Source organism: Lithobates pipiens, unplaced genomic scaffold, assembly GCF_037356315.1.
Source record: "Lithobates pipiens isolate NorthernLeopardFrog02 unplaced genomic scaffold, aLitPip1_a1.2 Scaffold_13, whole genome shotgun sequence".
NCBI lineage: Eukaryota > Metazoa > Chordata > Amphibia > Anura > Ranidae > Lithobates > Lithobates pipiens.
The window spans coordinates 221,768,387-221,840,475 of NW_027507718.1; positions in this window are offsets into that span (position 1 = coordinate 221,768,387).

Below are 72,089 nucleotides of genomic sequence, written 5' to 3' on the forward strand. Positions count from 1 at the left end.
AATAAGTCCTAGTGACGAAACATGTCGGGGGCGTGGCTATCTGACAACCATTGATTGTATCAAACTCTGCAAACAAGGCTGAAGTGTGTGTGCCTCTTACACGAGGAACAGGATTGGAGAGAGAGTGTCATTGAGAGTCTGGCTGTAGGGTACCATACAGCTGAAGGAGGGGTGAGAGATATCACTGACACTGCTAACTGTGACCAGTATCCACTGTAACCACCAATGCCTTTGAGTGAAGTTTTTGCTGATGTGAATTATTGCAGTGACTTTGAAGTGCTTTTTATAATCTTTTTACATGTGAGTGCATTACCAAGTGGCTTTTAAGTGTGCTATTAAAGTGGTTTATAGTATTACACCATGGGAAGCCTCTGTTTTTCTTTTTGAGGAACTTGGGGAGTTAATCCTATTTGAATCTGCAAAAGGGAAGTAACACTCTCTGGATATTGTGTGCTGGACATCTGTGATTCCCAATTAAGCTATTTGAAACGCCTGTTGAGCCTGGTGCGAGAGTACTAGGCAATCCATCTGGTGAGTGCTCCATCCATAGGTGGTCACTAGTGGTGTGGTGAAGGAGTTTTCATCGTTTGGGGACACTGATAAGAAAGCACATAGGAGAAGGGCGTGCTGATTTGTTCATTTATCACCACCTGTCGTTCTACTTTGGGATACTTCTATTGAGGACTTTTTCACTTATATGTTAAGAAATTGTTCTTCTTTTTTTCCACTTTAAATTAACCTGCTTTTGCTGTATGTTATAAACACATGTAAAGTTGGGCAGACACTGTATGCATATTTGTTTGAACAGTTTTTTTTTTTTTTTTTTTTTCTTACTGGGGGACTAATCTGTCCCATTTAGCGCCACAAGGGGATAGTGAATTAACACGATGTAAGTGTGAAGATTTATTCACCTTCTAAATATTTGATTATTACTAGCTATACCCTGACCTGGAAAAATAAAAACCTTAATAACACAGTTTCCACTGTTATAACATTCTCTTCATCTCCATAAGGTGTAGATCATATTTAGATTATCCTGCCACAACCTTTCTTATTACTCCTTCCTATATATCATTCTTAGTTCTGCCTGGGTGTGTTTCTAGCAGGTTTTGCTGATGGACAGAGATGACAACCATGCTTCCATAGTTAGACTCTGATGCTTCTTGGGTAGACCTATTGAGAGACTGTTCTATTATTCTTGTACTATTTTCTCCACATAGCAGACACTGGTAAATGTCACAGACACTTGATACCATTGTGCTGTTCATAAAACTTTAAAGGCCTTGTCTTAAATGTTTAACATTGCATATGATAAAGTCATATTGTACTAGTTTTTCCTTCCCCTTTACATAGGAAAGAAATTATATATCAGGCCACATTATATAATATTTCTGCATTATACAGTATATGGCACCATCCTACCATATTGCAAAAAAAACTGAATTTTATACAAATAGCAGCTTCCCAGTGGTGGCAGATTTAAGATTCTCAGAGGTGATGTCCTGATATCTTAAAATATTTATTTATGTATTAATACTTTGAGGAAATGGACATTCTCAGACTTTTATAATAAGATTTTATTGCTGGCTGTGCATAGTCAAATCTTGTTGGATTTTTTTACAAAAGAACATTCAAAACAGTTAATTACTATGAGGGGTCTACCTGATTGCAATATAGATACTGTATGCGAAGGTTAAAAAAAAAGTATAAGGAGAAAATCTACAAATGAATGTTTGGCCAAATAGTTTAGCAGACAGTTATGAAGATTGTGCCATCCCTGCCCTGAGCTGCCTAAATTTAGAGTATAGCTCTGCGGTAACCAGGTGAGCTCCAATTTACTTTTTAGGTCTGATCAGATTTATCCTAAACCTGGGGATTGATTGTTTCTGCCTGCTTCTGGAAGAATGTTCCAGAAATATTGTGGAATTTTTAATCAATAGTTTATGAATAGTTATTTGACCTTAACCAGTCCCTGAGAAGTTGACCCAGAAGGCATAGCTATGGAAAAGACAAATATTTGGGGGATTTGATCAGAGTTCTATTCCCCTGGGGCTCCCCTCCTGGGAGGTGACCTGTGTGTGTGTTCCAGAGAATCACTGCTACTAGGCCTCATCATGTGCTATGGGCTGAGGGCCTAAATGAAGACTAGCCTGAAGGAAACTTGTCTGTAAATTCTCAGCTGGAGGGGTGGATGCCTTTCGCTTGTACCTCCAGGTATAGAAGGTAAAGAAGTACATCTTGAGGATGAGACGCCAAAAGTTGCTGCAAGGACTGTGACTGATTTAAAGCATCTCAGATTTGCTGGCTGTCACCTCTTTCTTCAGCATCATTTTGAGACTGCTACTGCTAGGCCTAATACTGCTTGAATAAAGATTTTCCAGGAAGTTGTTCTTTAAAGATTTGTGTGTCTTTGTGTATCCTACACCATCAACCCTCCTCCCTACATTTTGTTCAAGATCTGCAATAAAAGGTAAAAGACTCCTTGACTGAGCCTGAATTTGTTGGTGTGTTTCTGGGACTACAGGGCGGGCAGCCTCTTAACAGGTAGGTGTGTCCTAATTCTTTTCTAGCTGCCCCTCTAATCATACTTTTGCTTTAAGGCTGAGTTAAAGTTATAGCATCAAAGAAAAAAGAATTACAATTCTGTGCTCAAGAACTATGAATATCTTGTTTTATCTTCCAAAAAGAAATACATTTTCTGCAAATTTACATAGAAAGAAATGAGCTGCATAAAACTGCTTATACACGAATTGTGGGCTGCCATGGTTTAAAGAAGAAAAAAAAGTTACGTGTTAGATGGTTCAGTCAGCATATTTTCTGGCATATTCTATTAACATAATGCTCAGCAGTATCTGGCTATGCAAAACTAGGTCACTTATTTAATGAATGGAGGAATGACCTTTGGTGGATATGCATGACATAACTGAAACATGAAGGATAGATCTCAGGTTTCCTTTTCTACATACCCACTGACCTATATTAAATCAATCGGTTGGAAAAATGCCAGGGTTTCCTAGACGACCTTTCCCTTGTAGGCAGATTACAATTTATGAGCTGACTTTACAGTTCCTTGTGTGAAATCTGTCTTATGTTATGTTGGAACTTAGTGACACTCAGAGGCTCTGTCACTTAAGAAGGGACTTAGGAGAAAGCTATGGCTGTATTAAAAATACACAGTGTCCTCAGTAGGTCACTAGTACAGATCACAGAGTCCTGTGCATACAGTACATGTTGCACACATCTCCTGTGATGGTCATTAATACCTTCTAGTGTGAATTTACGTGCAAACAAATCTTATTCATGTAGCACCCTTTTTACTATTAATATTGGTTTGTAGATTAACAGTTAAGAGGACCTTAACAACTGTGGAAAATAAAATCTGTGCATTCTGTTCTTTACATAGGGAGTTGATGCAAATAAAGCATGTCTAAAATACATTTGTATGCATACAGGAAGCTCTTAGAGACCAAAAAAAGCCAAGTTCCGGCTGTATATAAAACCCATGAATGAAAATGAAACCTCGGTATCCTACAGCAGTTAAACATATAAGCAGCGGAGCTAATAAAAAAATAAAAAAAATAAAATATATATATATATATATATATATATATATACAGTGCCTTGCGAAAGTATTCGGCCCCCTTGAACTTTTCAACCTTTTGCCACATTTCAGGCTTCAAACATAAAGATATAAAATTTTTATTTTTTGTGAAGAATCACCAACAAGTGGGACACAATTGTGAAGTGGAACTAAATCTATTGAATAATTTAAACTTTTTTAGCAAATAAAAAACTGAAAAGTGGTGCGTGCAAAATTATTTGGCCCCTTTACTTTCAGTGCAGCAAACTCACTCCAGAAGTTCAGCGAGGATCTCTGAATGATCCAATGTTGTCCTAAATGACTGATGGTGATAAATAGAATCCACCTGTGTGTAATCAAGTCTCTGTATAAATGCACCTGCTCTGTGATAGTCACAGGGTTCTGTTAAAAACGCAGAGAGCATCATGAAGACCAAGGAACACACCAGGCAGGTCCGTAATACTGTTGTGGAGAAGTTTAAAGCCGGATTTGGATACAAAAAGATTTCCCAAGCTTTAAACATCCCAAGGAGCACTGTGCAAGCGATCATTTTGAAATGGAAGGAGTATCAGACCACTGCAAATCTACCAAGACTTGGCCATCCCTCTAAACTTTCAGCTCAGACAAGGAGAAGACTGATCAGAGATGCAGCCAAGAGGCCCATGATCACTCTGGATGAACTGCAGAGAACTACAGCTGAGGTGGGAGACTCTGTCCACAGGACAACAATCAGTCGTACACTGCACAAATCTGGCCTTTATGGAAGAGTGGCAAGAAGAAAGCCATTTCTCAAAGATATTCATAAAAAGTCTTGTCTAAAGTTTGCCACAAGCCACCTGGGAGACACACCAAACATGTGGAAGAAGGTGCTCTGGTCAGATGAAACCAAAATCAAACTTTTTGCCCACAATGCAAAACGATATGTTTGGCGTAAAAGCAACACAGCTCATCACCCTCAACACACCATCCCCACTGTCAAACATGGTGGTGGCAGCATCATGGTTTGGGCCTGCTTTTCTTCAGCAGGGACAGGGAAGATGGTTAAAATTGAGGGGAAGATGGATGCAGCCAAATACAGGACTATTCTGAATGAAAACCTGTTGAGTCTGCAAAAGACCTGAAACTGGGATAGAGATTTATCTTCCAACAAGACAATGATCCCAAACATACAGCAAAATCTACAAAGGAATGGTTCACAAATAAACGTATCCAGGTGTTAGAATGGCCAAGTCAAAGTCCAGACCTGAATCCAATCGAGAATCTGTGGAAAGAGCTGAAAACTGCTGTTCACAAACGCTCTCCATCCAACCTCACTGAGCTCGAGCTGTTTTGCAAGGAAGAATGGGCAAGAATTTCAGTCTCTCGATGTGCAAAACTTATAGAGACATACCCCAAGCGACTTGCAGCTGTAATCGCAGCAAAAGGTGGCTCTACAAAGTATTAACACAAGGGGGCCGAATAATTTTGCACGCCCCACTTTTCATTTTTTTATTAGTTAAAAAAGTTTCAAAAATCCAATAGATTTCGTTCCACTTCAAAATTGTGTCCACTTGTTGGTGATTCTTCACAAAAAATAAACATTTTATATCTTTATGTTTGAAGCCTGAAATGTGGCAAAAGGTTGAAAAGTTAAAGGGGGCCGAATACTTTCGCAAGGCACTGAATATATATATATATATACACACACACACACACATATATAGAATTGAGAAGCCTGTCTTTACACACACATGAACTTTAATGGCATCCCAGTCTTAGTCCGTAGGGTTCAATATATTGAGTTGGCCCACCCTTTGCAGCCTTAACAGCCTCAACTCAATTCTGGGAAGGCTGCCCACAAGGTTTAGAAGAGTGTCTATGGGAATGTTTGACCATTCTTCCAGAAGCGCATTTGTGAAGTCAGGCACCTTTTTGGACAAGGCCTGGCTCGCAGTCTCTGCTCTACTTCATCCCAAAGGTGTTATATCAGGTTGTGGTCAGGACTCTGTGTGGGTCAGTCAAGTTCCTCCACCCCAAACTCACTGATGCAAAGCCTTATGGACCTTGCTTTGTGCACTGGTCCAAATAATTTTGAGAAGGGGGGATTATGATGTGGGGTTGTCTTTTTAGAGGTTGAGCTTGGCCCCTTAGTTCCAGTGAAGGGAACTGTTAAGGTCTCCGCAACCCAGAGACATTTTGGATGATTTCATGCTCCCAACTTTGTGAGAACAGTGGGGATGGTCCCTTCCTGTTCCAACATGACTGCACACCAGTGCACAAAGCAAGGTCCATAAAGACATGGATTAGCGAGTTTGGGTTGGAGGAACTTGACTGACCTGCACAGAGTCCTGACCTCAACCTGATATAACACTTTGGGATGAATTAGAGTGGAGACTGTCAGGCCTTCTCGTCCAACATCAGTGCCTGACCTCACAAATGTGCTTCTGGAAGAATGGTCAAACATTCCCACAGACATACTCCCAAACCTTATGGACAGCCTTTTCAGAAGAGTTGAAGCTGTTATAACTGTTAAGGGTGGACCAACTCAATATTGAACCCTATGGACTAAGACCGGGATGCCATTAAAGTTCATTTACGTGCAGTGGCATCACTAGGGTTGGTGTCACCTTGTGCAGCAAAACATGGTGTCACCCCCACCCAGCAGTAGGGTACTGAGCAGGCTAGAGCATCACGCACCTCTCATGCCCCACCCCCCCCATAGTGTCACCCAGGGCATATTTCTCAGAGGAAAGTTGCAGGAACTCAACCATGCCTCACACCTTTCCTCGAAGTAGGGCAGTGGGTGGTTGAGCGTGCCACAGCAACTGGGTGTGGGAGGGTCCTAATGGGTCAATAAATACCAGGAGGGTGCTACATACAGAGTGCATAGTTCAGGTGGGTGCAAAGCTCAGGTGGGTGCAGAGTGTAGAGTTCAGGTGGGTGCAGAGTGCAGATTTTGGGTGGGTGCAGGGTGCAGAGTTCAGTTGGGTGCAGAGTTAAGGGGGTAAGGGGGGTATAGGGTGCAGAGTTCAGGAGGGTGCAGAATTCACGTGGGTACAGGGTGCAGAGTTCAGGTGGGTGCAGACATCAGGTAGGTACAGGGTGTAGAGATCAGGTAGCTACAGGGTGCAGAGATCAGGTAGGTACAGGGTGCAGAGTTCAGGTAGGTAGAGGGTGCAGAGTTCAGGTAGGTAGAGGGTGCAGAGTTCAGGTATGTAGAGGGTGCAGAGTTCAGGTAGGTAGAGGGTGCAGAGTCCTACCCCCTCCCAGCACAGACACCCATCCCACTTCCTGTACAATTAGCACACTTTAAAATCTCCCCTCTGAACACAAACCTCAGATACAGCACAGCTCAATGCAGTGAGTGAGATGCCCCTCCTTCCAGGCTCCTCCTCCTGACCTGTCATAAAAAACGTCAAAGCCGAGGAAGAACCGCCTAGGAACCAGCATTAGTACCTCAGCTGCTCACAGGGGTTCAGTGCAGCAGCCGGACAGGAGCGCTGTCACTTCTAAATACAGAAGCCTGTTTTCTGTGTTTAGAAGTGACAGTATTTAGCGGAAAGCAAGTTCCACCATTTTCCAGCTGGAAAAATCCCTGGTGTCGTCCCTCTGGTGGGTGTCAGCCGAGTGCACACCCCCCACACCTCTATAGTGACCACACTATGTGCATGTAAAGGCAGGTGTCCCAATACTTTTGTTAATATAGTGTGTGTGTGTATATATATATATATATATATATATATATATATATATATATATATATATATGACCAACTGTGTAGCCAGAAATTCTAGTTTATAGCATGACTACAGTCAATTACATTTATTCAATATACATACAGCTGTTTCAAGCTTGAAAACTGGAAATTGAATGCATAGGGTTTATGGGAATATTAAAGCAGTACGACCATTAAAGTAAGCTTTGAAATGAAAAATGAATAAGCATATCCTTCCATAGTGTATACTTGCCTCTATTCTGACAGGTTGTGTCGACACCATACAATCCCAGGAAACACCCATCCCCCCAGCACATAGCAGGTGATTGACAGTCTTAGCTCTGCATGTTTCCCTATGAGACTTTTTATTGGTGGGGTGTGTCCATTCCCTTACTCAGGTCTCAGATTACACTTAGCCCCCTGCCTTATGCTTTGCAGTGTATGACACCTGATCCCTATACCCTGCCTTCTAGAGCTAAGGAATACTGTGTAAATTCTTTACTTTGAACAGCTTTACAAAAGAAAGGGCTGCAGATAAACAGGTACAACGTTTGCAGAAGAATCTCCTTCATCTCTGTGTATCACCTAAATAAATGGCACCCAAACACACTTTTACAACAGATACCAATGCACCTACTACACAGCGTACCACAATATACATCCTATGTGTTCTGGTGTGCTGCAATACCAAAAAACTAGAAAGAAAGTGTGTTATCCTACACTAACTGTTCCAACTAAGTATTCCCTATAGTGTTCAAAACTACTGGATGGCTGCAAACAACCTATATGTGTTCCCACAATGCTAATCACCAATAACCAAATAAATGTTGCTGCACCTATTCCGTTAAATGTGAATAGTGATTATAACCTCTTCATCTAAAAATATGCTACATTCAGACTTCTTTAGTGTTCAAATAGGTGTACTTGTACCCCAAATGGTAATAATCAAAAGTATATACTGTATGTGATCAGAAGCTTCCTAAAATGTCCCAGCTTCTTCCTGTTTCAGCAGCGTCACCCAGCTCCACCCAACGTGTGCCATCACGTGACTTCCTCAGGAAACCCATGTGGCCAAAATCCTGTGTTCACAGTGCTGGAGAGCAGCCACTTGGCGTGGGGCACAGAGGCAAGTGGAGTTCACCAAAGTAGTAGGGTCTGCTTCAGTGATTTCCAGCTTCCAGAGGCATTGACTAGGTATAGTATATGCATTGTTGCATTGGTCCAAGCTGGACAAGGGCTTCTGGAGGTTTCTGGAGTAGAAAAGACTTGTGTTCTGGAGACTTGTTTCTGAACGGACAGGGCCCTAAACGCTGGTACCACTCAGTACAGCATTCAACCCCATCCAGCTGCAGCCATAGACTTTGACAGGTTGCCTGCAGTGGGGCTGGACGCAACACCTGCCGCACCTAGGTGCACTAAAGTGCCAGGAGGGACACACTGCAGCCGTGTGCAAAGAGATGTGTTGCCAATCCAATTAAAATGATTGGACTGCCTTAACGCAAATAAAAATGTGCTAATGCAACACACAGGGGTCTATTTATAAATGTTGTAATGCAAGATTTACACAATTTATACCCAGGGTCAACACATGTTCCAATTAAATCCAATTAGAAAAATGTGTAAATCTTGGATATAAGTTGCATGAATGTTGTGAAAAACATATAAGTAGACTCCATCATGTGAACGAGTCTAGACTTTTGGTATTTTGGGCTACAAGGAAACAAAAAGCCACTTCTCTTCACTAAAATACTTTAAAATACAGCACGGTTTAAAAAAATAAGTTATTAAAATATCCCTACTTCCATAGCACATGTAAAAAAAACTTGATTTTGCTCTTTTATAAGAATTTATACATGTGAAATAGATCCACTAAAATAAATGTTTTGTTTTTATTACAATAAAATGCCTTTTTATTTATAGAATCTAATTCTAGCAGCCTGGGACAGTCATATTTGCTCATTACATAAGCAGGCTCTGTTTCCTGCTGATTCTGTTATCTCTCTGATAAGGTCTGCCTAATATAATGTTTTCGGTAATGCTGACATGCACAGTACTGATTATGTGTGAGGAAAGATTGCGTCAGTGAAGAGTAGTCTGAGGCTGAAATTAAATTAACTTTTTACGTTTATGATAGGTTTGCCGAGTAGTCAGTAGTGTTAAACTAACTTTTGAAGCCTTTCATTTAAAGTGACCCTATCTCTACAGGTTTGAAAGAAAATTAAAACTAGCTTGTAAAAGAAAATGCCCATACAACTCAAAAATATATAAAGTACTCCAATACATATGCCCATGCATGTAAAATTCAAAGACTACTGACAGCAACCTGCCTCTTCAAGCACTAAAATAATAATGTCCAATTTCAAGTCCTTAGCCAGAACAATAGCCAGTAAAATACATCTATAAAATTGTGCACCATGTCACACTTGCTCCTGGTGATGGAGGTAATACGATCCTGAAGGAACTTTTCCTTATTTAGGGTGGCCCTGTCTCCTAATCCAACAGTTGTAAGATACATCTTCATAATAACAGGAACATCACGGCCACTTGCCCATTTCACTGCTCAGAATTGCCAACCAGTCAGTACAACCAAACGTTGACTCCACACTTAAATGCTGTCAAGGTGTTAATACCCTTAGTGCCAGTTCACACTGGGACGACTCATCAGGCAACTTAGCCGCCTGACAAGTCGTGTCCCATTATGTACAATGGAACCGTTCTAATCGGAGCAACACAAGTCACTCCAACTTCCTGTACAACTTTGGGAGCGACTTGCATTGATTTCTATAGAGGAGTCGTTTTGCAAGTCGCCACAGCGGTCGTGTCCAGGTCGCCTGAGGCAGTCTCACTGCAAGTCATGCTGCCTCAGTGTGAACTGACACTTACAATAAAACACTCCTACTGTTCCATAGGTTAAAGACTTGCTAGTAAGAGTTTTATGGAAGAAATTGCCCACACCTTGAGAGACACCAATTTCAAATCTCTCTCAAGATAAATGAAAGTGTTACTAAACCCACAAGGGGTTAATCCTGCTCATTGTGTAAAAAGGCTGTTTAGTGCTGTCCTCTCTGAGCCTCCCCTTCTTCCACTGTCCTAAATCTATCTCCTGATAGTACAGAGCCTTGGGGTCACTCTGCACATGCTCAGTTTGGTGCATATTGCTAGAGAGTTTTTTTTTTTTTGTGGGAGGCTGCATGAGATCAGCACAGGACCAATCAGCACTGTCCAGACAGAGGGTCAGGGGTCATGCAGCCTTAAAGGACAGTCAGAGGAAAATGAAAACTCCTCCTACAAGCTTTAACCAGAACTCAGCTGCATACTGATAGAAGTCACAAAACTGCTATATGCTGCTGATGAAAAAAGGTAAACATAAAATCCCATATATACAATCCTATACCCACAGTTGATACAGAGGAAGGCAAAAACTCCCAGCAAAGTATGATCCAATTTGCTTACAGCAGGGAAAAGAAATTCCTTCTTTATCCCCTGAGTGGCAATTGGATATTCCCTGGATATACTTTACCTATAAATGTTAGTACCCGGTTATATTATGTACAGTATATTTAGGAAATATTCCTGTTCTTTTTCAAAGTAATCTAGTGAGCTGGCCAAACCACCTCTGGAGGAAGTATATTCTAAATTTTCACAGCTCTTATGCCGCGTACACACGATCAGATTTTCCGATGGTAAATGTTGGATGTGAGCTTTGGCGGTAAGTTCCGACCGTGTTTATGCTCCATCGGACATTTGTTGTCTGACTTTCCGCCAACAAATGTTGGCTAGCATGCTCTCAAATTTTCCGCCAACAAATGTGTGTTGTTGGACTTTCCGATCGTGTGTACACAAGTCCGTTAGACAAAAGTCCAAAGTACAAACACGCATGCTCGGAATCAAGGACGAGCCGCAAGTGCTGGGTCTTGTAAAACTAGCGTTCGTAATGGAGATATCACATTAGTGACGTGGCAAATTATGAAAGCTCTCAATGCAGCAAATTCTCCTCTTCTTTATAATTCTACAGTGCCTTGCGAAAGTATTCAGCCCCCTTGAACTTTTCAACCTTTTGCCACATTTCAGGCTTCAAACCTAAAGATATAAAATGTTTATTTTTTGTGAAGAATCACCAACAAGTAGGACACAATTGTGAAGTGGAATGAAATCTATTGGATTTTTGAAACTTTTTTAACTAATAAAAAAATGAAAAGTGGGGCGTGCAAAATTATTCGGCCCCCTTGCGTTAATACTTTGTAGAGCCACCTTTTGCTGCGATTACAGCTGCAAGTCGCTTGTGGTATGTCTCTATCAGTTTTGCACATCGAGAGACTGAAATTCTTGCCCATTCTTCCTTGCAAAACAGCTCGAGCTCAGTGAGGTTGGATGGAGAGCGTTTGTGAACAGCAGCTTTCAGCTCTTTCCACAGATTCTCGATTGGATTCAGGTCTGGACTTTGACTTGGCCATTCTAACACCTGGATACGTTTATTTGTGAACCATTCCTTTGTAGATTTTGCTGTATGTTTGGGATCATTGTCTTGTTGGAAGATAAATCTCTGTCCCAGTTTCAGGTCTTTTGCAGACTCCAACGGGTTTTCATCCAGAATGGTCCTGTATTTGGCTGCATCCATCTTCCCCTCAATTTTAACCATCTTCCCTGTCCCTGCTGAAGAAAAGCAGGCCCAAACCATGATGCTGCCACCACCATGTTTGACAGTGGGGATGGTGTGTTGAGGGTGATGAGCTGTGTTGCTTTTACGCCAAACATATCGTTTTGCATTGTGGGCAAAAAGTTTGATTTTGGTTTCATCTGACCAGAGCACCTTCTTCCACATGTTTGGTGTGTCTCCCAGGTGGCTTGTGGCAAACTTTAGATGAGACTTTTTATGGATATCTTTGAGAAATGGCTTTCTTCTTGCCACTCTTCCATAAAGGCCAGATTTGTGCAGTCTACGACTGATTGTTGTCCTATGGACAGACTCTCCCACCTCAGCTGTAGTTCTCTGCAGTTCATCCAGAGTGGTCATGGGCCTCTTGGCTGCATCTCTGATCAGTCTTCTCCTTGTCTGAGCTGAAAGTTTAGAGGGACGGCCAGGTCTTGGTAGATTTGCAGTGGTCTGATACTCCTTCCATTTCAAAATGATCGCTTGCACAGTGCTCCTTGGGATGTTTAAAGCTTGGGAAATCTTTTTGTATCCAAATCCGGCTTTAAACTTCTCCACAACAGTATTACGGACCTGCCTGGTGTGTTCCTTGGTCTTCATGATGCTCTCTGTGCTTTCAACAGAACCCTGAGACTATCACAGAGCAGGTGCATTTATACAGAGACTTGATTACACACAGGTGGATTCTATTTATCACCATCAGTCATTTAGGACACCATTGGATCATTCAGAGATCCTCGCTGAACTTCTGGAGTGAGTTTGCTGCACTGAAAGTAAAGGGGCTGAATAATTTTGCACGCACCACTTTTCAGTTTTTTATTTGCTAAAAAAGTTTAAAATATCCAATAGATTTCGTTCCACTTCACAATTGTGTCCCACTTGTTGGTGATTCTTCACAAAAAATTAAAATTTTATATCTTTATGTTTGAAGCCTGAAATGTGGCAAAGGGTTGAAAAGTTCAAGGGGGCCGAATACTTTCGCAAGGCACTGTATAATAATGAAGTTGCTCTACTGCTGATATGGTGTGGTCTGGAAAACAATGCAGGCTGTTGTAAGACCACAGCCTGGGGACATATATGTGATCTGCTGCTGCTCCCGATCTCTCGGTGTCCTGGACTGTATTGTGCTCCCTTTTAAATGGACTCCTCAGGTTACCAATTTTGACAGTCAAATAATGTCTGCCTTGGGATACAAAGGCTTCACCAATTAAAACTGTTTCTCCATCATTGCCTTTCTCTTTATTTTGTTATAACCTTGTGCTCCCTATTAAATACAATTTTTTAGTTTTGACAAATACTTGATTATGTGTTTTACTTCAAAAAGGACAGTTTGTTTGTGAGTAGGTGGGTACATTCCAAAAATACAATGTCGAATAACAACAAGGGACACCAACATAGTTGTATCTTTGAGGTTAAAAAATACAAGATAATAATGGTGTTGTGGTAACTTGACACACAAAACGAAAAAACGAATTATTATGGAGATCACTAGAAAAAAAAACGATATGGAGATCACTAGAGGAAAAAAAAAAAAGTATTCCGGCGATCACTAGAAAAAATATATATATATTATTCTGGAGATCACTAGAAAAAAAACACAAAAAAAAAATTATGGAGATCACTAGAAAAAAAAAACACAAAAAAAGAATTATTCAAGAGATCACTAGAAATAATAAAAAAATATGTTTGTTAGAATTCTGTGAATATCAGCAGTAGCGCAACTTCATTATTATACAGTAAATGTCAGAAATCAAGAGAACCATAAACACCCATTTGAAAAATGAACTGGTTCATAAAAAGGGTCTGTAGGATTGGGCCTCGGTAATGCCTGGGGCAAAGGTAGCATTAAGTCGCTCAATCCATACAGTCTCTCCCTGTTTGTCCCAATTGCCTCCGTGGGGGTCAGGAGGGACCACCGCGAGAGCAATGAAGGATATCACAGAAGCATCAAATTTGTGATATAAATCTAAATGTCTACTCACTGATGTGATCATTTTCCCACCTGAAGAGTAGTAGGCATGATCCTTTATGCGGGCATGAAACTGTATAATCGTCTTGCCCACATAAAAAGCCAAACATTTACAGAGCATTAGGTAAACAACATCCCGAGTTTCACAATCTGTATAAAAATTGGGAATGAAACGTTCTCCGTTGGGCAATAAAAATTGTTCACCTGTCTGAATTCATGAGCAGAATGCACATCTGCCACATCTATGGATCCCCCGTATCGGGCGAATCCCAGGTCTGGCAGAAAAATGACTAGATGTGAGTTTATCATGTAAGGAAATTGATCTGCGAAAAGTGATATTGGGAAAGGTATTAACATATTTAGCCAGAATAGGATCCTCACAAAGGATGGGTCACAGACGTGCCAAGATTTCACGTAATTCTATATGGTGGTTGGACAATCTAGTTATAAACCTAACAGTAGAATTCTGTTTGAGGCTTTTTCTTGTAAAGTAGAGAATGTCGTGATTGACATGAGGCTTTAATACTAAGCTCTACGTAAAATAGACTTACTGTATCCTCTTGCTTTAAGATGATCACGAAGGAGATTTGCCTGAAACTTAAATTCCTCTGTGTGAGTACAATTGCGGCGCAGCCTTACATACTGTGCATACGGTATGCTGCGTATCAGACCCTCCGGATGTGCACTGGCCGCGTACAAAAGTGTATTGCCTTCTTACATAACAGAGTAGAGGCTATACACCCAGCTTCATCTTTAAAAATCGTGAGGTCAAGAAAGGTAATATGAGATGCATGACTAGATACTGTAAATTTAAGATTAAATGAGTTCTGATTAAGAGTCTCTATGAAAGAGTTAAGCCTATCCAGGGTATCTGTCCAGATAACGACTATGTCATCGATGTATCGCAGCCAGCATAGTGCATGGCTGGTATACATCGGTAAGGCATCATTGGAAAAAATATATCGTTCCCACCCCCCAGGTAGAGGTTAGCGTAGGCCAGTGCAGAACAAGTGCCCATAGCCACTCCCTGCACCTGGAGGTAGTGGGACTCTAAAACGGAAAGCAGTTCCGTTTTAGAATAAATCAAAGAAGTTCCACAACAAATTCACAAAATTCTTGTTCTCTCAGGAAGGTACGTACTGTCCTGATGTCCTGCTGGGCAATTTTGAAGAAAAAAAACACAATATTTTTTACTTTTTTCTATAATAAATATCCCAATTAAAAAAAAAGTTTCCTCAGTTTAGGCCGATATGTATTCTTCTACATATTTTTGGTAAAAAAAAAAAAAAAAAATTGCAATAAGCATATATTGATTGGTTTGTGCAAAAGTTATAGCTCCTACAAATAAGGGATAGATTTATGGCATTTTTATTATTACTTTTTTTTACTAATAATGGTGGTGAGCTGGGATTTTTATCGTGACTGTGACATTGCAGTGGACAGATCGGACACTTTTGACACAATTTTGGGACCATTGAAATTTAAATAGCGATCAGTGGTATAAATATGCACTGATTACTGTGTAAATGTCACTGGCAGGGAAGGAGTTAACACTGGGGAGACGATAAAGGGGTTAAATGTGTTAAGTTCACTTTATGGACCCCTTATGTATTTGTACATGTTGATCATATCCCCCTTAAAGGGGTTTGTAAACCCTCATGGTTTTTCACATTTGAGTGGAGTGCCAGGCTTTTTTCCATTTATTAAAAGTCAGCAGCTACAAGAAAGTGTAGCTGCTGACTTTTAATAAACGTACCTGTCCCACTGTCCAGCGATGCGGACGCTGAAGCCCCACTCCACCCCCAAAAAATGTACATGACAAATGTGGCATGTAAGGGGGTGAGGAGTGCTTAAAGCGGAAGTTCCACTTTTGGGTGGAACTCCGCTTTAATGCATTCTATGCATTAAGGTGAAAAAACCTCCTGTCATGTACCCAGTGCCCCCCTTATACTTACCTGAACCCTGTCTTTCTCTGGCTTTATGCATTTTATGCATAAAGGTAAAAAAATTCTGTGTGCAGCAGTCCTTCCCAATACTTACCTAAGCTCCATCTCGATCCAGCCTTGTGCACAAGAGCATCGGCTCTCCCCAGTCTCTTCCTCCTCATTGGCTGAATCAATCACAGCCAGTGAACCAATGAGGAGAGAGCAGGGGCCAAGCCATGCTCCACGTGGGAATGGACACACAGAGTAGCAGCTCAGGAGCAGGCTCAGGTGCCTCCATAGCAAGCTGCTTGCTATGGGGGGGGGGGGGGCAACAGGCAGGAGAGTGGGGCCAGGAGCGCAGGCGGGGAACCTGAAGGAGAGGAAGATCAGGGCTGCTCCGTGCAAAACCACTGCACAGAGCAGGTATGACATGTTTATCATTAAAAAAAAAAATCTGCCTTTAATATAACTTTAACAAACTCATCATTAGGGATGGGCATACCGGACCCCTGTTCGATTTGCATCAGAACTTTCGAACACCGCAAAAGTTTGGACCTGAATAATGAACCCCATTAAAGTCAATGGGACCCGAACATCAAAAATCAAAAGTGCCCATTTTGAAGGCTTACATGCAAGCAATTGGGCATACAATGATTATAGGAATCCAGGTCCTATCCTGGGGGACATGTATCAATTAAAAAAAAAGTTTGTGATAAACTTAATTTTTAACCTCCCTGGAGGTATTCCTGAGTCTGGCTCGGGGTAAGATTTCCATAAGTGGTATTCCCGAGCGGGATTGCATCGCTGGATCCATGGAGGTGGTTACTTACCTTGTCCCCTGGATCAAGCGATGTCTCCCCGATGTGATCAGCTAGCCGTCGTGTCTCGCTCGATCTGTGACAGTGCCGAGCTCCGTTCCCTGCGAGCGTTGCGACATACGGCGCCAAATTCAAAAAGTTAAAAACACAGTATAGATACAGTATACTGTAATCTTACAGTGACTAGGGACAAAGAGGATGTGTAATTATTTGATACAGTACTGTAATCTTACAGATTACAGTACTGTATCAAATAATTACACATCCTCTTTGTCCCTAGTGCTTTGTCCAGTGCCCTGCATACAGTTTTATATTATAAATACTGTTCTTTATGCCAGGAAACTGGAGATTGTCCATAGCAACCAAAAAATGGACATTTACATCAAAAGTGGTTATAGACCAGCTAGAAAAACAGCGATAATAAATTAGAATCACTTGCAGAATTGAGCGATAGTAATTCGTCATCAAACACTAAAAGTAATGACATCGACAATTCTGCAACTCAGCATATTTCAGTGTTTTTGATTTGATTACATTATTGAATAATTTCTATTATTATTTGTTATAATTATTTATAGTTATTTTAATAATAATAATATATATATATATATATATATATATATATATATATATATATATATATATATATATATATAGATATATATATATATATATAGATATAGATATATAGCAGTGATTTTTTGATTTTTAAAGTGAAAGCATAAAAATGAAAAATTCCTTCCAATATAATGCTTGGGGGTACTCTTATGCCACGTACACATGAGCGGAATTTACGTCGGAAAAATCTTGGATGTTTTTTCCGACGGAATTCCGCTGAAGCTTGGCTTGCATGCAAGCGAACTTCGCTCGCTGAACTTTCGACTGTCAAGAACGCGGTGATGAACAACACTACGATGAGCTGAGAAAATGAAGTTCAATGCTTCTGAGCATGCATCGAATTGTTTACGAGCATGCGTAGGAATTTTGTGCTTCGGAATTGGTACAGACGATCGAAAAATTGAGAAGATGCTCTAAATCTTTTGCTGGCAGGAATTCTGCCAGCAAAAGTCCGATGGAGCATACACACGGTCGCATTTTCGGACCAAAAGCTCTCATCTGTCTTTTGCTGGCCGAATTTCCGATCGTGTGTATGCGACAAAAGTCTACCTGTAAAGTGACAGATCTGTACCATGTCTAGAATCTGCTGCAGCAATAATTGCATTTATAAAGCCCAAAAAATGACATTTTCACTGCAAGCTGCCTTTATTTTGTTCAGCAACAGCTAGGGAGCCAGTGTGTATGATGAGGCCACAATGTAGTGCACTGGGAACAAGATTAGAGATTTTTTGGATACATTCTGGTGTCACTTTGACTTTGTATAGAAGTAACGGGTGCGTAAAAATTGGTCTTTTGGTGTCTGTGGCGCCTTCCCACTGTTACCCTATAGAGGTAATCTTGATGAAAGCAAGAATTGGCCTTGTTGTAAAAAAATTATATGCACCTGTCAAACAGGTGCAAAAAAAAATGGTCTTTGGGTGTCGGGGGTGCCTCCCCACCGCAAACCCTATAGAGATGCTCTTGATGAAGGCAAAAAAAAATTGCAATGATATGAACCTGCTGTCAAACAGGTGCTGAAAAATTGGTCTTTGGTTGTTAATTGTGCCCATGAAACCTATACCAAAAACATTCTTTCAGATAAAATGATTGAACACCCTCAAAGCTAGGAAGCCTTGAAGTCCTGCAGAGATTCCACATCCCAAAAAGACTTAATCAGTGACATTGGCATCAGGGGCTTTATAGCTGGTAATCCAGGACTGATTCTTTTTTTTTTTAAAGACAAACGTCCCACGGAGTCTGTGGAGAGACGCGTTCTATGATCAGTGATGAAACCTCCTGCAGCACTGCATGCACATTCTGAAAGCACGCTGGATGCAGGGCAGCCCAACAACTCAATAGCATACTGGGCAAGTTCTGGCCAGTGGTCTATTCTCATGACCCAGTAAGTCAATGGATCGTCAGCTGGAAAGCTCTCCAGCTCTGTTTTGGCCCTGAGGTAATTGTCCACCATGTGATGCAGATGCTGCCGATGGGATGTGAAAGCTGACAGCCTTGGGCGGCGAGAACTAAAAAAAAATCTGAAATGCCTCACTTATTCGGGCGCCTTCTTCAACGCTCCTCTCTTGACCAACAGAAGACTCAAAACTACCTTTTCCACCACACTGTACTGGAGTCAGGAGAAACGTTCAAAATAAAATCCTCCACTCCATGGATACACTATAATATACTGCAATATAATGCGCCAAACATACAGTGACGTACAGAACTATATGGCATTAAACTTGCAGTAAAGCACACAGAAGTAAATGGCGTTACACTTGCAGTAACGCACACAGAAGTAAATGGTGTTAAACTGGCAGTAATGTACACAACTATATGGAGTTAAACTGTCAGTAACACACACAGAATTATATGATGTTAAACTGGCAGTAACGCACACAAAACTATATGGTGTTAAACTGGCAGTAACGCACACAAAACTATATGGCGTTAAACTTGCAGTAACACACACAGAAGTAAATGCCGTTAAACTTGCAGTAACGCAAAAAACTATATGGCGTTAAACTGGTAGTAACATACACAGAACTATATGGCATTAAACTGGCAGTATCGCACACAAAACTATATGGCGTTAAACTGGCAGTAACGCACACAGAAGTAAATGCCATAAACTGGCAGTAACGCAATCAAATAGACAGTGTTCAATGGTCAATACACTGATGGTATCTGAACTGTCCCTTCTCTAGCTATACACTAAAGTCAAGATTACTGACACAGTCTCACTACACTACACTGAAATTATGTGAGCTGTCCCCACTCTACACTAATGTATGCATGAATGACATGGTCTCACTACACTACAGTGAAACGATCTAAGCAGTCCCTACTCTAGCTGCACACTATGCAAAGCTGAATGATGGTCCTCCTCATTACACTCACACTATCCGTAGACTAACACTAAACTAACATTCTACACTGACAACTGAAGCAAAATAGCATAGTATAGCACACTAACTAATAGCACTGAAAGGGGCCCTGTTCTATCTCTCTCCACGCCAAGCCAAAACCACACTGAAAATGGCTGCCATTGAAAGAATACTTTTATACTGTTGGGCGGGAATGAGCCATGATTGGATAAAATCATGATGACAGTGTCCAATCATGACTCTGACAGTGCTCTGTGACCTGATTGGCTAAAGCTTTCACTGCTTCAGCCAATCAGGGCTTGCAATGCACTGTTCAGCACCGCAATGCATTGTGGTCGGTTCGGGGGGGGGGGAAACGGTCGAACGACCCGGACCTGCCTATTGGACGACATTGACATCTAGTCCACCCCGATTACAATCCTAAAACATGGTTTCTTGCCTTGGACCATATTCCCCCCCAACCCGAGAGGTGGTGATTATAATAAGCTGCCGCTACAAAGTGAATTGAGGTGGATTTTCCACCTCAATGCCACTGCACCTCCCGGCCTCAATGAGGCGTTTAATTTTAAACCCTTTGAGGGTTTTCAGTCAGGTGTGTGTGTGAATTAGAACTATAATAACGTCTGTTCGGTAGACGATACTGCTTTTCTCGCTACCTTTCAAATTTTTCTTTATAACAAACCACAGTATGCGATTTCACACACAATTTCTTACAGCCTTTATACACTTCCCTGTCTGTCTATATTTCTCAGTACGGTACAGGGTTACATTTTTTGCTATATACTGTTATGCTTGTTACATTATCTATACGTATTTGTTTTAACTATGCATCATGTATTTTGTCACCACCGTCATCTCTGCCGATTGCCTGCCTTTCCACAGAGATATGGTACTTTTGTTACTGGCCTGCACAGCCTCAGCCCACCACCAGGGGGTATCATTTAAAACACATTATATAGGCATACCCCCTTTTTTTGTTTCAGGCTAAATGCCTCCAATTATTGTGTTATCTCTTTCCAGTCTTATTTGTGTCTGCCCTGCGCACGCAAGACTCCACAGGCCCCCATAAATTCGTGGGTGAACCTGTGGGTCACTTGCCCGTTCAAGCGCAGGTTTTCCTGTGCTCTTCCTGTTTGCACTCCAGCTTGGAGCGCAGACGGCCGGGCGTCATGCGTGTCGGTGACATCACAACGCGGGGTGGAGCTCCGCCCACAAAGTCCTGTCAGGGAGCCTTCCGGACGGACTTGATGTTGCCATTGGTGCACAAGTCCGTCCCCAATGGCTACAGCTGTGGCAGGCTGCCTGACAGCACATTTCCACAGCTGATTCTTAAAGTTCTAAATTCTAAAGCCTGCTCTAAACTCAAGCATTGTCAAGTACCTCTTGCCTATATACAATTTGTATTCTTTACCTATGTATCTTGTAAATCAATAAAAAGTATAGATATATTTTAACTACTGTTTGGTCTATTGGATTGAAATCTCTAGGGGTACTAGCTGTGCCTTTGAGCACTAGGCTTCTATATTTTTTGTCTTTTTTCTGGGATTCTCACCACCATTCTGCACACAATTGTCTTTTTTTTTTTCCATAAACGTTTTATTGAGAATTTTCGGGATACGGAATATAAAATGGGGAAAGGGTGAAGCAAAAAATTTTTGGGATACAGAATATAAAGTAAGGGGATAGTGAAAGCAGAGAGTACATCTTGTACAGGTTTAAACTTCCATGCTCATTGTGTTGTTATCTAAACATAGATTTCTAGAGAACAGAGATATAACACACAACATAATCATACACAACATAACATTTTAAGACAAACCCTTCCAGCATGGTGAATACTTGACATAGTGCATTTATTTAGTGCCCTGGATGCCCAAGGAGAACAGTCAGGGTGCTCTTCGACTCCTGTAGTAAGGAGCTCCTGACAGTTTTATGAAAAACTTCCCCTGTCCTGTGGGTGGTCTACAGTGTAATAGTACATCTCAAGCATGTTAATAGATCGCTTTGACCTTCTCTCCCGTAATTGGGATTTCTGAGGACAGGGGATGGGGGGGAGGGGGGGTTAGAATTGAGGGGGAAGGGATAGTAGTCCATTATGCTTTACCTTTGCAGGGAATCAAAGAGGAAGTAAACTCATCAGGGTTTATTTCCTCTTTAACCACTTGCCGACCGCCGCACGACGATATACGTCGACAGAATGGCACGGGCAGGCATATGGGCGTATATATACGTCCCTGCCTTCCCGCGGGTGGGGGGCCCGATCGGGCCCCCCCCCGGTGCCTGCGGCGGTCGGTATTCGTTCGGGAGCGATCCATTCATTCATGGCCACCCCCTCGCGATCGCTCCCGACGAATAGAAATGCTCCGTGACATCACTTCCTCTCCTGTAATGTAAACACAGGAGAGGAAGTGATGTAATCTCTCCTCCGTGTCGGTATTTTTCGTTCCGGCACCGAGGAGAGAGGATCGGTGAGTTGCACCAACACGACACTACACAGTAGAACATGCCAGGCACACTCACACCCCCCCTTCACCCACCGATCACCCCCCCAATTACCCCTGCCCCCCCAGTCACAGTGACACCAATTGCATTTTTTTTTTTTGCATTGGTGTCATTTGTGACTGTAATAACTTAAGGGCAGTTAGGGTTAGCCCCCTTTAGTTCTAAGGTACCCCCCTAACCCCCCCAATAAAGGTTTAACCCCGTGATCACCCCCCGTCGCCAGTGTCACTAAGGCTGGGTTCACATTGCAGCGGTTTATGAGAACGGATGTGATTCGCACCGCACTGCAGTGCAAATCACATCCGATCTCTGTGCGATTCGAGTTCAGCCATACAGATAGTATGGCTGAATTCGTGTCGCACCCGCCGCACCCGCCGCAAACTCGCACGGGACCCTTTTTTTGGTCCGCAGCAGAATCGGATCGCATGGGTGTTCACACAATGCGATCCGAGTTTGCAGATCGCACTGCGATATGCGAACTGATCTGGGGGTGTCATTAACATTTCACTGACACTCCCAGCAGTTCGCATAGGGCAGTGTGGACTGCCGCCGGGAGGCATGCGATGCGGGAACCCGCCGCGGATTCGTGGCGTTCCTGCATCGCTCCACTGTGAACCCAGACTAATAAGCGATCGTTTTTCTGATCGCTGTATTAGTGTCACAGGTGACGCTAGTTAGGCAGGTAGGTATTTAGGTTTGCCGCAGCTTTTTATAGCGCCAGGGTCCCCCATATACTACCGCATAAAGCCCCCTGATTGCCCCCTAGTTAACCCTTTCACCAGTGATCACCATATAACTGTTACAGGTGACGCTGGTTGGTTAGTTATTTTTTTATAGTTTCAGGGCACCCGCCATTTATTACCTAGTCTCACTAGTGTACCCCTACATTTAGGGGTGTCTACTTTCCAAAATGGGGTCATTTGGGGGGGTTTGTGCCATCTTGGCATTTTATGGCCTTCAAAACTGTAACGCCCTTAGAAAGCCTGAAGGCGGTGCTTGGTTTTCGGGGCCCCGTACGCGGCTAGGCTCCCAAAAAGTCCCACATATGTGGTATCCCCGTACTCAGGAGAAGCAGCAGAATTTATTTTGGGGTGTCATTTCACATATGCCCATGGCATGCGTGAGCAATATATCATTTAGTGACAACTTTGTGAAAAAAAAAATAGAAAAAAAAAGTTTGTAATTTTCCCGCAACTTGTGGCAAAATATAAAATATTCCATGGACTCAACATGCCTCTCAGCAAATAGCTTGGGGTGTCTACTTTCTAAAATGGGGTCATTTGTGGGGGTTTTGTGCCATCTTGGCATTTTATGGCCTTCAAAACTGTAATAGGTAGTGAGGAGTGAAGTCAAATATTTACGCCCTTAGAAAACCTGAAGGCGGTTCTTGGCTTTCGGGGCCCCGTACGCGGCTAGGCTCCCAAAAAATCCCACACATGTGGTATCCCCGTACTCAGGAGAAGCAGCAGAATTTATTTTGGGGTGTCATTTCACATATGCCCATGGCATGTGTGAGCAATATATCATTTAGTGACAACTTTGTGAAAAAAAATAAAAAAAAATTAAAGTTTGTAATTTTTCCGCAACTTGTGGCAAAATATAAAATATTCCATGGACTCAACATGCCTCTCAGCAAATAGCTTGGGGTGTCTACTTTCTAAAATGGGGTCATTTGTGGGGGTTTTGTGCCATCTTGGCATTTTATGGCCTTCAAAACTGTAATAGGTAGTGAGGAGTGAAGTCAAATATTTACGCCCTTAGAAAACCTGAAGGCGGTTCTTGGCTTTCGGGGCCCCGTACGCGGCTAGGCTCCCAAAAAATCCCACACATGTGGTATCCCCGTACTCAGGAGAAGCAGCAGAATTTATTTTGGGGTGTCATTTCACATATGCCCATGGCATGTGTGAGCAATATATCATTTAGTGACAACTTTGTGAAAAAAAAATTAAAAAAAATTAAAGTTTGTAATTTTTCCGCAACTTGTGGCAAAATATAAAATATTCCATGGACTCAACATGCCTCTCAGCAAATAGCTTGGGGTGTCTACTTTCTAAAATGGGGTCATTTGTGGGGGTTTTGTGCCATCTTGGCATTTTATGGCCTTCAAAACTGTAATAGGTAGTGAGAAGTGAAATCAAAAATTTACGCCCTTAGAAAGCCTGAAGGCGGTGCTTGGTTTTCGGGGCCCCGTACGCGGCTAGGCTCCCAAAAAGTCCCACATATGTGGTATCCCCGTACTCAGGAGAAGCAGCAGAATTTATTTTGGGGTGTCATTTCACATATGCCCATAGCATGTGTGAGCAATATATCATTTAGTGACAACTTTGTGTAAAAAAAAAAAAAAATTTTTTTTGTCATTATTCAATCGCTTGAGGCAAAAAAATAAAATATTCAATGGGCTCAACATGCCACTTATCAATTTCCTTAGGGGGTCTACTTTCCAAAATGGGGTCATTTGGGGGGGTTTTGTACTGCCCTGCCATTTTAGCACCTCAAGAAATGAGATAGGCAGTCGTAAACTAAAAGCTGCGTAAATTCCAGAAAACGTACCTTAGTTTGTAGATGTGACAACTTTTGCGCAAACCAATAAATATACAGTTATTGACTTTTTTTTTACCAAAGACATGTGGCTGAATACATTTTGGCCTAAATGTATGACTAAAATTGAGTTTATTGGATTTTTCTAATAACAAAAAGTAGAAAATATCATTTTTTTTCAAAATTTGCGGTCTTTTTACGTTTATATCGCAAAAAATAAAAATCGCAGAGGCAATCAAATACCATCAAAAGAAAGCTCTATTTGTGGGAAGAAAAGGACGCAAATTTTGTTTGGGTACAACATTGCATGACCGCGCAATTACCAGTTAAAACAGCGCAGTGCCAAATTGTAAAAAGACCTCTGGTCATTGACCAGCAAAATGATCCGGTCTGAAAGTGGTTAAGTTATAAGCCATAGCCAATTAAAGATAAAAAAAACCTAGAGAGATGCAGACATATACTGTAGCACTGTTGTGAACATGCTATGATATATAATATATGAATCTCTTCTAAAAATAGAAATAATAAGCAGAGAAGATAAGAATGTCGATGAAAGACACTAGTAACAGGATTTATAATATTAAAAGGTGACTGGCTTGAAGGACAAAGAAAGAATTGTTGAAATTCTCTATGGCATTTCACTTAATTACCTACATAATACTGGAGTCAAGCTCAGGGCCACCAAACCCAACTGTGTATCCTCTTGGTGCCTAAGGGTAAAACACATCTACCGTAAATGCCTAAGCCTAATTTTGTGACGTTGACTTGTGTTAGTAAAACTGTACATATCACAGCTATCATCAAATCATTTTTCATGAATTAATTGAATATTTTTTGGTACTACCATAACCTACCACCAAAGAACAACCCAAAATAAATTCTCCTGCTCTTGGTGATCACAGAGATAACACATATGTGTATGTTAGTTGTTTTTACCTGTAGTACAGCCCAGAAACAACAGTGTCCATTTTGCTTTTTTTTCCCTACCTAAAAACACATGGACACTGACACTAATGCCGCGTACACACGAGCGGACTTTCCGGCAGACTGGGTCTGGCGGGATCAGTCCATCGGACAATCCAATTGTGTGTGGGCTAGTCTGATCATTTTTCGGGACCTAGAAATAGAACATGTTTCAAATCTGACGGCCTCAATTCTGATAGACTAAAAATTGGGAAAACCGTTAGTCTGTGTGCTAGTCCGATGGACCAAATACGACGCAAGTGTAGCTATTGGCTACTGGCTATTGAACTTCCTTGTTTAGTCCTGTTTACGTCATCACGTTTAAAACTAACGGACTTTCGAACGGCTTAGTCCGTTCACGTGTGACCAAGTCCTTTCATTCGGAAAGTCAGTTGGAAAATCCGCCGAAAGTCTGTCAGGAAGACCATCAGACCTAGGCTGCCAGAAAGTCCGGTCGTGTGTACGCAGCATAACTGGTACTGATACTGGCACTTTGACCCTGACCTAAACACTAACCCTGGCACTGACCTAGATCAAACCTTTAGGTATTTTTTTTATTTTATTACAATGTATCTCTCTCCTCCATTCACAGAAAAAGAAAACAGTGGCGGGCTCCACAGTGACTGTTCACTGTGATAGCCAATCAGAGGCTATCACAGCGATCAGGTGGCCCAGAATTGGGCGTTCTGGGTCCCGATTGTTAGTACGGGACCTGGGGGCTTACTGTGAGACCTCTGGTCTCTGTGCTGGGAGCACGCGGTGCCACGAGCTCCTAGCACAAAGGGAGATACGCAAATATGCGGCCCCATGGCAAAAAGCCCAGTGCAGTGGGGCCGCATATTTGTGTGACATCAACATGAAGGGGTTAATAAAAGAAAATACAAAATTTAAAAGTCTTAACTATAATGATTTCTATATTTATTTTAACTTATTGACCAGGATTAAAAAGAAAAGTGTTTTTTTCTCTTCTCTCTTTTAAGGAGACCAGACACCTTTTATATTTTAGTAGGAAATTTCCATAATTATTTACACAGTATATTAGACACCCATAATTAGGGATGAGCTTTGAGTTCGAGTTGAACTCATGTTCAACTCGAACATTGCCTGTTTGCCTGTTCGGCGAACAGTGTACAATCTCTGTTCAGAGGGAGGCGGGGTCACCCACATGTCATTGGGGAAGCCAGGCTTTCCTCCCTGCGTCAGAGGGGGCGGGGTCAGGCCAAGTGTGGCCCCGCCCTCCTCATATAAGAAATGTCAGGCTGCCGGGATCCCCGCAGTGTCTCCGCCAGTGGAGACAGAGGATGGATGGACTGCGCTGTGCTGGACTCCGGAGAGATGATCATCCATCGCTGGATAGCAAGAGTGAATTACCACCACTGGAATCTTTTTTTAATTTTTTTTATTTTTAATTAAGGACTTTTTCAAAAGTTTGTTTGTCTTTTTTTAACATTCTTTTACACTTTTTGTACCCCCTTACCATTTCAAACAGGGGGGCCGGGATCTGGGGGTCCCCTTGTTAAAGGGGGCTTCCAGATTCTGGTAAGCCCCCCGCCCGCAGACCCCCACAACCACTGGCCAGGATTGTGGGGATGAGGCCCTTGTCCTCATCAACATGGGGACAAGGTGCTTTGAGGGGTCTGTGACCCCCAAAGCATCCTCCCATTGTTGAGGGCATGTGGCCTGGTACGGTTCAGGAGGGGGGCCGCTCTCTCGTCCCCCCCTCTTTTCCTGTGGCTTGCCAGCTTGCGTGCTTGGATAAAGGGTCTGGTATGGATTTTTAGGGGGAACTCCACGCCATTTTTTTTTTATTTGCCATGAAGTTCCCCTTAATATCCATACCAGACCGGAAGGGTCCAGTAATTGAATTTGAGGGAACCCCATGCTTTTAAAAAAAAAATGTATTAATGACTTTCAATGACTTCTCTGTATTACGGTAAGCCGACAATTTATCATAGCCGCGAGTGATTTTAAATGACTTTTTTTCCTGCAGAAATGACACTGTGCAGGGACAGTTCTAAGCACAGGAAACATGCGCCCCTTTACAGGCATACTATACACACCCCCCAGGTACGAAATTTAAAGGAATATTACACTTTTAGTGTTTCACTTTAAGCATTATTAAAATCAGTGCTCCCGAAAAAACTTCCTTTTTTTAAACTTTTTTTGCATTGATACATGTCCCCTGGGACAGGACCCAGGTCCCCAAACACTTTTTAGGACAATAACTTGCATATTAGCCTTTACAAATTAGCACTTTCGATTTTGAACGTTCAAATCCCATAGACTTTAATAGGGTTCTAAAGTTCACACAAACAATTCCCATGAGGCATAGCAAGACTCTGACAGCCACAAGCATGACACCCAGAGGCAAAGGCATGATGGGACTTGTAGTTTTGCAACAGCTGGAGGTCCGCTAATTGCATATCCCTGCCATAGACAATTGAGCACCCTGCTTAGTAGACTAATACAGGAAGTCCAATGGTTAGACCTTTGGAGGAGATTGCACCCCTTAGATAAACATTTTTCTTGTCACTCTAAGCCCTTGTACACACGGTCAGACATTCTGACGGAAAATGTCCGATCGAACCGTGTTGTCGGATAATCCGACCATGTGTGGGCTTCATCTGACTTTTTCCGTCGGCATGTCCGACCAACAAAGTTTGAGAGCTGGATATAAAAATGTTCCCACAACATGATCCGATCGGACTTTGTCTGATCATTTGTATTGAATTCCGATCGGACAAAGTGCCACGCATGCTCAGATCAAATTCCTAGACCAAAGCTATTGGCCACTAGCCTGAACGTAGTCCCTTCGTATGCAACACCAGTTTCGGACAAAATCCAATGGATTTTGTTGTTGGAATGTCCGGCTATGTGTACAAGGGCTAAGAGCATTCACCTGCATAGAGCTTCAGATCCTCTCATGTTCCGATTTGTTAGTCAAATCCAATATGATCCTAGAGCTCATGACCCTATCTCCGTGCAGAAACCACCTTGGAAGTTGAAGCCCTATGAGTTGACTTTGCTTAAATCTCATAATTGTATCAGGAAGACGATCATTGCTCATTGTTTTATTGACAACTCTGTAACCGAGGACCTATTGACTGTGTGGAATACCTTTAAAGCATTCTCATGGGGGTTATTAATTTCAGAAATTAATAAGGTTAGGTCCTCTACTAGGGCACAGGACGAGTCATTTCCCAGTAGATAAGCCAGGCAGAATAGGACTATGTTGCCTCTCCAAATCAGAATCAGTATACTGAAATTATATGAATGGCAGCACAGGATGCACTGAAATATTTATCCACTTGTAAAGGAGAGGATAAAAAGTTTTTCTGTAAACTGTTGTTCTATGAAGAAAAGGGACGCACTGGACATTTGTTGGCAACTGTTGGTAAGCCGCAGCAGAACACCTCATATAGGAGCTGCCCCTGAATTTATCCTTAATGAACACAATGTCACACTGAAAAAGCTAGCACAATATTATCAATCAGTTTATGAATCTAAAGCCCCATATACACTATCAGATTTTCTGCTGATTTTTGTCTTCAGATTTACCAAAACCATAAAACCATGTAGTGTAGGGGCCTACACATTGAAACTCCTAAGGTTTGACCTCATATTATATTGTGTTGGTAAATCTGAAGGAAAAAAATCAGCAGAAAATCTGATAGTGTGTATGGGGCTTTAGTTATCTATGTCACGCACTGATATTTTGGCTTATGTAAGCAAGATTAGTCAGTCTAAACTGTCTGCAACCCATAAAGATTTTCCAGATTGACATTCCCTGTCAGGTATCATAAACAACCCTTTACACTGGGACTTCACGATGGATTGTTTCTTTCCACCCTCCTAGACAATCAATTTAGAGTCTGGCAATTTTTCTGAGAGGGTATGTGGCGATCCCTAGAAGATATTCGAAAAATGTTCAACCCAACACTCCCACTATAGAAAGCAATGAAGCCTTACCCACTCCTACGGATTTAGAAAAATTGTGTCTTGTGGAGAAAGAAATCCCCATAGTCTATCTCAAGCATATAGAGTACTGTCTCACCCATCAAATTCCTAAATATCTAACACAGTGGGAATTCGACCTCCGCACTACTTTCTCTGATTAGCAACATGACAGGATTCTACAAATGACCCCTAAGGCATTGGTGTCTAGCAATGTTTAGGAGACAGCATACGAAATACTACCTAGATGGTACCAGGTTCCTAAAATCCTTTAAAAGCTTTACATACAGTGTTTGTCGCTATGCTGGCATTGTCTGGAGGAGGAAGGAACCATGCTCCATATCTGCTGGTCTTTCCATAAGATTCAAACTTTCTGGTCTCAGGTCAAACACCACTGGATATTTAAATTTACTGATGACCGTATACCAGACGAATGTGGCCGCATTTCTTCTTCATTTAGTTCCCCTCTCCTTGAAACGTTATAAACTCTCCCTATTGATTTATTTTCTCACTGCCTCAAAGGCTTGCTTACCTGCTTTTTGGAAACAAACCACGGTCCCACCTATCAAATCGTGGTTTGCTAGGATCACCAAAATTAAACTTATAGAAGAGTTAATGGCCTTGGCCAACCACATGGAGAAGAGCTTCCGGAATGCATGCTTCTACTGGAAACAATTCACTTGTACTTCTGAATATTCTACTCTAATCTGCTCTCAAGCCTGAGCCGATGGGCCACTTTTGATCATTAATCTGACAGTTCACCTGTGATGCCCGTTGCCACATCTTTTCTCTCAATTCCTCTAGCTTTACTTACCTTTCCCCTTTTATTTTATATTGTATTTTCTTTTCTTTTCTCTTCTGTACTATTTTTTCACTGTGATGCCTCAGGCATTAGCCCGCAGGCTGACAAAGGAATGTTTCCAATTAGTGTCCACATTGGTTACCTCCTAACCATTTTTTCCCAGCTGGTTGACTTGGCAGCGCCCTCATCCCTAGTAGATAGTGTTTTCCCTGTCTATGTTTGTACTGCATGGGATTTTCAGGCATACCACTGAGGTTATCTTTGTACTTCAAACTGATCCTGTTGTGTTTGGTGTTTTATGTGTTTTTCTTTCGTACACTGAAAACTTGATAAATAATGAATTAAAAAAGAAAAAAAATATTTATGCACCTTTTACGGTGGAAGAATTAGAGGCAGCTGCTGCTGGGTTCCCCAGTTATAAGGCACCAGGTAATGATGGCCTACCAATTAAGGTCTTTAAGCAATATGCAGATGTCTTACTTGCAAAACTGCTAGTTTTTTTTTTATAGTGCACATGAGTGAGCAACTCTACCAAACCCTATGGCAGAAGCAACCAATGTGCTCATCCTAAAGGACAGGAAGGATCCTCTAGACCCTGGCTATTATAGGCTAATTTCTCTCTTAACCAGTAACATAAAGATCTTAGCTAAGGCTCTCTCTAGTTGCTTACTAAAGTTGATCAACCACTCTAATTCATCCAGACCAGGCTGGCTTTATGGCTCTACCCCAATATAAAGATCCCAGTAGACAACCCAGGAGATTAGGCCTTATTTCTTGATACTGCCAAGTCACTCAGTAGTGTTGAATAGCCTTACCTATGGGAGGTATTGAAATATTCACTTTGACTTTGAAGACTCATATATTGAAAGGGTAAGATTGTTGTATGTTCTACCTCAGTCTCGAATTACGGAGGGGCAACTTGCTTCAGACTCCAAACTCCAAAGAGGGGGGTAGATGGGGTGCCATTTGTCACTCCTTTTATTTGCTCTTGCCATTGAACAGCTAGTAACCCTTTTAAAAGATATTTCCCTTGTGGAGGGTTTTGGTTTAGGCAGCCTACATAAAAAAATAATGCTATATGCAAACTACATGCTCCATTTTTTGGGCAACAAAAGATTACAATGCCCTAAAAAAGGGGAGGGGCATAGCACTTCTGAACCCTTGGCTGTATTACCTTTCATCTCAACTCTAACACCTTACTGGGCAGGGGGGGAAACTTGGCCAGGATGAGCAACTGAGTTCTTCTACCAGACTTATATTCCATCAAACACTTATGATCCTTTTCACAAGATTTTGTGAAAAACTCACCATATGCAACAAGTTCTTGTATACACTGATTATTCCCAAGTTGGGTACAACTCAGAGTTTACATAACTCAAAAAAATTGACCTGTGGGTAGAATGGTTTGAGTTTTCAGTGTGGAGAGTCACTCGATTAGTAAGCCATGGAGAGTTAAAGTCAACTGCTGCATCAGTCTAAAATGTGCACTATACATCAAAGTGGCTGAAACAAACTGACGCAATGTACACTAGATGCAGTAGGGCTGCTTTTTGGTGATATGTTTGTTACGGTATACTGTTTAAATGAAGTATCTACAGTGATCTTAGCCTCACCTGGTGGAGCTATAAAATACTTGGATAAGGACAATTCTATATAATAAAAGGGGTCCCAGGATCTAGGTTACAGGCTCCTTCTGGGGAGACTGAGAAATTGCCCCTAGAAGCAGTAGAGGAGTATGGGCTGAGATCACCATTTGCAGAGGGACTGTCCTCTGTGTGTCATTGAAATATGTTGAGGCATATTGTACCACATAGCATAAAACAACAAGGCCCAATGTGACACAAGGCCTTGTATATTCACAAACCAAAACAGTTGATGCTTATGGTGACAAAGTACATGTAGGCAAGCAGTGGAACAAAACGAGAGACCAGATGATCCACGAGATGCTCCCAAAGCAGGAGCAGCAATGAGAAGGGGCTTCCTCTAGGCCAGTGATGGCGAACCTATGGCACGCGTGCCACAGCTGGCACGCAGAGCCATCTCTGTGGGCACACGAGAGGGTCCTGGTTCACGGTGGGGAGAACATGGCAGCAAACAGCGGCGAGGTGCAGGAAATGAACTGCTCGAGTGAGTGGGTGTCTCCGCAGCCTCCACGCGGAAGGCTACAGACCTGAGAGCACGCGAGGGAGAGAAGCAAGCAGCGGCGAGCTGCGGGAAACTGTCTGCGCGAGTGAGTGGGCGGCCCCACATTCTCCGCATGGTAGGCTACAGGCCTGACAGCACGCACGGGAGGGAGAGAAGAGCTTCACTGCTTCATTGTATGGCTGAAGAGGGGTGCAGCATCCCTGGCGCCTTCCGGAGCTTGGACTCCTCAAACCTCCTTCAACAGTGAGGCCGCTGGATGGAACAGGGATGGAGACAGGTACCGGGCACAATTATACACTGAATACCTACAGACAAAGACTGGGACAGGGAGGCAGAGCAGGGATTGCAGATAAGGACAGAGCTAGAGGTCTCCCTTTCTCTCAGCTCTCCTCTTTTTCAGCCCCCGTGTCCCCCTCTTTCTGTCCCCCTCTCTGTGCCTCCCTCTCTCTGTGTCCCTTCTCTCTCTCTGTGTGTCCCCCTCTCTCTCTCTCTCTCTCTCTCTCTCTCTCTCTCTGTGTCCCCCCTCTCTCTCTCTGCCCCCCTCTCTCTCTGCCCCCCTCTCTCTCTGTCCCCCCCTCTCTCTCTGTCCCCCCTCTGTGTGTGTGTGTGTGTGTCTCTCTCTCTGTGTCCCCTCTCTCTGTTTCTCTGTGCCCTCCCCTTTATCTCTGTCCCATATCGCTCTCTTTGCCCCATCTCTTTCTCTGCCCCCCCTCTCTCAGCATCTCTCACACTCCTCCCCCTCTGTGTGACCCCATCTCTCTGTCCCCCCTCTCTCTCTGCCCCCCGTGTGTCCCCCCTCTGTGTGTGTGTCCCCTATCTCTATCTATCTGTCCCCCCTCACTCTCTGTCACCTTTCTCTCTCTCTGTCCCCTCTCTCTCTTTCACTGTGCCCTCCCCTTTATGTCTGTCCCATATCTCTCTCTCTGTCCCATCTCTCTCTCTCTCTCTGCCCCTCTCTCTGCCCCATCTCTCACACCTCTCCCCCTCTGTCCCCCCTCTCTCTCTCTGCCCCCCCGTGTGTCCCCCTCTCTGTGTGTGTCCCCTATCTGTATCTATCTGTCCCCCCTCACTCTCTGTCACCTTTCTCTCTCTATGTGTCCTCTCTCTCTCTCACAGCCCCCTCTCTCTCTATCTCACAACCCCCTCTCTCTCTTACACACAACCCCCCTCTCTCTTACACACACCCCCATCTCTCTCACACACCCCCTCTCTTTTGCTCAGCACCCCCCTCGCGCGAATTGCCGTGTTGGCACTTTACAACACAAAACCAACTTATTTATTTCAGTTTGGGCACTCAGACTCAAAAAGGTTCGCCATCACTGCTCTAGGCTGACTGACGGGAGAAAGAATAGAGAGTCCTAACACAGCACTCTACAAATGGGATGACATCAGCACTTAGTTCCCTCAGCCTTAAAAGTTACCATGGTAAGATGGCAGTGGTGGGGAGTTTAAATAGGTTCCCAATGGTACAAACTGTGTGAAGTAGCTTGACTGCTCCTACTCATTATGTGAGACTGTTCTACAACTTTGTGGCTAACACAGTACACAAAGGTCTAGAAAGTGCCGCAATGCAGAACTCAGTGCCCAAAGGCCATATTCTAGGCTAGCTCCACAATCCTCCAGTATAGTGGGGTCCAGGAACAGCCTCCAAAGCTGTTGCTGAGGATTCACTGATCTGAATAACGGCTGTGTAGAGACTAGGTCAGGAGGCGTTTTTGAAGTCTTGATTGAAGTTAATGAAGAAAAAATATATATATCTATGGTGTATTGAGTATCTTGATTGAAGAAAAAATAAGACTAAAACGCTAGCAAAAATATAGCAGAGCTGAGGAAAAGATATCCAACTTCCAAGGATTCTAGCAAAACACTTAAGCAAGATTAATGGAGGTGGGGTTGGCTTTTTTGACACCAGAGCTGTCAGATTCACATTCTCTGGATCATTCTACTACATGATCATCTAACACAAGTAAAAATAAATGTTTGCTCCTTGTTAAAGTGGAATTCCAGGCTACTGCTATCTGCTCCCACCCCCTTCTAAATCCTAGTAAGATGCTTATCCTTTTCTGAGGGTGCTCTGATCCGGTCATGTAATTGGCCCCCAGTAGCAGGGAGGGGGGGGGGTGGAAAGGAGGGAGGAAACTCCACTTTAAGGCCAATAATATTTAGTATTAGCTTAGCAGCATTTAGTTTTCTACAGTAGTACCTCACTTAATATAATATCATACTATCTTTTACGTTTTAGAGCCAAAATACACAATACAGGGAGTTTCAACTTATGGGTATAAAATGTGATACATTAGTCACAAGAAACACAATTCACATACCTGCTCTGTTAGTGCCAACATAGACAACAATTATATTTTTGTTTGATTTGCACTTAAAGATTTCACTTTCTGTATGCCTAATTGTAAAATTACATTTAATGTATTCATGTACCACTACCTTTTTTTAATGAAGTCTCTGTATCATAGACTCCTGCTATATGAAGATTACAGCATTAATATTTATCTAATCTCCAGTGCAAATCTTTTTTTGCACAGCAGTAGGTTTGCAACTAGGGTGTTCACCCGTTCGCCGAATACCCAACATTATGGGGCGTTCGCAGAAAATTTGAGCGCCCACAAAACGCGCCATAATGAACAGTAAGACTGTCAATGCACTGCGAGTTTGCAGTGTATTGATGGCTGCTGATTGCACCTGACCTGCATGCTTTGGCCAATCACAGCGCGCTCTGCTGTGAGAGCCATGATTGGCCAAAGGCAGGGATGCCTTTGGCCAATCCTGGCTCCGGGGGCTGAGTCCATGGCCTTAACTATGTAAGGCTGCTTACACGGCAGCTGTACATAGTTTTATGAATGAGAACAGCAAAATTACATTTGTAAAGAAAAAAATGTCATTTAAAACTGCTTGCGGTTGTAATGTATTGCCAGATCCCGGCAATATAGATAAAAATCTTTGAAATAAATGGCATGGGTTCCCCCGCCCAATACATTACCAGGCCCTTTGGGTCTGGTATGGATATTAATGGGAACCCAGCATCAAAAATAAAAAATAAAAAATTGCATGGGGGTTTCCCCAAAATCTGTACCAGGCCCTTCAGGAGTTTTTTCACTTGAAGAAATAAAGGCATTTTTATTTTTCACCTAATCCGGAGTGCGGCTGTCCAGAGTTTTGTTTGTTTCCTGTATACTTGGTTTGTGCAATCAGCCTGCACCTGGAACCCCCATCTGTCTGGAGAGTTAGTAGTCTGTCGGTGGATTGGACTGGAGCGGTGGACTCTCGGTTTCAATGCAGAAAGCCTGCAGTCACAGGACGCCTCCCATGGAGACAAAGTTGTTCTGGGTTTTTTTTTTCTTGGTCCATCAGACGCTGTGATCGAAGATGAAAGGACATCGCAGGACACGTCTATAATAAAAGGGGTCCCAGGATCTAAGTTACAGGCTCCTTCTGGGGATGCTGAGAAATTGCCCCTAGAAGCAATAGAGGAGTATGGGCTCAGTTGCAGTGTGTCATTGAAATATGCTGAGACATATTATACCACATAGCATAAAACTAAGCCCGCAAGGCCTTGTATATTCAGAAACCAAAGCAGTTGACGCTTATGGTGACAAAGTACCTATAGGCAGGCAGTGGAACAAAACCAAAGACCAGATGATGCATGAGATGCTCCTAAAGCAGGAGCAGCAATGAGAAGGGGCTTCCTCTAGGCTGAATGATGGGAGAAAGAATACAGAGTCCTAACACAACACTCTACCAATGGGATGACATCAGCACTTAGTTCCCTCAGCCTTAAAAGTTACCACGGTAAGATGGCAGTGGAGGGAAGTTTAAATAGGCGCCCAATGGCACAAACTGTGTGAAGTAGCTTGACTGCTCCTACTCATTATGTGAGGCTGTTCCACAGCTTTGCGGCTAACACAGTACACAAAGATCTAGAAAGTGTCGCAATGAAGAACTCAGTGTCCAAAGGCCATATTCTAGGCTAGCCCTGCAATCCTCCAGTATAGTGGGGTCCAGGAACAGCCTCCAAAGCTGTTGCTAAGGATTCACTTATTCGAATAATGGCTGTGTAGAGACTGGCACAGGAAGCGTTTTTTAAGTCAATGAAGAAAAAACAATCTATGGTGTATTGAGTATCTTGATTGAAGAAAAAATAAGACTAAAAGGTTAGCAAAAATATAGAAGAGCTGAGCAAAAGATATACAACTTCCAAGGATTCTATTAGACTCATGTGGAACGGCATGTGATTGCCATCATCCCTTATGCACAATAATTGAATACCTCAAATATTGGGATTTTTAAGGCAATATATAACAAAAAAAAAAATAATTTATATATATCCCCTTGCCGCCGTACTTGGTTTCCGGGGGTTATACCGGGATGATGCCCGCACCTGCAGGCATCATCCCAGTAACGTTTTTCCGAGCGGGCGATTGGCTTTCCAGCCATAACAACCGATGCGGCTAAAAGCCGCTCGGCTGTTATGCCGGAGGAGCGGGAGGGGACGTCCCCCCTCCCGCCACCTCCCGCCGCTCTTACCGGTGCTCCCGTTCAATCGCAAATCCGATTCCTCCAGCGGCTGGGCAGGGACTGGAATGAAGCCGTAAGTGGCTTCATTCCAGTCTCCTAATGGTAAACATGGAAGTGACGTCATGATGTCACTTCCCGTTTACTCGGCTGCCAATGGCGCTGGATTTAAAAAAAAATACACTATTCAGAATCGCCGAAAACAGCTATCTGAATAGTTTGAAGTGTAAAGGAGGGATCGGGGGTCTTAAAAGTGCAATAAAAGTGATCATATTTTTTAATTTTTTTAAAAACTATTTATGAATTTTAAAATAAATAAAATAAATTTAAAAAAACATTTCCCCGCGAGCTCGCGAAGCAAAGAAAACACATACGGAAGTCGCGCCCGCATATGTAAACGGTGTTCAAATCACACATGTGAGGTATCGCCGCGATCGTCAGAGTGAGAGCAATAATTCTAGCACTAGACCTCCTCTGTACCTCTAACCTGGTAACCGGAAAAAAAAATTAAATTGTCGCCTATTGAGATTTTTAGGTACCGTAGTTTGTCATCATTCCACTAGTGCATGCAGTTATAAAGTGTGACATGTTTGGTATTTATTTACTCGGCGTAACATTATCTTTCACATTATGCAAAAAAATTGGGCTAATTTTACCGTTTTGTTTTTTTTTAATTCATGAAAGTGTCAATTTTCCCAAAAAACTTGCGTCTGAAACACCGCTGCGCAAATACAGTGAGACATAAAATATTGCAACAATCGCCGTTTTATTCTTTAGAGTCTCTGCTAAAAAATATATATATAATGTTTGGGGGGTTCCAAGTAATTTTCTAGCAAAAAATATGGATTTTAACTTGTAAACACCAAATGCCAAAAATAGGCTTAGTCGTGAAAGGGATATATATATATATATATATATATATATATATTAAAAAAAGGGTATTATTTATTGATACAAAACAATCTAAAAATAGTAAATACCAAAATTGAAATGTATATAATATTAGAAAGTGGCAATTTCAAACTACAATTTAATAAAGAGACATGATACATCATGGTAAGTAGTTGAAAAACTGACGTGTTTTGAATAGTGCATATAAATTCTTCCTCAGGGACAAATAGCCACTTTCTGAAAACACAAAATATATAATCAATCCATTTTTTTTTCTCACAAAATATATATTTGTTCAAAACAGATTTTTACAGAATAGCATATCAATAGGCGTATCCATAATGCCTATTAAAAACCAACTTACATGTAAATCTGGAGAGGAATGCTCCTCCATCTTAGGCAAAACCACCCAGAAAGGTCCAAGTCCTTCACCGCATGGAGGGGCCCAAGAGTAAAAAAACTCAACAAGGACATTCAATCAAATGTCTCCACCAAAAGTATCTCAAACCCCCAGCATCATCTGGACGGTGAGAAGGGCAAAAAGGGGCCTATAACAAAAATATATACAATAATGAGTATGAAAAAAAAAAAAAAGTTGGAAAGCACCCCCATCGGAGATGGCACTGTCCCGTCAACAGAAGATGAGGCCGCAGCGTCGTCACCAAGGCCCATGTAACATTCATAAGGGCCTACATGTGCCAGGAATGTGGTGTTGACAGACCAAAAAGGTAGATGCCCAGGTGGAGGAGGATCCCGATCCTGTAGGATAAACCATGGTGGACATGATTAAATAAATTATATACAAAGTAAATAATAATCCAAATCACATATGTTAAAACAGAACACCTAAACTGCAAAAGACAGTAAGGGGAATCTCAGAACACACGCAAAGGAAAAAATAATGATAATACTAACCCCCATATAGCGGTTAGAGATGGTCCCTACCTAGTAAAATCTCAGACAGGGGGAAGGATGGGATCTAAAGAGGAAGCAACTAAGGAGAAAAAAGAATACACCCCAGGCACAACCAGCAGGACAGAATGAAATAACCCTAACAAACCCAGGGTGAACAAAGGACATATCCCTTTTATCAACATCCTGTTTTAATCAGTTTTACCTGAACTAAACCCATCGAGGAAAGGCCTAAAACTTTCTGTCTCATTTATGCCTGGAGGAGTGGTAGCATCAAAATGTTCAATCCAGCGCATTTTGCGCTGTAATAATATTTTATTCCAGTCCCCCCCTCTCATTGGTATATGTACTCGGTCCAGGACAGTAAAATTTACAACCAGCATTCTGTAGCCATGTCTTTTGGCCACATGTCTCCCAAGTGGAAGGTATAAATTGCAGATCTTCATAATGAAAAGATGTTTGCTAACACGTTGTCCCAATTACTGTTTGGTCTTCCCAATATAGAAAGCTCCACATTCACATTGGAGAAGATATATAACTCCTTTGGTTTTACAGTTAGCAAAATTTTTCAATTGGAATCTTTCCCCATTGGGTAGCATAAAAGAAGTTTGTTGGCCTATCACCTCACAAAAGGAGCATGACCCACAGGGGTATGTGCCCCAAGTTTTGCAAGAGTCTTGCCGCTGACTCCCCCTATACTCACTTTGGGTGAGTAGACCTCCAATAGAGCCTGCCCTACGAAAGGTGATTTGTGGATTAGACGTGATCAAACTGGAGAGGAAAGGATCACCCGTGAGTATTGACCAATGTTTGGTGAGAATTTTTCTAATTTTCTCGTTTAGTAATGTAATATGATTCTTGTTGAATCCTCCGGTTTCTTGATTTTTTTTTTAAATCAAATCACGTCTGTCTTTATCCCTCACACGATTGAAGGCCTTCTTGAGGCAAGACTTGGTATAGCCCCTAGTCAGTAATCTCTTACTGAGCTTGTCCACCTTTAGTTGGAAAGCCTCTGCAGTCGTGCAATTACGTTTAATTCTGAGAAATTGACTATAGGGTATAGATTTTTTCAGGGTCCAGGATGAAAACTTTCGACATGCAAAAAAGTGTATTGCCGCTGAGGCAAAAAAACGTGCTGGTCTACAACAAAATGGCCGCTGGCTGCCCTGTATAAAGGACATAATCACAAGGATTATGTCCACAAGGAAAACAATCGTTTCGTAATGGATACGTAGTTCCTCGTTCCACCAAGAAACAGCCGACAACCAAAGACGACCGGAACTGTGCGTGTACGAACGTGACTGGATACCGCCTCTTGAAATTGTTTTAAGCGAGCAGCCCCAGTGCCAGGTCGGGCACCGGCATATGTAAGCAGCCATTTGGCCTTATGTTTTTTTAAATTTACTTTTATTATTAAACGGTGTCACGCTATGGATTTTTGTTTGGCTTTTTTTGTATGACCTGTCTGAGTCTATGAGGAGAAGCTTCTGTCCATACCAGGTCCACCTTATTCCATGTGAGCAGGGAATTTACCTGCATAAGCCTATTTGACTATCTTTTTAAATAAAGTAGTCAACAGCATCTGGTAAGAAGACAACTTTATCTTCACAGTTGGGGTGTTTTCTGTGTCCATAAGTTTTGGTGAAGGGACGTGTCACTACGTTGTAGAAGATTCCAGCCTTTTTTCTGATATATGGATTCAGAAGGAGTTTTTCACTGAAAGAATCACTGTTTTGGACTTTGGATCTATTTTTATATATTCTCCTTTTTTTTGGTTTCAGTATCCAATTGGGACTTTATTTATTATTGTTCTTATCATATATTTGTTTGTAATCTTTTGTTTTTTTACCGTTTTTGGTGATAGGTTGTTCATCACTTTAGATGTTATATGATTATCAAAGTTTCACATTTTGTGATTGATATTTATATTTGCTCAGCGCCCCTACTACCATTATATTAATAACCCTATGGTCAAGATTAATGGAGCTCTGTCAGTCAGTGAACGAAAGAGAAATTAGATTTTAAGGCCAATAATATTTAGTATTAGTATAAAAAAACAAAAGGGTAACGCTGCGCTAGAAACAAATATAAGAAACTAAAAATGAATCCAGTAAAAAAAGCTGCCAGCACCAGAAGTCTAAAATACAAAACTCAAACAAATGGAAAAAAGTGTGGGTGCAGCGCTAGTGTAAGTTAAATCTCCAAATTAATGAATGAGGGTAAAAAAATAAAAACTAAGACAGATCCCCAATATGGGAAATTGGGAAACTGGCAACAGAAGAGATTAGTGTAGTTATAATCCAATCTCCTAATAACATGCTATGATATATTATTATATATATATAGATATATATATATATATATATATATCATATATTATATATTATATCAATAATTAGTGCAAACTGTACTCAAACCAGTAAAGAGTGAAATATACATGTAATGAATGATAAAACTTTACAAATAGTGTTCATGTGTGTACAAACAATAATTTAACACCATAAACAGATAATAAAGTAAAAAAATCTCAAATACATATGGTGAGAAAAATCTTAATATAATATCATACTATCTTTTACATTTTAGAGCCAAAATGCACAATACAGGGAGTTTCAAATTATAGGTATAAAATGTGATACATTAGTCACAAGAAACACAATTCACATACCTGCTCTGTTAGTGCCAACATAGATAAACGTATGAGAACCATCCCTGATAAGGTTGTGAAAGTCTTGTTAATTGTGAAATGCGTGTTACTGCTTGCCAATCTTTTCCACAGCAAAGCTGCAGATGTTTTGACCTGCATTTTGTACAACATGCAGCAACAATTATATTTTTGTTTAATTTGCACTTAAAGATTTCACTTTCTGTATGCCTAATTGTAAGATTACATTTAATGTATTAATGTACCACTACCTTTTTTCACTGAAGTCACTATATCATAGACTCCTGCTATACGAAGATTACAGCTTTAATATTTATCTAATCTCCAGTGCAAATCTGTGTTTGCACAGCAATAGGTTTGCAACTAGGGGTGAGCCCAATGAACGAACTAACGTTCAACTCAAACATTGGGTGTTCGCCTGTTCGCCGAATACCGAACATTGTGGGGCGATCGCAGGAAATTCTGTGAACAATGAACGGCGAGATCGTCAATGCACTGTGAGATCGCAGTGCACTGATGGTTACTGATTGGCCAATCACAGTGCGCTCTGCTGTGAGAGCCATGATTGGCCAAAGGCAGGGGGCTGAGCCCATGCCCCACACTATGTAGGACTGCTTACACGGCAGTCGTACATTGTTTTATGAAGGAGAGCAGCAAAATGACATTTGTAAAGGAAAAAAAATCATTAAAAACTGCTTGCGGCTGTAATGTATTCTGGCAATATAGATAAAAATCATTGGAAAAAAATGGTATGGGTTTTCCCGCCCAGTCCATTACCAGGCCCCATTTGGGTCTGGTATGGATATTAATGGAAACCCAGCACCAAAATGTAAAAAAAAAAAAAAATTGCGTAGGGCCCCCCCCCCCCCCCCTCCTGAACCGTACCAGGCCATATGCCAGCCCCCCCTATGTGAATGGGTATCGGGTACATTGTACCCCTACACATTCACCAAAAAAAAGTGTAAAAATTGTAAAAATGACAGGAGACAGTTTGGGACAAGTCCTTAATTTACCGTATATACTCGAGTATAGGCCGACCCGAATATAAGCCGAGGCCCCCAATTTACCCCCAAAAAAACTGGCAAACTTATTGACTCGTGTATAAGCCGAGGGTAAGACATGCCTGTCCATCCCTGTGTGTGTGTCCGTCCATCCCTGTGTGTCCGTCCATCCCTGTGTGTCCGTCCATCCCTGTGTGTCCGTCCATCCATCCCTGTGTGTGTGTGTGTCCATCCATCCATCCATCCCTGTGTGTGTGTGTCTCCATCCATCCATCCATCCATCCCTGTGTGTGTGTGTCTCCATCCATCCATCCATCCCTGTGTGTGTGTGTATCCATCCGTGTGTGTGTGTGTGTGTGTGTGTGTGTGTGTCCAGCCTACCTGTGTCCCGAGCCTTTGTCCCGAGCCTCCGTCCCGTGCCGAGCCTCCTTGCCTCCGTGCCTCGCCGCCGTGCCTTGCCTCCGTCCCGTCCCGTCCCGTCCCGTGCCGTGCCTTGCCTTGCCTCCGTCCCGTGCCCTCTTCGTTCGTCGGCGCCTCGGCGGCCATTGTAAAATTCAAAAGCTGCGCCGCCGCCTTCGCCTGTGATAGGCGGAACACTGAATTTCCCAGCAGCCTGTGTTCCGCCTATCACGTACATCGTATCATCCTCGTCCGTAGTACGAGGATGATACGATGTCCGTGATAGGCGGAACACAGGCTGCTGGGAAATTCAGTGTTCCGCCTATCACAGGCGAAGGCGGAGCCGGAGGCGCGGCTTTTGAACTATAGAATGGCCGCTGTCTGTCTGCTCGACACGCTGATCGAGCGGGCAGACAGCGATGACTCGAGTATAAGCCGAGGGGGGCACTTTCAGCCTCAAAAAAGAGGCTGAAAATCTCGGCTTATACTCGAGTATATACGGTAAAAAAAAAAAAGTGTCCCACAATGTCCATTCATCTTCGATCACAGCGTCCAACGGACCAAAAAAAGAAAATGGAAGAACTCTGCCTCCATGGGAGGCACCCTGCCCCCTCTGACCTTACGTGGCATCACATGGCGCCAGAAGAGGGTGAGGTCACCCGTTTACGTCACCGGGTGGCCCCGTCTTCAGCTATATAACAGCTGTTAATGCAGAAAGCCTGCAGTCACGGGACACATCCCATGGAGGCAGAGTTTTTCTGCTTTTTTTTTTCTTGGTCCATCGGACACTGTGATCGAATATAACATCACGGGCCACTTTAAAATTGTCCCAAATTGTCAACTGTCATTTTTACCATTTTGACACTTTTTTTTGTGAATGGGGCAGAATGAATGGGGCAAACTGTTCCGTCTTTTTTCATCTCACTTCCTGTTGTCTCCTTCCGTTTGCAAGAAGGAGGCATTTGTAAGTTGGATGTTTGAAAGTAGGGGCCTGCCCTATATGCTCTGAAGAAATTTGGGCCTAAGGTGTTGGTGTTGCCACAACACTGTAAGCCCTCACAGTTACTCTTGGTGGGCGCTGGAACACCCTGCTGTGAACTATTATATCAAGAATTGTAATTACATGCCATTGTTGAACAGTGGTAGAAAAATTGGGCCTTTGGCGGTGATGGTGGTGCTGGTGCTGGTGCCACAACCAGTTACTCTCGGTGGGCGCTGCAACGGGCCCTGCTGTGAAAAATTATATCAAGAATTGTAATTACATGCACCTGTTAAACAGGGGCTGAAAAATTGTGCCTTAGGCACTGGTGCTGGTGCCACGACACTGCAACCCCTCACAGATACTCTAGTTGGAGTGCAGGAATGAGCCCTGCTGCAAAGTATTGCATGAAAATTGTAATTACATTCCCCTGTTAAACAGGGGCTGAAAAATTGGGCTTTAGCCACTGGTGGCGGCGCCCAGAACAAAAAATGTTCTTCCAAGCTATCAGCAGGATCAGTGAGGAAGAGGACAGTCAGTCAGCATAACAGGCTAGTCACGCAGCATCAGCATAGGCAGTCTTGAAGGGATGTGACATTTCAAAAAAAAATATTCGGTTAGATTAGCTTCAGGTGCTTGGTAGCTGGTGGTGATCCAACACTGATTCATCTTTATGAAGGTCAGTTGATCAACCGAGTCGGTGGACAGGTGCACCCTGTGATCGGTTACAAAGCCTCCAGCAGTTCCGAAAGAACGCTGGATGCAGGACAGGCCAGTAGCTCAATTGCATACTGTTTCAAGCTCTGGCCAGTGATCCCTCCTCAAGACCCAGTAACCCAGAGGATTTTCGGTGGAAAAGGTGTCCAAGTCTGACCTTGCCCCTAGGTATTCCTGCACCATGTAAATCAGACGCTGGCGATGGTTGCTGGAACCGATCATACCTTGGGGCTGCGGACTAAAAAAATTGTCTGAACGCATTGGTCAGGCGGCCACCTTCTCCACTACTCCTTCTGTGACTAACCGAAGCCTCAGCAACACGTTGTCCAGGACCAGGAGTTTGTAACCTCCCAGTCTCTGGGAACACATTGCACAGACCTTTCTGTGAGACCTCCCGGAGATGTCTCATCCTCTGCTCCCTCTGTGACGGCAAGATAAGGTCCACAACTTTACCCTTGTACCGTGGATCAAGGAGAGTTGCCAGCCAGTAATGATCCCTCTCCTTGATCCGAAGAATACGAGGATCCTTCCGCAGGCTTTGCAGGATCAGGGAGGCCATGCAGCGTAGATTAGCTGAGGCATTCGGTCCGGAGTCCTCTGGATCACTAAGGATGACATGATCCACAGCCACCTCCTCCCAAGCCACAGCCACCTCCTCCCAACCATGTACAAGTCCACGGGTTTCTTGGGACTGTAAATCATCCCTAAAAGACTGTTGCTGATGCTGAGTGCCAGGCTCCACCTCCATGCTGACATGAAGTCCTCCTCTTCCTGCCTCTGTTCTGCCTCAAGTGCCCTGTCCATTATTCCACGCAGCATGTGCTCCAACAGGTGGACAATAGGTACAGTGTCACTGATGCATGCACTGTCACTGCTCACCATCCTCGTGAACTCCTCAAATGGTGACAGGACAGTGCATGCATCCCTGATCATGGCCCACTGGTGTGGGGGAAAAAAAACGAGCTCCCTTGACCCTGTCCTGGTGCCGTAGTCACACAGGTACTCATTGATGGCCCTCTGCTGCATGTGAAGCCGCTACAGCATGGCCAACGTTGAGTTCCACCTGGTGGGCATATCCCAGATTAGGCGGTTCTTAGGCAGGTTCAATTCCTTTTGGAGCTCAGCCAGCCGAGTACTGGCATTATATGACTGGCAGAAGTGTGGCTCCTGTCCCCCAAGCACACCAGCGCAAGCAAGGCATGGCATCTTTTTTCCTGCGTACTTGCGTAGCCCCTTGAACGCCTACAGAGCACCACTGGTTCAGAGGACAAAGCACATGAAGAGGCCATGGAGGAAGAAGAAGAGGAGGGGGTGGAGGAGAGAGGTGTGTCACAACCAGTAGTAGCATTTTGGAGGCGTGGTGGTGGAACAACCTCCAACACTACTGCACCTTGTCCTGCATCCTTCCCAGCTGCCAGAAGAGCCACCCAATGCACCATGAAAGATAGGTAACATCCCTGTCCATGCCTGCTGGACCATGAGTCAGCGGTAATATGCACCTTCCTCCTGACTGCCCTGTCCAGCGAGGCATGGACATTGCCTTCCACATGCCGGTAGAGAGCCAGAATCTCCTTCCGTGAGAAAAAGTGGTGTATGGGAACCTGCCACTGAGGAACTGCACATTGCACAAACTCATGGAAGGGGGCCGAGTCTACCAACTGAAAAGGCAGCAGTTGAAGTGCTAGCAATTTAGCCAAGCTAGCATTCAACCGCTGGGCATGTGGATGGCTGGGAGTAAACTTCTTTCGACGGTCCAGCAGCTGGGGCAGGGAAATTTGCCTGGTACAATCGGACATCAGTGTACTGCTAGCAGAGTGCCCGCAAGTACTTGGCTGTGACACACCTAATTCTACACCTTCATTCCTCTCAGTGCAGGTTTCAGAGAGGACTGAAGGTATAGTGGGGTTGGAGATCCCAGCTGATGAGGAACAAGGAGAGATCTGCTTTGTTCTTTGGTGTGGGTCTTTAAGGTACACTTGCCAACGAACTGCATGGCAGGTCAACATATGTCTGGTCAAGCATGTGGTGCCCAAGTGGCTGATGTTTTGGCCACGTGAGATACACTTGAGACATATGTTGCAAAGATATATGTTGCAAATAGCAGCAAAAAATGCCCACACCAATAAACTTTTGGAATAACACGTAGAGGCAGCGCCCTGCACAGGCACAGCTCTGTGGTGTGATTCAGTCGGTGTGCTGCCCTTAAGCAGGCCCCTGGAGGGCATCCTGCCTCATTGGGGATGTGCCTCCTCCTCCTCCTCTCTCCTATCAGGCACCCACGTGGAGTCAGTGACCTCATCATCCCCTCCCTCCTCATCATTGGAGCAAACCTGGCAGTATGCTGCAGCTGGTGGAACATGACTGCCAGATTGCTGTCCTTCTTGGGCATCCCCTCTCTCTGGGGTCACACTACTGCCTTCGTCTAGCTGGTTATCATCATCAGAACCTTCAAAACGCTGGGCATCCTCCTGGAGCATGTACCCAACACTGTGCTCAAACTGTTCTAGCGACTCCTCAGGAGAATATGGTGGGTCTAGGGAAGGAGTGACTGATGCTATTGAGACGAGGGTAGAGGACACATTGGCAGCTGCTTTGCCAGTACCCTGAGTCTGGGTGAGAGAGGATGAGGAGGGCTTGGTCATCCACTCTACCAAGTCTTCGGCATGTTGCGGCTCAACGGTTGCAGCTTGGCCTTCCAGACATACTAATGGTCTGCAGGGAGGTGAGAACACCAGCAATTGGGGTAGCTTTAGGTGCACACTGAGCAGATGACACAGTACACCGACTGTAATTACTGCAGCTGCCTGCGGTATAGGATCAGCAGAACACCAGCAATTGGGGTAGCTTTAGGTGCACACCGTGCAGATGACACAGTACACCGACTGTAATTACTGCAGCTGCCTGCCTGTTGTATAGGATCTGAAGAACACAAGCAATTGGGGTAGCTTCAGGTGTACACTGTGCCGGTGGCACAATACACCGACTGTAACTGCTGCAGCTGCCTGTGGTATAGGACCAGAACAACACCAGCAATTGGGGTAGCTTCAGGTAAAAACTGTGCAGGTGGCAAAATACACCGACTGTAATTGCTACAGCTGTCTGTGGTATAGGACTAGAACACCAGCAATTGGAGTAGCTTCAGGAGTACACTGTACAGGTGGCACAATACACCTACTGTAACTGCTGCAGCTGCCTGTGGTATAGGACTAGAACAACACGAGCAATTGGGGGTAGCTTCAGGTGTACACTCTGCAGGTGGCACAATACACCGACTGTAACTGCTGCAGCTGCCTGTGGTATAGGACTAGAACTAAACGAGCAATTGGGGGTAGCTTCAGGTGTACACTGTGCAGGTGGCACAATACACCGACTGTAACTGCTGCAGCTGCCTGTGGTATAGGACTAGAACTAAACGAGCAATTGGGGTAGCTTCAGGTGTACACTGTGCAGGGGGCACAATACACCGACTGTAATTGCACTAGGTTCAAAACAAATGAAGACACTGTTTCTGCCTATCTATCTCTCTATGAACCGCCACAAGACACTGTCTCTGCCTGTCTCTCTATGAGCCACCGCAACACACTACACAAGGCCGCGGCGCAGGGGGCCTTATATAGTGTGGGGTGTGTGCTAAACCCCCTGAGCTATAATTGGCCACAGGAATCCTGCCTGTGGTCAATTATGGCTCTCCTCGCTGCCGGCGCTGTGATTGGCCAAGCATACGGGTCATAGTGCATGCTTGGCCAATCATCAGCCAGCAATGCTCTGCTAGGCCACAGTGCATTGTGGGCCGTGAGCTCCAAGCGAATATGGCGTGAACGGCCCATAAAGTTCTGGCTTCGCCTAATAGGCGAACACCCAGCTCATCCCTATTCGTGACCCATAGATTTTAACAGTGCTTGCACAAATTTTTTGCCTGTTTGCAAGTTCTGGTGCAAACTGAGCCGGGAGTGTTTGGCTCATCCCTATTTGCAACAAGCCAAAGATGTGGCAGTGATCCAGAATGATGCAACTCAGCCAGATTCTTACAAAGCTTAAATGCCAATGCTAGGTATTATTTAAAAATTTACCAGGGAAGTTAATGTGATTGCAGCATACAGTAAGCAATCTGTTCCTGACATACTGTCTATCTATATACTATATATATATATATATATATATATATATATATATATATATATATATATATGTATATATATATATATATATATATATATATATATATATATATATATATACACACACACACACATACACATACATACATACATACATACATACACAAAGTTCTGAGCTTTTGCTCAGTCCCAAAAATTTACAGTCAAGTGGGCGAACCCTCCAAGTGCGTTTTCGCAAAGAAAACAGCAAAAAGACAGTCTGTCAGATCATGACACACTGAGGTTTCAAATTCACAGCATAGCCTCTTTCCTCTAAGGCTAATTTAACAAACGAAGTATGCTGCCAGGTGGATTTGTGGACCAGGGTGGCCAGGCTATGGACCTACCCAAGTCTCTTCTACAGACCTCACTTCAGGCTCAACAGAGGAAACCTATCAAGAGCATCTTTAAAAAGATACTGACCTATATGTCCCACTAGGCTTTCCTGAAACCCACAACTGGCCCAATCTGCAATCTGAATGACAAATATCTCCCACCCACCTCCTTGTGTCCCATGTTAGCCCATGAAGGGACAACTACCTGTTGGTTTTAGTAGGCATCTGAAGCTGGAATGACAGAGAAAAGAGGCATGCATCTGCAAGTTCTCTGGTGGCCTTGGAGTGGCCCAGGATGCTTAATTATTGGGGTCCAAGCATGGCAACCCTTGCTATACAATTTTGGAAAAAAACTGATGTTTCTCCTCCTACAAAAGGCAAATGAAATTAAAAATGTAAAATATAATTACATTTACACAACAAAAATAAGACTATCCTCTAAGGCACCTTTCACATGGACGGACCGTATGTCTGTTTTTCATCCATCCATTTTCGGATGAAAAACGGACATACATGTATCCCTATGGGATAGCAGATGTCAGCAGATGAACATCCACTGACATCAGTCTCCGCTATGATCCGAAACTGATGACGGAGGAAAACCCTATTTTTCCATCTGTCTGTGGATCGGATGAAAACGGACAGACGGTCCGTCTTCATCCGATTCTCCCATAGAAGAAAGCAGAGGTCTGACCGGTCCTTCTCTGCACAGTGTACAGAGACGGACTAGTCATCCGGCGGCTCAGCGGGGATCAACGGAGCGATCCCCGCTGAGCAAGCGGATGGCTGGATATGGATATGGACCCCCCCCCCCGGGATCCGCACGTGTGAAAGGGGCCCAACAATAAATTAATGATATACAGTATTAACAGGGATTAAAAATAAGAGAGTTGTATTGAACACCATGCCACCCTCATTTTCCCCAAAATTAAAATAGAAATATAGAAAAGTGATGGCAGAAAGAAGATGGAGAGGTCCATCGAGTCTGTTTTTTTGTTTTGTTTGTTTTTTGTTTTGTTTTTTTGTTTCATGTTTGTCCCAAACCTGTGAAGCTGTTGACTGTCTCACTACCTCTATTGAAAGTTTATTACAAGCATCAACAACCCTTTCAGTAAAATAATACTTTCTAAGATAAGTTTTGAACTTCCCTCCAGTTGGTATGAGGTCAAGTCTCAATGTACTTGATTTTGGTTTTATATTGAATATACTGCCCTCCTGAACCTTATTCATCCCTTGATGTATTTTAACACAATAGTAACTACAACAGTCAGATTAAAATGTCATGTTTGTGCTAGGATTGTAGGTAAAAAGACAATATTGAGAACTATTGGTTTTATTCCTTTTCCATTAGCAAATGTCTCACGGAGAGGAGGAGGTCAAATAGAAGCTCCAGTCCATGTGTCGGTGCCTGTGGTTGCTACTGGGAGCCAGGAGCCAGTTGGAGTATAGCTCTAGAGGGGCAAAAGTGCATTTGACCTTGACTATTGATTAAGGTCCAGCCCAGGAGGTGAGCACATATGGTTCACTGGGTGTTATGCATGTGACACATAGGTAGTCTGAAGAGAGTCAACACATGTGAGTCAAGCCCTCAAATCTTAAAAGCGACGAGCACCTGGAGCTCCTGTTAAGGAGCTACATCAGCAAATAACCGCAATTAGTACACTTTTGGCAAGACGGGACAAAAAGTTGTAATTCTTTTCTGCTACCACATAGAAAGTGGTGGTGTCACAATAATGAGGTCTGATGATCCCCAAACTGTATGGAAAAAAAAGGGAGTTGTACTGAACACTGTACCACCCTCATTTCCCCCCAAAAAATAACATGATTTTAACAACGGTCAGGTGTAAATCAAAACTGTAAATCAAAACTGTGCTACCTATTCAGATAAGGTCACACATTTCAAGAGAAAACAGTCAAGACTCAAGACATATTTGCCACAAAGCAGAGACATTATGGAATGCAGAGGTGTCCTAAACCTCCACTAACATGGTCTGCAAAAGACTTCTAATATGGCCTGTCATAAATATTTGTTTGGTAGAGCACCTTGAGCAATACGCATTAGTCAAATAGGGAGTAGTGACGCATTTTGGCTTTAAAGCGTATATGGTCAAAAATATAAATTCAGAGGGGTGGCCTACTAGGCATGAGAACGTACATGTTTCTTGCTATCTCCTCTGAAGCTCTCCTATATTATTGTGTTGACACCCACCTAGTACCTTAAAATCAGGCACACCAACAGCCCAAGTGGAGAGCTACGTGCCAATCCTTTTCCCAGCCTCCCAAAACATGGTCAAATGTACGAAGGACACCTCTAACCTGTCAGATCAGACTGCCCAATTTGCTTTTATAGAAGCTTGGCTTCTTAACACGTTTGGAAAAGACTCATTATCATCCATGTTTGTAGTAGAACGTGAGCATAGGCTCCTGGTGAGACCTCCTCCAGGTTCCCTCCCAAGACCGTTTCTGTTTCGCTTGCTGAATTACAGAGGCAGAGATGCTATCCTGACAAAGCTTTAACCCATGAATGTATGGCGCGTGATAATGCTAAAATATCACTGTTTTTCAGACTTTTTGGCTGATATACAGTCAAAGAGTGACGTTTCTGGGTGGGAAAAAACATCTTCGGCTCTTGCCATGTTATAGCAGGCCAAACTCCTAGTGGAACAAGACAAGTCTGGCGTTGGGGGACCAAAACAATGAGCCCCGTGTGAAGGATGGGTGGTACCATGTGGGAAACCACAAGCAGCTGTGTGGAGTCTATGCACCAGGAGTGGTGCTAGACTGAGGGACAAAAACAACAAACAGAAAACAACTTCCACAATAATAGCGCTAGGTGGGAGCTCCTTTGGTTAAAGGCAGATAACTACTGCGCTTAAAGTCTGTAGCGGTACCAATGATATTAAAACCACAAACAGATTTATTGTAAAACAGTCATTATCTTGAGCAATATAAACAATACATGCATCACTCCCCTCTGGCAGGTGGAAAGTCCAGGCAGAGTGGAATAAAGCTGTGTGAGTACCTTAAGCCTGCTGGGTACTGTGTGTCGATCCTATGGGATGGTGCTGTGGTGGGAGAAGGCAATCCTTGTATCCGTGAGTAAAGCTCAGTGGGAGGGGGGAAAAACTGGCCAGATGGATGCAGCCAAGGTCGTGGGTGTGGATGTCAAAACCCTGCAATCTCGCAGCAGCAAGCAAGGAAGCACAATCCAACTGGCAGTATCTTGGATCAGCCAGAGGGACTCCTAATTGTGATGTCATCTGTTCAGGGCAGTGCGAATCCAAAGTAAGGTTTGGAACACAGAGTTGCGCTGGACCACAAGCCAGGGGAGAGGTGGCGAGAATAGTAGCTGCCGTCCTGACAATGCGTTTCGGGGCATGGCCCTTCTTCAAGTCACCTGTTAGTGCAGTAAATACAGTGGGTATAGAAAAGAATCATCCCCTCCCTCCTTTAAAATAATCACATTTTGTTGCTTTGCAGACTAAAATGAAGAAAGACACAGTTTTAGTTTTATCCAGCTGTATTTACTCAGTACAACGTATAACATTTATGTGAAAGATATAGTCATGCACCTAGTTCGTGAGCCTGATGTGTAGAGGAGGACCTCTCGTACCACACCAGCTTGAGGGTCACTGAAGGTGAGACAGTAGCCACAGTAGCACTGTGGCATAGGAGTGCCTCAGATCAGTCCTGTAATCTGTATGGCTGGTTGTCCATGGACTGATGTGCAGCATGCAGGCTGGTTTTCCGTAGATGGATGTGCAGCAGGCAGGCTGGTGGTGGTTAGGCAGACCAGGGCCGTGGCAGGCTGGGATCGCAGCTGGAGCAGAAACTGGATGCGAATTGCAGAGCAGAGCTGTGACAGGTTGGATGAGCAGGTGCAGCATCAGGCAAGATAGGTCGGTAATGTTCAGGCAGATAAAGAGAGCAGCAGGCAGAAGAGGAGCGTTAGTGAGAACAGGCTGGATCAAGATCAGAGGTCAGCACAGGTAACAGGTCAGAACACACAGAAGCTGCAGACCAAACAGCAATGAGTCTATGCGGAAGCTCCGTTTAAATAGCCGACTGGTGTACGCTTGTACACCGATGTGCCGATGTGCTAGTGGGCATGCGCGTACGCCAAGAACTTCTAAGTGTACTGTGGACTTGTCTTTCCTGACAGATATACCACCAACATGTCAGAAAAAAATTATAACACATTCAACAACAGAATGTTGAACCATCTTTTTCTTTAATTACACCCTTTAGTCTGGGATATGTCTCTACTAACTTTACACATCTAGATTTTGCAATATTTGCCCACTCTTCTTTGCAGAACTGTTCAAGTTCAGTTAAATTTGATGGTGACCTTTGGAGACTACAGTCTTCAAGTCCTTCCAAAGATTTTCAATGGGGTTTAAGTCTGGGCTCTGACTAGGACATGCAAGGACATTCACTTTTCTCCTTCAGCAACTGTTCTCATTTTTGCTGTGTGCTTGGGGTCATTGTCATGTTGGAAAGTAAACCTTTCGATTGACAACTTTCTGGCAGAGGGCAGGAGATTTTTCTCAAGAATTTGACAGTATTTTGCCCCATCCATTTTTCCTTCTATCCTGACAAGTGCTCCAGTCCCTGCTGCAGAGAAGCACCCCCATAACTGCTAGACAGTGACTTCGCTAAACCACTCACGATGTTCAAAAGCAAATGCAAAAAAAAGGGAACCTTTTGAACATTCTGTCTCTATAAGGTACACCACTTTTGTTAACTTCCCACTAAAAAAAAAAAAACTTTACACCTACATTCATACATAATAAAATGGAACAAGACCTACAGGACAAAAAAAAAGACAAAATTCTTTATTACACACATAACACATCTAATTACATAAAATACCAGGAATCTAGGTTTAAAATTCTTAATTGTTGGTAAAGGATATCTCAGGCACTTAAAGAGGAACTAAACCATGATGGGTTTTACTTCCTCTTTATCACCCTGCAAAGTAAAAGCATAATGGGCTAGTATGCATCGCATACTAGCCCATTATGTGGTACTTACCTGCAAACGAAGCCTGCGATGTCCGCAATGTCCCCACTGGTGGAAGCATTCATCTTCACCCCTCTTCCTTCCGGGGCAGCGGACTCCGACTCTGTGATTGGCCAGAGTCGCATAATGTGCATAGAGACCTTTCTCTATGCACCGATGATGTTGTCACAAGCATATATGCTATATATCCTAAACAGGTTTAGGAGGTATTTCCAGTACTTCCAGGTATTTCCAGTACCTACAGGTAAGCCTTATTATAGGCTTACCTGTAGGAAAAAGTGGTCTGCAAGGCTTTACAACCACTTTAACCACATGTCCCGCTTTCACACCTCTTTAGATATTTATAGTTATCCCATGCTTTCAAGAGCCAGCTCCCTCCCAGGGAGACACAGGTGGTGTAGCCTGATTTGAAAAGGATCTTGCGATATGAATGTGCAGAGAAACCTACCACTGTAATCTACATACATTTCCTCTTGATCTCCTCGCCTGAGCTATTAACACTTCGTTAATGTTGGTCCCAAGATATTCCAGATTTTGACTGATTTGAGGATTCAGGGGACATGTTGGATTTCCCATTTAAAATTCTTGTCTACTTAAGAGACCGTCTCATATAATACAAGGTTGTCCACAGGGCATGCATTACTCCTTATAGATTGCATAAAATGAAAACCTCCCTGCCCCGGGAGACTTCATCCATATATTTTGGTCTTGTCCTGCAATCAGTGTATACTGGACGCAAGTACTTTCTGTGGTGAAAGACATATAGCTCCATCTCCACATATTTGCCTATTGGGACTGGTGTAGGAATTGGTACCCAGGGTGGCCAAGAGAACTCTGATTGGCCTCATCTTTTACGCCAGGAAAATGATCACCCTATGCTCGAAGGAACGCCCCCCCTTCCCTGTCTCTTTGGAAAGCACATGTAAATAATGTACTTCCTTTATAAAGATACATACTATCATAGTGGCTGCCCAAGAAAATATGACAGAGTGTGGGCTAAATGATTAGTTGAACCATCCACTGCAACCCCTGCCTGAGAGGTCTATTGGATAAGCTCATATACCCCCATTTTGGTAAAAAATTTGGTCCCCTCTAGACATCCCTCTTTATCTGCAGGTCGCCGTACTGGAGTTCTTTCTTTTGAACACAAGCCATCTTAGGTATTAGTTTCTGCGTGTCACGGCACCTATGCAATACTTGTTGCTTTCTTGTACTGTATCACCTGCGTGGGTCTTTTGCTAAAGCCATGTTTGTGTACATTATGTGTTTTTATATGCAAATGAAAAGATTTTCAAACAAAAATGCAAATGCGCTGAAAGTTGAAAATTGGCCTGGGCAGGAAGGGGGTAAAAGTGCCCTGTATTAAAGTGTTTATTTATTTTATTTTTTTGCCATCTCAGTAAAACCAGTGATCTCCGAGGAAAACCAAGTCCTCATATCCGCTGATTGCTCAGGTTACTTCACATCGCTTTACATCATGGTGGCTGGGGTTTTTTTTTTGCATATATCTATAATATGCTGAAACCAAAAGCTCACATGGCTTAACATATTCCCACTTTTATCTAATCAACATCACCCTTGCCCACCAATCCCTTCCGCCTCCCACCCACTATAACCACCCCCACCACCCCTATCCTACCTAGTAGATCATTTTTAACTTGACAATTACTCATATCTATACCCGTTTGGCTCTATACCCTTAATCCTTCTGAGGTGCTCCAACTCCTTTTGAATTCTTGCCAGCTATTCCATTTCTCCAGCGTGTGTTTATTACTCCTGCCCACCGAGCTGTCCTCCAAACATTCCATCTTGTATATCCCTTCTACGGCGTCCACCCACTCCCATATCGTAGGTGCCTCCGGCTCTTGCCATTTTTTTGGGATTATTTTTTTCCCCGCATTTAATAGATGTGAGATCAAGGACATCTTGTACTGTTTCATGCTGCCCCCTGTAGCATGAAACAGAACTACCCATGGGTCTGCGATTACCACAGAACTGGTTATAGTTTTAATATGCAATAGGATCTGGTTCCAATAGCTCTTGATCTTCGGACACCCCCACCATATGTGAGCCATAGTACCTATTTCCCCACATCCACGCCAGCATTCCCCTGACGTGTCTGATTGGAATTTGCTCTTTCTATCTGGGGTGTAATACCACCTCGATAAGCATTTATAACTCATCTCTGCGGTTTTGGCGTCGATGGCTGAGCTATGGGCCAGTTTAAATACTTTACCTAACATTGCCTTATCCTTTTGTGAACCTAATTCCCTTTCCCATTTTTTAACGAATGGAGGTATTCCCGACTCCCCTGCTGACAGCAGCAACTTATACCACCTAGAAACTAACCCCTTGGAGTTCTTTGTTATAGATAATTGTTCCAACGTACTCAGTTCGTCAGCCGCCCTTATCGGCTGCGGTAGTTTTTTAATAAAGCGGGAGAGCTGGCAGTACCTCCACTCGTCAATCACCATTATGTCAATTTTTTGTTTTATTTCGTGAAAAGCTGCTATATTGCCTTCCTTCATTACATCTTTGAGCTGTGCTTCCTTTTTTACCCAATTACCTCCTATCTCCGAGCAACCAGGTAAAAAATATTTATTGTCCTTAAGTGCCATAAGAGGTGAGTTATATTTTCCGTTAACGTGCTTATATACCATATCCCATATTCGAAAAGTGCTACGTGTTAAATTATTTCCTATCCCCAGCTTCAGCCTCTCATGTGGGGGATTCCATATTTGTTTACCTAATTGTGCTCCACAACTTTCGTGTTCAAGTTTTACCCACTTTTTTTCTATATTGTCCCTTTTGGTCCATTCGCTCACCCTCGACAGGGCCACCGCTTTATAATATATCTGGATGTCCGGGATCGCCAGCCCACCTCTATCTTTTGGTTGTCTCAAACTAGCAAAGGCTATTCTGGGTTTTTTATGCTTCCATATAAATTTATTTAGTACTGATTTTAGTTTAACAAAATATGTATTAGGCAACGCTATCGGTAGCATCTGAAAACGGTATAGGATTTTAGGAAAAATTATCATCTTCACTATGTTTATTCGCCCCAACCATGATATCGACCCCTTACTGCATCTCTTACACTCCGCCTGAATCTCATTCAGTAGTGGTATGTAATTGACTCGGTAGAGTCTCTTCTCAGATTTAGCTAATTTTATGCCCAAATATTTAAGCTCCTTTCTCCACGGAAAGTTCCAATTCTGTTGAATTGTTTGCGCCTCGATCTTGTTGGTATTTATATTTAATATTTCGGATTTTGATCGATTTATTTTGAAATTAGACAGTTCTCCGTATTTTTCTAATATCCTTATTAAATTTGGGACCGACCGTTTGGGGTTGCATATATAAAATAGTATGTCGTCTGCGAAGGCGGATAACTTATGTTCCTCTTTCCCAATTTTTACCCCCATTATATCCTGACTATCTCGGATTGATGCGAGGAGGGGTTCCATTGAGAACACGAACAGTAGGGGCGACAAGGGACACCCCTGTCTTGTCCCCCGTTTCAGTTCGAATTTAGTGGACTCCTGTCCGTTAACTTTTACCCGCGCAGTGGGTTGGTTATATAGAACTCTCACCCTCTGTATTATTTTCGGGCCTATTCCCATCTCAGCCATTGTTTGGAACATGAACCCCCAGTCCACTCTGTCGAAGGCCTTCTGTGCGTCCGTAGACAGAAGCAGACTGGGGGTCTCCCTCCGTCGCATCTGTTGAAGCAACAATAGGGTTCTCAGGCCGTTGTCTCTCCCCTCTCGTCCTGGTACAAACCCCACCTGGTCTGGATGGACCAGGCTCGTCATCAGATGCCTTAATCGCTCTGCTAAGATCTTTGCATATAGTTTCGTATCTGTGTTAAGTAACGAAATTGGCCTGTAGCTGGTGCATTGTGCTGGATCTTTCCCTTCTTTATATATTAGTGTGATTGTGGCCGATAAGCCCTCACTACTCATACTGTATTTCTCGCCCAGCCCATTAAAGTAATGACATATTTTTGGTGTTAAAATTTCTCTATATATTTTATAATAAAGTATTGTGAAACCGTCCGGTCCAGGAGATTTTCCCAAAGCTGATTTTGTCAAAGCCTTGTTTATTTCTTCGACCGAAATTGGCCGATCAAGAATCTCCCTTTCCAGCGTACTGATTTTAGGTAATCTAATTTTTTTTAGGAAAGCTGCAATATTCTTTTCGCGCATTGCGCCCTGTACCTTCTGCTCGCTGTCTGAATAGGTCTCTTCAAAATATTTCCTAAAAGTTTCTGCAATTGCTTTAGTTGAAAATGCCATATTACCATTTTTATTCATTATTTTGCCAATAAAATTTTTTGTTTTTTCTTTTTGTACCATCTTGGCTAGATATTTACCCGTTTTATCCCCCCAGAGGTAACGTTTACGGTCCCGACCATTAAAGACCCTCCTGGTTTCTTGTTCCAGAAGATCCTTTAATTCCTCTCGGGTTTTGACGAATTTTTTGTATATTCTATCCCCTTGGGACTGGCTTTTTTTATGCTCTTGTTCTAGGTTATAAATCTCCTCCATTAATCTTTTGGTTTCCATAGCCCTCATTTTTTTTTTTTGGACCCTACTGCGATCAATATTCCTCTTATATAAGCTTTATGTGCCTCCCATACTATTTGACCTGGGGTTTCTGGGATATCATTCAGTGAAAAATAGTGTTCGATTTCTTTGCCAATCCTAATTCTATCCTCTTCATTATATAGCAGATCTTCATTAATCCGCCATGTCGAGGATCTTATCTTATTGCTTAAATTGTTTATTTTGATCTTAACAGGAGCGTGGTCTGAGAGGGTAGTTACTCCTATGCTAGCTTCGACCACCTGATCTAATAACCCGTGGTCTATAAAGATATAGTCGATACGGGAATATGTCGCATGTACCGGGGAGTAGAATGAGTAATCTCGGCTCTTTGGATTCATACCTCACCAGGCATCTACCAGCTGGTTAGTATATAATTTTTGCTGAATGTTTCTTAGCTGATCATTTCTCATCCTCTGTATCCCGGACGTGCTATCTAATCCCGGATTGAGGCAAAAATTAATGTCTCCTAGCATTATCACGTATCCCTTCTTAAACTTAGTTAACTTGGTTAATATCGTCTTTAAAAACCCAATGGGATTGGCATTAGGAGCATAGATATTTACTATAGTGCAGTCTATCTCATCTAGTGTACCTCTCAGGAACAGGTACCTCCCTTCCACATCACTCATCCTGTCTGCTAATTGGAATTTCGTTTTTTTTTAAAAGCCTATCGCAACCCCTCTACTCCTTGTGGATATTGTATCGCTGTAATACCAACTAGGGAAGTGCTTAGAATATAATCTAATGTTTGATGTCAGGGAGATGTGTGTCTCCTGAAGAGCCACCACGTCTGCCTCATATCGCTTTAGCTCTGCCAAGATCTTATGCCTCTTGGTTGGGGTGTTCAAACCCTTTACGTTGTATGTTAAAAAATTTATACCGTTCATTTGGCTGATGACTTCCTAATTCCCTAGCACCTCCCTTCTCCTACTCGGGTAAAAATTGTATTTTTCTAATGATCTACTTTTTCTTCCTATCCCTCTCACCTCCCTCCACAATCCCCCCCTCCCCCCTCCCCTCATCCCATCCCTCACCTCCCCACCTCTTCCCTTACCCCCCTCCCCCACCTCCCCCCCCCCCCCCCTGCGGCCAGGGCTCGGCCCTTGTTTGGTAGATGGTCGTATAAACCCATACCATCTCCAGACGACTTGTTCTGAGGGTCTGGGGCTCCTTGACCTATGCCACCTCTCTCCTCTCCTAATTAGGCAGGATAAGAGGGTATATCGCCTACATCCCCTGTCTTCCTTCCACCATCCCCGCCAACCACCTTCTTCCCCCTCTTCCCTCCTACTCCCCCCTAACTGGATTCCATCTCGTGATTCCTCTAGATTGAGATAGACCCGGCATCTATCCTGTCCAGCCTGGGAGTTCCGGAATGCACAGATCTAATCTCTTACAGAAATCTGCCAGATCTTCTGGAAATCTCAACTTCGCAGTTTGGCCATTTTTGAAACCCATTAGACATGCTGGGAAACCCCAACTGTATTTTACATTTCGCGCATTCATCTCAACCAACAGCGGCTTCATAAGCCGTCTTCTCGCTAAAGTCGCATATGATAGATCAGAGAAGATTTGTATCTCGCGACCCTTATACTGCGGTGTGGTCTTCCCTCTAAGCTTCCTCCAGAGTGTTGCCTTTTCCTCGAAGTAGGTAAATCTTACAATAATATCGCTGGGTCTCTCTGTGGCCGGTTGGCGTATTTTGCCTATCCTATGAATCCTATCGATTTTTGGGGGACTTTCTCTCCCATTTCCCCAGCAATCGGAGAATATGCTTTCAAATATCTTCCTTAAGTCTTCTCCCTTTTCCTCCAGGACGGATCGAATCCGTAAGTTTTTTCTTCTACTTTGGTTCTCTTGATCTTCCAATTTGTACCATATCTCCCTCTGCTCTCGACCCATTGCTTCTACTTGCGCCTTAATTTTGCTTACTTCCTGGGATTGTTGTTCAATGCAGTTCTCCGTAGCCTCTACTCTCTCTAGCAGGCTTCCGAGATCCTCTCGGAGCCCGCGGATATCCACCTTGATTGCATTTTCAAGACTCAGGAGCATCTCCCGCATTTCTCCTTTAGTAGGGGGAAGGTCTATTACCCTTGACTCATCCGCTTTGCTGTTGTCCGTGTCACTATCTATCCCAATATCTTCTCTTAGATGCGAGGTGGTATCCTCCTTATGTTTACCTAGACCTTTTTTCTGCTCTTGGTCAGGGTGCTGTTTCTTGCCAGCACCTGTATGTTTGGGGCTTCCTCCTTGCGTTAAATATTGTTGGATAGTAGTATCTAAACCCTTCTCTTTAGAGGTCCGCGAAGTTCCGCTTTTAGCGGCTTTATTGGCCGATTTACTCATGATATCTTGTGCGGTCGTTTACCTCCTTCTTATTTATTACTTCCTTCTTCTCCTTTCCCCCCCTCTCCTCTTCACTTCTTCTTTTACTTCCCGCCTTTAATATTGTTCTGCCCGTAGTTTTAACGCAATGGTGCTCAATTTGTAATTAAATATAGGAGCTTGTGAGTGAGAATTTGCGGCTATAATTAGTCTGATAAGACTTAATCCATTACTTTTTCCTCAATTAGAGTCAGGTTTGCAGAGCACAGGGCTCCTGTGTGTTAAAACCCCTTACAATCCCGCTCTCTCTATTGGTAGTGGTCTGAGAAAGCTTTTATAATCGTATCTATGAAGGCACCCTTCACCTTTGTGTAAGAGATCTACTTAGCTGACCCAACATATAATGCACCCGGTATTAGCGTTATCAAATTGCTAACTGAATTGGGCATACGTTTCAGGGCCTACAGCGTATGTGCGGGGCCCCTGGGGCAAAAAGAGAGAAAAACATAGGAAAAACAGCAGAGGAAGAGATATCTCTGTTCATTTTGTTAAAGCAGACCAGGATATATCCAAATGACTTGCCAGTGTTGATCCTGACTTCTCATTCGCTGTGAGAAAAGCATATGCGTATGCATATAGGTTTATCAGGACTGAGCCCAGATGGCTATTCATGCTTTACCTGCTTAAGCAGGATTAATACTGGGTTATTGCTGGATATAACTGAAAATTTATAACAACAGCACCCTGATGATTTTTCTTACATTACCACTTAATCCGAGGATTTCTGCAGGGTACTACACGTTTGAGTTATACCACACTTTATGGGTGAAAAACAAGCCTATAAGAGAAAGTCGTTGGCAGCAGGACATCCCCGGGATCTGTCACATTTAATTTGTCCATATTAATCCTGATCTCCCATTCGCTGTAGGACATTCAGGTATTTATACCCATAGGTTTATAGAGAAAAAATAAAAAGTAGAAAAAGAAACACTACACACCGATAGCTATTCGTGTTTTACCTGCTAAGCAGGATTATACAGGGTTGTTTCAGAGTATATCACATTTAGCTTGTCTCTTGAATTATAGATAGGAAGCCCATCTGTGAGTAAAAGTCCTTTAGCAAAAGCCTGTCTGTGCGTAAGAGTCCTTTAGCAGAAGGGGGGGGGGGTTCTCCATCTCACCCCTTTGGAGCACAGCCCTGACAGCATAAAGCAATTATCTTGCTCAACTGGGGTAGCAGTTCACCAGACTCAACACTCGCAGAGAGCATCCCATCCCCTTGCTCGACTGTGCATACAACAGGCAGTTAAATTCTATCACTCTAATGGGTACAATACCGTCCTTTGTTATATGTGCCCTTGTTGTCCTGATGTTCCTATGTGTCCTCCGGGGTTTCGTCCAGGCTTCCTATTGGTATGAAGAGGGGGTGTAGGAGGATCCGAGAACCGCCGGTCAGCGGCGCTCTATTCGGCCGGTCCGTATCTGATAGCGGAGCGGAGGATGCGGCACAAGTGGCGTGTTATGGCGGGGGGGTGCTCGCGTTTCGCTCCGGACGGAGCCACACACTTCCTCGGATGAGAACGCGGCGCCCATCTCCAGCTCCCCGAGCACACGCCGCCCGACAGCGCAGGTCAGCCCCTCCCCTCAGGCGCGTCCAGCGACCTCACGTCCTGCGCCCGCCCCTCAGCTGCATCCGCGTTTTTTTTTTTTTTAAAGCCAGCAGCTACAAATACTGCAGCTGCTGACTTTAAAAATAGTGACACTTACCTGTCCAGCGCGCCCGCAATGTCGGCACCCGAAGCCGATCTCTAGATCGTCGCTCGAGTGCTGCTGCCGCCATCTTGGGTATGGGAATCAGGAAATGGAGCCTTTCGGCTTCATTTCCGGGTTCCCTACTGCGCATGCGCGAGTCGCGCTGTGCAATAAGGACGGTCCCCGCTGCCTCTGGGATCTGTGTGTTTCCCAGCAGGCAGCGGGGCACTTGCGGAAAGGGGCGGGCACTTGCGGAAAGGGGCGTAATCTACGCCCCTTTCCGCAGAGAGCTATCCTGGAAGTGGGTGCAGATACCTGTACTGTACAGGTATCTGCACCCCCCTCCCCCCTGAAAGGTGCCAATTGTGGCGCCGGAGGGGGGGAGGGTTCCGATGAGCGGAAAGTCCACTTTAGGGTGGACCTCCGCTTTAAGTATTTGTCTTGTCTTGTTCCTTTTGCCACATAATGTCCTACAAGTTCGGTTCTCATTGGAACTCTTGCATATAATCAAACTATCAAGCTCCTTTTTAAAGCGGAGGTCCACCCTAAAGTGGACCTTCCACTCATCGGAACCCTCCCCCCCTCCTGCGCCACAATTGGCACCTTTCAGGGGGGAGGGGGGTGCAGATACCTGTACAGTACAGGTATCTGTACCCACTTCCGGGATAGCTCTCTGCGGAAAGGGGCGTATATTACGCCCCTTTCCGCAAGTGCCCGCCCCTTCCCGCAAGTGCCCCGCTGCCTGCTGGGAAAACACACAGATCCCAGAGGCAGCGGGGACCATCCTTATTGCGCAGCGCGGCTCGCGCATGCGCAGTAGGGAACCGGGAAATGAAGCCGAAAGGCTCCATTTCCTGATTCCCATACCCAAGATGGCGGCGGCAGCACCCGAGATACGATCTACAGATCGGCTTCGGGTGCCGACATCGTGGGCGCGCTGGACAGGTAAGTGTCACTATTTTAAAAGTCAGCAGCTGCAGTATTTGTAGCTGCTGGCTTTTAAAAAAAAAAAAAACGCAGAGTCCCGGTGGACTCCCGCTTTAAGCATCTGGTAGGCCTGTTCCCTTGATTTAAAAAAAAATGACAAATAATATATATATATATATATATATATATATATATATATATATATATATATTGTGATGATCTGGCTTGCATGCAAATTGAAGAAATCTTGTCAGTCCCGACTGCATTTTCAAGGGCATGACAGCCCATTTTTATTCAAAAGAAACAGAAAGTTCAAAAATAAACAGCAGATTCCCTCACAGGGGTATTCAGCATTACAGTCCTGCTTCAGAACAAACAGCATTCAGCCTTTCTGGCTAAAAATGCAGCACTCCTGCTTAGGCCTGTCACCTTAGGCCTTGGTCTGTCTTCCCTAGACCTGATGCTCAGCTCCTCTGTGCTGGCAGCTTTCTGCTGCACTGGCTCCATCCTGACTCCTAGGGCAGACCTCCTGTCTGCCGGGCAGAGCTGTCTCCAAGGATGAGCACTGACCTCTATTCCTGGGATGATTATGAAGCCAGCACACAGGTGTATAATTAGCAAGCCTACCAAATCACAGGGCTGGTGGATGTTAGATACCTTGTGCTCCTCCATCTTCCATTTGAGGATGCCCCACAGATGCTCAATAGGGTTTAGGTCGGAAGACATGCTTTTCCAGTCCACCACCTTTACCATCAGCTTCTTTAGCAAGGCAGTGGTCATCTTGGAGGTGTTTTTGGGGTCGTTATCATGTTGGAATACTGAACCCCCGGCCCAGTCTCCGAAGGGAGGGGATCATGGTCTGCTTCCGTATGTCACAGTACATGTTGACAGTCATGGTTCCCTCGATGAACTGTAGCTCCCCAGTGCCGGAAGCACTCATACAGCCCCAGACCATGACACTCCCACCACCATGCTTGACCTATAGGCAAGACACACATTTGTCTTTGTACTTCCCACCTGGTTGCCGCTACACACACGATCTGAACCAAATAAGTTTATCTTGGTCTCATCAGACCACAGGACATGGTTCCAGTAATCCATGTCTGCTTGTCTTCAGCAAACTGTTTACAGGCTTTCTTGTGCATCATCTTTAAAAGAGGCTTCCTTATGGGACGACAGCCATGCAGACCATTTTGATGCAGTGTGCGGCGTATGATCTGAGCACTGACAGGCTGACCCCCCACCCCTTCAACCTCTGCAGCAATGCTGGCAGCACTCATACGTCTATTTCTCAAAGACAACCTCTCGATATGACGCTGAACACTCAACTTCTTTGGTCGATCTTGGCAAGGCCTGTTCTGAGTGGAACCTGTCCTGTTAAACCACTGTATGGTCTTGGCCACCATACTGCAGCTCAGTTTCAGGGTCTTAGCAATCTTCTTATAGCCTATGCCATCTTAATGTAGAGCAACAATTCTTTTTTTTTCAGATCCTCAGAGAGTTCTTTGCCATGAGGTGCCATGTTGAATTTCCAGTGACCAGTATGAGAGAGTGAGAGCTATAACACCAAATTTAACACACCTGCTCCCCAGTCACACGTGAGGCCTTGTAACACTAACGAGTCACATGACACCAGAGAGAGAAAATGGCTAATTGTGCCCAATTTGGACAATTTCACTTAGGGGTGTACTCACTTTTGTTGCAAGTGGTTTAGACATTAATGGCTGTGTGTTTAGTTATTTTGAAGGGACAGCAAACTTACACTGTTAAACAAGCTGTACACTCACTACATTGTAGTAAAGTGTAATTTCTTCAGGGTTGTCACATGAGAAGATATATTAAAATATTTACAAAAATGTGAGGGGTGTACTCACTTTTGTGAGATACTGCATATATATATATATATATACAGGAAATATATAGATATATACAGTGCCTTGCGAAAGTATTTGGCCCCCTTGAACTTTTCAACCTTTTGCCACATTTCAGGCTTCAAACATAAAGATATAACATTTTTATTTTTTCTGAAGAATCACCAACAAGTGGGACACAATTGTGAAGTGAAACGAAATCTATTGGATTTTTGAAACTTTTTTAACTAATAAAAAAATGAAAAGTGGGGCGTGCAAAATTATTCGGCCCCCTTGCGTTAATACTTTGTAGAGGCACCTTTTGCTGTGATTACAGCTGCAAGTCGCTTGGGGTATGTCTCTATCAGTTTTGCACATCGAGAGACTGAAATTCTTGCCCATTCTTCCTTGCAAAACAGCTCGAGTTCAGTGAGGTTGGATAGAGAGCGTTTGTGAACAGCAGTTTTCAGCTCTTTCCACAGATTCTCGATTGGATCCAGGTCTGGACTTTGACTTGGCCATTCTAACACCTGGATACGTTTATTTGTGCACCATTCCTTTTGTAGATTTTGCTGTATGTTTGGGATCATTGTCTTCTTGGAAGATAAATCTCCGTCCCAGTTTCAGGTCTTTTACAGACTCCAACAGGTTTTCATCCAGAATAGTCCTGTATTTGGCTGCATCCATCTTCCCCTCAATTTTAACCATCTTCCCTGTCCCTGCTGAAGAAAAGCAGGTCCAAACCATGATGCTGCCACCACCATGTTTGACAGTGGGGATGGTGTGTTGAGGGTGATGAGCTGTGTTGCTTTTATGCCAAACATATAGTTTTGCATTGTGGGCAAAAAGTTCGATTTTGGTTTCATCTGACCAGAGCACCTTCTTCCACATGTTTGGTGTGTCTCCCAGGTGGCTTGTGGCAAACTTTAGACAAGACTTTTTATGGATATCTTTGAGAAATGGCTTTCTTCTTGCCACTCTTCCATAAAGGCCAGATTTGTGCAGTGTACGACTGATTGTTGTCCTATGGACAGACTCTCCCACCTCAGCTGTAGTTCTCTGCAGTTCATCCAGAGTGATCATGGGCCTCTTGGCTGCATCTCTGATCAGTCTTCTCCTTGTCTGAGCTGAAAGTTTAGAGGGACGGCCAGGTCTTGGTAGATTTGCAGTGGTCTGATACTCCTTCCATTTCAAAATGATCGCTTGCACAGTGCTCCTTGGGATGTTTAAAGCTTGGGAAATCTTTTTGTATCCAAATCTGGCTTTAAACTTCTCCACAACAGTATTACGGACCTGCCTGGTGTGTTCCTTGGTCTTCATGATGCTCTCTGCGCTTTCAACAGAACCCTGAGACTATCACAGAGCAGGTGCATTTATACAGAGACTTGATTACACACAGGTGGATTCTATTTATCACCATCATTCATTTAGGACAACATTGGATCATTCAGAGATCCTCGCTGAACTTCTGGAGTGAGTTTGCTGCACTGAAAGTAAAGGGGTCGAATAATTTTGCACGCACCACTTTTCAGTTTATTATTTGTTAAAAAAAGTTTAAATTATCCAATAGATTTCGTTCCACTTCACAATTGTGTCCCACTTGTTGGTGATTCTTCACAAAAAATTTAAATGTTATATCTTTATGTTTGAAGCCTGAAATGTGGCAAAAGGTTGAAAGTTCAAGGGGGCCGAATACTTTTGCAAGGCACTGTATATATATATATATATATATATAGATATAGATATATGTAGCGCCGGTACTTCTGAAGAGCATGCGCTATGTTTTGTAAATTTAGTTTTTATAAGACCATAGTTGGGTCTTAGGGTTCAATTATGTAAATTGTGATTCTGGTATCAGTTTGGCTGGACTGTATTGTGTTCTGCCTGGTCACAGGTGTATGTATCATCTCTGACAGGTATTGGAATGCAGTCTGGTTGTGCGCATTGGGTACCAATCTCTCTCTCTGAGCCAATCAGTGGGTGCATTGTCTCGCTGTGTATTCCGGAAGAGGGTACTTAAGGTGCTGAGGTCACATGGTCCTGGGTTCCGGTCCAGAAGTATGTTCTGACTCCAGGGGTCGTGGTCCTCCTGACCATCCCCCAGAGGCCCCCATGGCCTGGGGTGCGGATCCATCCATTTCCAAGTCTCGAGACTGGCTAGTCCAAGGCACAGTAACTGGAAGGAGGATTTCAAGGTGGTCCAGTGCCGTCTCGGGTTTGGAGAGGCCCAGTAACTCAAAACGCAACCAGGGGAGGACTCTTCAGAAGAGGGCCATGCACGAGGCTGGCTGCTCGGTAAGAGCCTGGAAGCTGAGCTGAAAGGACACCAAGCGAATCCGCATTCTTATAGTATTGCCGGACCGGCTGCAAGATACTGGTACTGTAAAAAAGTTCCTAATTTCATCCTTCGGTTACTCTAAAGTTTCTGTGCTAACTTAAAGTTCTACAATCAAGTCTCTGGCAGAGGCTTTGTTAATCTTAAATCACCTGTCGGGTGGTAAATCCACAAACAGGGATTTATGCGGTAGTTGAAATATCCAATTGCGAATGGCTATTCCCTGGATCATCTAGAGAGAGACATTTCAAGTGTCAGCAGTTTCCCAAAAAGTACCTGAGCTTTACCACCCATACCCTCTATTCCCAACTGAGAGACTGTGTTCTGTTCAATGTTTTATGCAAATAAAAATTCCTAAAAAGGCATTCAAATTTCAGTCTCTGCAGCTATTGGGCCATCAACTCGGGAACCCCTAAACAAGAACGAGGTACAGAAGGTAAATGGTAAGCCCAGCAAAACCAGCCGCTCCTTCGGGGGTCAATGCTACACGTGGAGGCTTGTCCGGGATAACTGTCACTCTGCAGTCACCCCCCCCCCCAGAGGACACCTCTATAGTACCAGAATGGATTCAGTAACGGCTACCCAATGGAGCCAAGAATATGGGAGTAAATTGGAGAGGACCACAGTTTTGAGGTTGCCAGGAGATCAGTGGTTTGAGAAAGAGGTGCGGCAGTTGATAAGGAGAGCAGTGCCAGACCAGGGGTCTTACCTTTTGGACCAGAAACAAGACGTGCAGGAGGATTTCACTTACGTCCTCCTAGAATGGAAAGAGTATACTCCAGTAGAGTTCAGAAAGGGAATGGTGAGCCTAACAGAGGGTCTCGATGGTCAGGTGATTCCAGTACAAGAGTCAGTGGAGGAACAAGAGAAATCACTGGGTACACCACCAGAGAGTCCTCTGGCAAGAAGCTTGATAGGGGAAAGTCTAAACCCCATGTGTCAGGCCACCGGAGAAAGCCCTGTGACTGGGATGCCACTGGCATCATTCTACCTGGAAATGAGCCACCTAGAGGATAGTCTAGTACATAGCCACCAGACTTCCACCAATGAGAGATATCGGAAGCTGCTGACCTTCTCAGGATGGATGCCAAGACCTGAAGGGGAGGAAGGATTCGAGAGTTGGAGGCCATGCAAGCTCTAGAAGACTGGAATGTGCCAGGGCCAGTGGGAAGACGGCAAATTAGTGAAAGCCTGTTGAGCCCAGCAGCCGATGTCATCAGAAACTTTAGAAGAGGGAAACCAGATTGTGAAACCAAGGATTACATCAAAGCCCTTTATGCTGTTTATTAGCAGAGTGCAGGCCTGAATCAAATCTTAGCAGCTCCTTCAGGGGTCAGTGCTACACGTGGGGGTTCGTAGTCCGGGATTTACCATTACTTCTCGCAGTGGAAAGAAGTGTACATGTGAGTTTATGGAATAGAGAGTGGAAGTTTTTTTTTGGACTGCCCCATTTTGAGAAAGGCAAAAGACATTCACTGTTGGTGCGTAAGCGTGGGAGGAGCCCTGGAAAAAGCCTGCGAAGTTGCGCAACCAGTGGGAGGAGTCTGCGCCTGTTTAGTCTTCCTACACGAGGCACCGTGTGAGTGTGTCGTAGGAGGAGAGTGACGCCAGTTGTGTTTGCTGTGCGGAGAGAAAAAAGTTTTCGGAAGTAAAGATGTTCCGTGTTCCGGGTACATCATCTGTTCCAGGACCCAGGATGCCATCGGTGAGGGGTCCCACAAGTGTGCAGATGCCTGGTACCGTATTGACTGACATGGGGATCCACCTGCTGCCGCAGGGGCGGTTTATCCTCTACACCACCGGGGACATCGAGGCCCTCGGCATGCTTTGCGGAGGATGTGAGGGACTAATCCGAAGTCCCCGTCCATTTGTCCAGGGTCGGAGATGTGGAGATTACATTTTCAAGGTGGAGCAACCTACAGAATTGCCTCGGGCCTACCATATGGACTGGGCCACGGGCGTGGCTACCGAGGAGTCTATCGTTTATGCTCCAGCTGTGAGGCCTACAGTTTCGGCTTCATCCACTGTTGCTGGTACCTTGGAAAAGGACATTGTTTCCTCCCGGGTCAGAGAATCTACTCCTGAAGTTATGGACACGGCTTTGTCTACTACTACTGCTACTACTATGCCTGCTTTGGAGAAAGTGGAGTGTACAAAGACTTCCCGTGACCGCAGAAAAGGACCACCCCCCAGTTCTGTTGAATTTCATCAGAAGAAGGCGATCGCCCTGGAAAAGCCAGCACAATCCACCCGTGAGAAACCTGGGGAAACTGTGGTGAAAGAGACTGTAAAAAGTTATGTGTTAGCAGAAGAAGTGCGGGATTTAGACTCTTCTTCTTCTGACATTGGGGATGTTGATGAGTTGTTTGACACAATGTCCCAAGAACTGTTATGGGCCTGTGGGGATGATGTGGCCGCTACCTGTGTTGACATTTCGGGCTGGCTAGCCCTTACTTCAGGGAGCGAAACGTCACAGGCGGAAACCCCAGCCACTGTAAATGTGACATTGCCAAAACCCATGAACTTGCCAACGCTTAAAAGAGACGCTACTGCTTTGGTGCACAAATCCCCAAATTCATGTATACCCCCTGGGGATGGGGCTGCCCGAAACCTGCCGAGACTTGCAAGGTCTCAGAGACTTTTGAACAAACGGGTGGCAACAGAGTATGGACTAGAGTTTCCATATGTGCCCAGAGAGATAATGGACATTATTGAGGAAAATCATGAGAAGTGGTATGCAGAAGATGTATGGGACTACCTAAAAGTTCCAAAGCCATTTCGTAAGAAGGCATTCTGTCCGGAGATGTATGAATGCTTTCTGGAGTGTCTACAGCACTGGAGCTATGGCTGGCATATCTATGCGGATACAGTTGTAATTTGCAGGCCAGACAAAGACAGTGCGGTGTACTTTATAACAACTGTGGATGAGAATGGAAAAGACTTGCTCTTGCCTGATCCACGATTCTACTGGTGAACTGTTTCTTGAATTAAGTTTTTTGAATACAAGGAGAGTTTTTTCTCTTTTTCTGCCCTTTTTCTTGAAAGTACATGGACTGTGGGTAGATAGACAGGTTAGCTACTAGAGAGCTGCGTGTCAAGATTACCATATGGGTCGCGTACTTACTTTCAAGGAAAGGACTTCTACTTACAGTCACTCTGACCACTAGGTGGAGTGGGTCAGCACAAAACAAAGTTGGTTTTATTGTTTTAGGAAAAAGGAAAGCAATAAGTCCTTTTAGAAAAAAAAAAGTTTTAGGTTTAGAAGAGAGGACTCTATTGAGATTGGGATAGAGTTCTGCCTTCTAAGAAGTGTAATATATTTTGTATCGCTGTTGTGTGTTTCTTTTCAGGATTCACCAAGATCGTCTGTCAAGCCGCTGGAGAGTGGGTGGTGTAGATAGACAGGAATTGGGTGGTATATGTATAGTTTGTTAATGTCAACTGTTTCATGTGACAAATCTTAAATGTTTTTGCTACTTCCTTCCCTTTCCTTTTCCAAAACCCCAAAAGCTCAGGTCCTCAAAATTTTTGTAGTGTTAACAGTTTTTTTAGCCAGACGATGAGGACATTATCTAAATAACCTGGGAGAGTGTGTAGCACCAGTAGTCGTGAAGAGCACGCTCTATGTTTTGTAAACTTAGTTTTTCTGAGACCATAGTTGGGTCTTAGGGTTAAATTATGTAAATTGTGATTCTGGCATCAGTTTTGCTGGACTGTTTTGTGCCTGGTCACAGGTGTATGAATCATCTCTGACAGGTATTGGAATGCAGTCTGGTTGGACGCATTGGGTACCAATCTCTATCTCGGAGCCAATCAGTGGGTGCGTTGTCACGTTGTGTATTCCGGGAGAGGGTACTTAAGGTGCTGAGGTCACATGGTCCTGGGTTCCGGTCCAGAAGTATGTTCTGGCTCCAGGGGTTCTGGTCCTCCTGACCAGCCCCCAGAGGCCCTCGTGGCCTGGGGTGCGGATCCATTCATTTCCGAGTCTCGGGACTGGCTAGTCCAAGGCATAGTAACTGGAAGGAGGATTTCAAGGTGGTCCGGTGCCGTCTCGGGTTTGGAGAGGCCCAGCAACTCAAAACACAACCAGGGGAGGACTCTTCAGAAGAGGGCCATGCACGAAGCTGGCTGCTCGGTAAGAGCCTGGAAGCTGAGCTGAA